We start from the raw sequence: 72,089 nt of genomic DNA on the forward strand, positions 1-72,089 counted from the left end.
ATTATATCTCTCGGCTGGCCTGGGAACGCCTTGGTATTCCCCCGGATAACCTGGAGGAGGTGGCTGGGGAGAGTGAGGTCTGGGCCTCTTTGCTTAGGCTGCTGCCCCCGCGACCCGGCCCCGGACAAAGCGGATGAAGATGGATGGATGGATGGATGGTTAGCCTACTCAACGTAAATTACACACGAACAACATTAAGCTACTCACGCAGAGAAGAACGGCTGCTGCTGCCATCATCACCAGCATGTTATCGCGATAACAGCGTATGTCCCCCCCTCGGCCAACGCGGATGCAGCCTGTGACTCTCTCCACTCTGTGGTCAGCAGACTGCAAACACAATCACCGAGAGCCCTTCTCATAATATCAGGGGACTTCAATCATGCCTCACTGGACTCCACACTGCCCACCTTCACCCAGTATGTGACCTGCCCAACCAGAGTCAATAAAACACTGGACTTACTGTATGCCAATGCAGAAGAGGCATACAGTTCATCACCTCTCCCTCCCCTGGGCAGATCTGATCACAACCTGGTGCACCTTGTCCCTGTGTATGAGCCCTTAGTGCGCAGGGAGCCACCAGCCACCCGCACAGTACAGAGATGGTCAGAGGAGAGCGAGGAGGCTCTTAAGGATTGTTTTGAGTCGACTGTGTGGGAGGTGATTTGTGATGACCACGGTGAGGACATCGACAGCCTTACTACATGCATTACTGACTATATAAACTTCTGTGTGGATAACACTGTACCTACCAGGACTGTACGGTGTTTCTCCAACAACAAACCTTGGATTACCCCAGAAATTAAAACCGTCCTCAAGCAGAAGAGGAGGGCCTTCAAATCCAGAGACAAAGAGGAGTTGAAAAGGGTGCAGAGAGAGCTGAGGGGACTGATAAGGAATGGGAAGGAGAGCTACAGGCAGAAGATGGAGAACCAGCTTCAACAAAACAACGTTGGTGAAGTCTGGAGAGGCCTCAGAACCATCTCGGGCCACAAACAGCAGAACTCTCTGCCTGGGAGGGATGTGAGATGGGCAAATGAACTGAATCATTTCTTCAACAGATTTGACTCAGCCATGAGGCAGTCTGCAACATCGGCTGCAGACTCACCCACCCCCACTGCTGCTGTTCCACCTCAGACACTTCACACCTCCTCTATTCACCCTGCTCACTCCCCCCCACCCCCAACAACAGCATCCAATACACACTCAACACAAGGCTCCAGCCTGTCTCTCTCAACCACCCAGGTTAGGAGGGAACTGAGGAGGATTAATGGCAAGAAGGCAGCGGGTCCAGATGGCATCAGCTCGAGGGTCGTCAGGTCCTGCGCGGACCAACTGTGTGGGGTGATGGAGCACCTCTTCAACCTGAGCCTGAGGTTGGGAAGAGTTCCACAGCTCTGGAAAACCTCCTGTGTTGTACCAGTGCCAAAGACTTCACGCCCCAAGGACCTCAACAGCTACAGGCCGGTGGCTCTGACATCCCACCTGATGAAGACCCTGGAGCGGTTGGTCCTGGCTCAGCTTCGGCGCCTAATAAGCTCATCACTGGACCCACTTCAGTTTGCCTACCAGCCTGGCATTGGAGCGGATGATGCCGTCATTCACCTCCTACATCGTTCCCTCGCTCACCTGGAGACCGCTGGAAGCACTGTGAGAATCATGTTCTTTGATTTCTCCAGTGCCTTCAACACCATTCTTCCCTCGGTTCTAAAGGACAAGCTGGTGAACTCTGGAGTGGACCATCACCTCACTACCTGGATCCTGGACTACCTCACCGACCGACCACAGTATGTGAGGACTCAGGGCTGTGTGTCGGACAGGGTCGTCTGCAGTACGGGGGCCCCACAGGGAACGGTTCTGGCTCCGTTCCTCTTCACCATCTACACTGCAGACTTCTCCCACAATTCCACCCAGTGCTTCCTGCAGAAGTTCTCTGATGACTCTGCAATAGTCGGCCTCATCACTGATGGGGACGACAAGGAGTACAGAGGTCTGACCCAAGACTTTGTGGACTGGTGCCAGCTGAACTACCTCCAGATCAACGCCAGTAAAACCAAGGAACTGGTGGTAGACTTCCGCAGGCATAAGCATTCTCCACTGCAACCACTGAACATCCAAGGTATGGACATTGAGGCTGTGGACAGCTACAGGTACCTTGGTGTTCATCTGAACAATAGACTGGACTGGACTCATAACTCAGACGCCCTCTACAGGAAAGGGCAGAGCAGGCTGTACCTGCTGCGGAGACTCAGGTCGTTTGGAGTGGAGGGCCCACTCCTGAAGACCTTCTATGACTCTGTTGTGGCTTCTGCTATCTTTTATGGTGTGGTCTGCTGGGGCGGCAGCATCTCTGCTGGGGACAGGAAGAGACTGAACAGGGTGATCCGAAGGGCCAGCTCTGTTCTAGGATGCCCTCTGGACCCAGTGGAGGTGGTGAGTGACAGGAGAACGGCGGCTAAGCTGTCATCCCTGATGGACAACATCTCCCACCCCATGCAGCAGACTGTGACAGCACTGAGCAGCTCCTTCAGTGGGAGACTGCGGCACCCACGGTGTGGGACGGAGAGATTTCGCAGGTCTTTCCTCCCCACTGCTGTCAGACTCCATAATAAAGACTTTAACTGATCAAGCACACACATCCATACATATGCAATAATACTAAGTGCAATAATCCTTTCTGTCATCGTTGTATTTTTACTCAGTTGTATATAGTATTTGTATTTGTATTCTATTTTTATCTTATTGTATATTTATTTTATTTTATTCTACTGTATATAGTATTTTATTTTATTCTATTCTGTACAGTTGTGTACTGTATTTATTCTTATTGTATTCTAATTTTTGCCTCATAACTTTTGCACTGTCCACTTCCTGCTGTGACAAAACAAATTTCCCACGTGTGGGACTAATAAAGGTTATCTTATCTTATCTTATCTTATCTTATCATCCGTCATCATGTCTGCTACACTGGCAGGGCTAGGGGCCAGGACTCTACTCTTCAGGTTTTTGGGGGATGTTGCTAACTCCGGGTCCGATAACAGGCAGCACACCCGCAGTAGATGTGCACGGTGTGAGGTCTCGCAGCAAGCTATCACATACGGCTTTTAACAAAATGCTATACATTGCCAGGTTTTTCAGATTCGAGGTGTTACCTCCTTTTCACAGTATCACCTTAAAGCACTTGTTGCAGGCTGCTGAGTTTGCATCTTTTGCTGTGAAGTACAGCCAGAGTTTGACCACTTCGCCTTGGGCATTTTTAATCAGATTCTGTAGCTCTGCTCTAAAAGAACGTACGTACCTGGGCCCGCCTACTATCCTCAGAAAGGTAAAATGATTGGCTAGAATCCAAAGTGTATGACATCTCAGGAAAAAAAAGCACCGAAATAAAGCACTGAAATGTGCGCTGCTTTTCGTTCTTGTTACTACCGTTTATGTCAGAACCGGTGCCTTCATGGCACCGGATACCGGTACCCATCCCTATGCACTGTATGCTTTTAGTTCTTTTTTTCTTTCTCCTTTGTGGTGTTTCCTTGTTCATGTTTTGTTAGGAAAACAGAAAAAGGAAGAAGCTTGTCTTGCTCAGCCTCTGCTAAATATAACTGGAGAGCAACAAGAAGTATAGCCAAACTGTTTTAGTCAAAGACACTGGAAGTATTAAGGTAAAGCCTAACTGCACTTGATACACTTATGTATTACACTCCCCACAGTTACATATGCATTTTATTTATTGTATTTTTATTTTTAATGTGTATTCTGTCTCTCTGTTTTGTGTCTCTCTGTTCCCACGTAGATGGGAATATGTTTTGTGCGGCTTAACTGTCTAATGGTAAATTAAACAGTTACATTGTGTGGGAGTATATGCTTAAGTTTCCTTTCAGCATATTTTTGAGCACTGAGTACCTTTTTTACCTTTTTTCTGAAGAACATTTTGGACTTTTCATCGTTTTGAATTGTTGCAATAAAAATAAACATATTTGAATAAAGCAAGTATATTTGTTCACTCACATACTGTTAATGGTATTAAAAAATGAAGAGTGTCCTGTTAAAGTTCCATTAGAACAGATTTTTTTTAAAATCTGTGATTAATTTGCAATTAATCTTGAGTTAACTATTGATAAGTATGCGATTAATCGTGACTAAATATTTTAATTGACTGACAGCCCTAGTACATTTAGATGGTTAATGTAAGGGAAAGTGGACATGAATGGATCTTCGTAGAATGGCAGATTTTAGATGATGGAGGGAGATTAGAATGTAGTAGTAGTAGCTTATGTAGTATGAACATAGTAGTAGTATGGATGTGGATAGATAGACTTGCATTTAGAGGGCCAGTGATGTAGAAAAGCAAAAATATGCATGTACTTGCAGGGGTGAATGTCTTCTTAATGTGATATAGGTAGATGACCTTGCCTCATGCCCAAGATTCTAGTTTAATATGGAGGATTACAGAAATGTCATGTCCGCACACTTGCCTGTTGCCAAAAATCGTAGGGTAACGGAAAGCCTGTCCCTGGGGCTGATGGCCATCCTGAGGTGTGTGTCCCTCTTGATGATATCAGGAGTTACTCTCTCAAAGAAAAAGTTAAAGTTCTCCACAGACATTCGAAGAAGGTCCCGAAAACCCTTCATATCATCTGCCCTAGTTACACAGAACACAACAATAATACAGCAACATATTAGATGTTGGATGTTATTGGTAATTGAAGAGTCTAACTGATATTTAACCAATGTTGTATAAAGCAGAAAGATGTCCCCAAAATCACTTTGGTAGATGTTCAAGTCACTCACTAGCATGCTACTCAGGTAAAAGGGTAAAAGTAGGCAGGCTAGTATAGTTAATGGTCAGTAAGCCAATTACATAAAACACTGATAGGCTACAATTAAATGTTGCCTAATGAAAGTAGATGAGTCAGATGTCTTTAAAAGTTTACCCATTATTAGATAAAGCCTACATCAACACGGGTAATTCACATGCAGATAACGTACCTGTGTAGATAAGTGCAATTTAGCTGTTGCTGCTTACCTCCAGTTCTCGTTGTAGAATTGACAAACCATACTGCCCATGTCTGCCCAGCCATTTCCTTGTCCATACACGCTTGTCCTTTTAGATGTTTCTGCGTACAGAAATCTCTTAGGTGAGCATTTTCAAATTCTCAGATTGCTGTCTCCCCACTTCGGGGTTTTTGTTCTGCTACATCCGTTAACAAGAACACCACATGTTGTGTATGGACGCACAGTGTAAGCACTTAGGTTGCATCAGAGCATTGGGCCGTATAGTGTGAGAACATGCATCGTGAGCTATGAGCTTCTAACCCTTGCGATTCGGTCGTACACTTTGAGCAGGAGTTGAATAATGCGACTGAAAAAAAAATTGCAGTGTATGCCCAGCTTTAGCCAACAAGGCTCTATGGGGCAGAGCACGGGGCCCACTAGAGGACATTGGGCCCTCGGGCCACCCTTGAGAAGTTTGAGTAAAGAAATATTAATAAAGAAGCATATATTTAAAAGATAACTAGGTCGTGGGGTGACATACCAGGGAAATAGCTAAAAAATTACTGTAATGGTCAAACACTTAATTAATACACCATAAATAACCTGCATTATTTCTACTTCACAGAAAGAAAAAATAGTAATAGAACAAAAAGAACTTCTTGTAAGGTGTGTGTGACACATGATCATACTTGATGAACAGTGTGCTGTATGTTTAATTTGTGATGTCCTATCATTACGTTACAAAGAGAGGGTGGCAATGGCATCGGTTTAACAACAGCAGGTGTGGTAAATTCAGAGAGTAACGCAACATTGTGTGACCGTGTTTCAGTGTCAGTTGTGCTTGATGATCATTGTTAAAACACTTGAAATGGTAACTGATGAGGTTTAGATGATTTGTTGGCTGTTTGTGTGACAGGTTGAAGGACTACTGCATATAAAACTGTTCAGTTAATACTAATTCATATCTGTTGATATAAGGATGAAAATAATGTAAATATGGTAAGAAAACGGTTAAGAGTTTATTATTTTTCATGTTATATTAATGGCTTTCATGTTACTTAAGAGAACTGCAATCTATACATCAGTGATCGGCTAGTAAGCCTTTTCTGGGATCGATTAGTAGTGTCTCTATTCTCCACTAGGGGGCTTTCGCGCGTTCTCCTCACTGCAATAAACTACTGCATGAGAGACGCAAGTCATAATCACTCTCGTGATTCTTTTCCCCCTGTTTTCAGGTAAAAGTGTTTAAAAGTTGATATATTTCCAATGTGTACACTGTTAACTCATTCACTGCCAGCCATTTTCAAATCAGGTAACTCCCCAGTGCCAGGGTTTTTGAGCATTTTTACTCATTTTTGAAGAGCCACAGAAAACTGTGTGTTATGATCATATAAAGGCTGAACCTACCAAAATGAAGAACAGACTCTCTTCTTTCATCCAAAAAAAAAAGCTTGTTTCTACCATTTTCCATTCTTTAGTAATCAGCTGTAGAAGAGAGGTGGGTTCCACCAAAAATGCCCGTTTTGACCAAAAAAAGGGAGAAAACGAGCTTTTTGTGAAAAATACATTTCAAGCAGAAAAGTGCCTTTGACACTAATATTTCTTGCTTTGTGACACCTCTAACATATAAAATAGTTTTTCACTTCTATAAAACAGAAATAACACTGAGAAAGGTTATGTTTTATCAAAACAATTTATATGAAAAAATAAAATGTACATAGTGAAACATTTAATCACAATGAATAATTCACTTTTGTGTGGTAATCATTATAACACTTTCCGGGATGCAAGGGCACACAACAAGACTTGCACCACATTTTTGTCTCACTGCGCAATCCCTTACGTGCGCAAACCCTGCACCTCCTTGCAGGTCTACTTTTACTGCTGGTGGGCTTCAGTTTTTCAAGTTGGTGCCTGCCTAGGTCACCGTCTAGCCTGCTATCAGGGTCGGTGTTGTAAGGTGCCCTTGGGGTTCTTCTGCCTTTCCAGTCACCTTCCCCTTCAAATCCCACACCTGCCCCCTCCCATTGAAAAACGTAATTGACGTCTATAGATGTCAATGGCAGTCAACGTAAGTTTTTCAATTGACGTCTATAGATGTCAATGGCAGTCAACGTAAGTTTTTCAATTGACGTCTATAGACGTCAATGGCAGTCAACGTAAGTTTTTCAATTGACGTCTATAGACGTCAATGGCAGTGAATGAGTTAAGATATTTAAGAGGTAATCCTTCATTGTTTTGTAAGCGTTAGAAGCATTATATTACAGTTTTGTGCACATATACGTGGTGGTTTTGAGCTGTGTTTTGTACTGTGTAATGGCCATTAAGATAACTGCAGGAGCTAAAAATGCCGCGATTGTCAGCCATTTTGTCAGGAAACCTGCTCAAGTATATGTATAGTAAGCACTTTAGTATTTCGGTTTATTATTTAGTGTTTTTCTTCCACCATGTGACATTTAGCAGTACAGAATGTGAAACGTTCCTGCTCATTTTCACTGCAATAAACTACTGCATGAGAGACGCAAGTCATAATCACTCTCGTGATTCTTTTCCCCCTGTTTTCAGGGGTGTAACATTTGGAGGCACCGCTGGGATAGCTGCTTAGATGTCCGGTGTCCACAATCTGCACATCGTAGTCCAAGCCAGCTAAATCCCCCCACTACAACCCAGGCAGACTGCAGTGAGGAAAGTGTTGCTGTCGAGGTGAACTGGTAGCTGTGTTTTAGCGCATGTTTCCTGAGTCCAGCCAGAGATCATCAGGGGCTGCAAAAACGACTCAGCTCAGCGTCACCTGTACATGCAAAATTCTTCCTGCCTACTGCCACAATGTCTTCGGTGGAAGAGCTGCAAGAAGAGGTTGTGCGTGAAATGCACACTCTGTCCAAAGATCAACTAGTGTCAATCTGCGAGTTCCTTGGCATTGCAGAGAAAATACATGTTAGCAGAAAAACACGACTGTCACTGCTAACACACATCCAAATACACATTGAGAGAGAAGGTATAACAGTACTTGAGGATGAAGGAATGTCAGAACTGTTGTTGCTTAATGATAAGATTGCTGAAGTAATGAAAGAGACAATTGTTGAGACTGAACCAAATGCAAATGAAGAGGGTGATTCAGGACACAGAGAGCAACCAAACACTGCAACCTCACTGGTAACAGAGACAGCTAATGCAGTTAACACAGCGGTTGTTTCTCACCCCCAAGGTAATCACTTTGTCCCTAACTCATCTGTGTCAAGTACCCCCCAACGACCAAGCCCTTACTGGCAGAAAGATTTCAAAATATCAGGCCAGATTGGCGAACCAGGTCAAAAAGATAAACTGACATTTTCCAGTCTTGCTCACCAGATCGAAAATGGACTGAGCAGAGGCTACTCAGAGCTTGACATTGTAGATGCTGTCATCAGAGCTATCTTGCCAGGTCTACAACTACGCAGCTATTTGGAGGGAAAAGCTCAACTCACCCTTCCGACTCTACGCTGCATACTGCGCTCCCATTTCCAGGAGAAGAGCGCCACCGAACTGTATAAACAACTTGCCTCTGAGGTACAGACCCCAAAAGAGACTGCTCAAAGCTTCCTGATGAGAGTTTTAGATCTAAAGCAGAAAGTCTTATTTGCTTCCCAAGAATCTGAGTCAGGACTCAAATACGACCCAGCGTTAGTCCAGCGTATGTGTTTGCACACCATACTCACAGGCTTCCAGAGTGACAGTGTCAGGATAGATATGCAGCCACTCCTGTTAGACTCTAAGACACCTGATGAACTCCTGTTAGAGAGGTTAAATATGGCTTGTGCCAATGAGGCAGAAAGGAAAAACAAGAAGAGATGTTTAGCATCACAGACTGCTACAAGTGTGAGTGCAGTGCAGTCAGATGATGTGTCACCGGCTAAGAACCCTGTGAAAGAAGTTAAAGCTAAGATACTGTCGAGGAAAACCTGTTATTTTATTTCAGACTTGGTTGTTATTTACATGCACTGTTATTATTTCATCATGAATTCATTAGTCTGCATCAGTTTATTATCCATATTAGCATGTATCATTTATCATTTAGTAAATCTGCTATAACAGAAGTCTAGATACAATACTCTATTAGTTAGTAAAACCACCAGCTTAGCTGTGGATCCAGACGGCCCAAAACAGAGTCAGATAAGGACACTGACCGTTTGTTGGCCGGAAACTGACACTCACAAAATACACACTCATGAACACACTATTGGTTAAGTTCCCAGAAAGCATGAGTGGAAACATCTGGAACATGTTGTTGTTCTTAGCCATAGAAGGACATAGAAGGAGATAGGGGAATGTTTCTGAATTCTTCTGACGTCATAATGACTATAAAGCTTTCTGTCTTTGTGCAAACGAAGAAGAAGTCCGGCTCTTCCCACACTGTAATGTGTGTTTTAATAAAATGATCTGTGCTGACCCAAACTATATCCCAGTCGTAGTCTCTTCCTCAAAATCCGAACCATGACAATTCTGGTGCCGAAACCCGGTTTGAGGAGGGACAGATGGAGCTTGGCTGGGGTATAAGTGGTGTCAGACAGACAGCCAGGAGGCCGACTGAGTGATGGGCCCCGAAATATGAGAGGTAAGCACCGCCTGTTGACGTCCAAAGGTGCTGAATTGGAAATTAAACTAAATTAAATGTTCACTCAGTGGGGCTTCTGTTCTGTTCTGATCTTGAGTAATTAGTTTTAAAAAAGGGAATATTGGTCTGTCTAAATGTATTGCTGTTTATTTTGGGGGTGAATTTTGAGCTAAGAGGTTATATGTGTTTAAGACAATACGGTTTAAAGTGTTTAATGCCAGACAGTAAATCGGTAGTGTAGGGAATTTGGTTTTTATTGATCAGCAGAAACGCGGTTTCGGGCGTCAGGTAATTAAACTGGGGGGGGCAGAGTGCCCACAGTGAGGCTTTTAAAACAACTAAATGTTTTTAGGACGGGGGGCGGGATCCCCTAAGAGCGCAGTTGCTCAGCGCCGTGGCGGCGACTCCTGATCGTGGACGCATGGTTAGGTTATTGCCCGGTTGGTTGCCGGGGGAGGTCGAGCACCCCGAAGAACCAAAGTGGTAGACGGAGATCACTTTCCTTACTGCGCTAGATTGATCGACAGAGTCGGACTCGGCTGCCCCTGTTAACGTCGGGGACTTGTGAACTTTAAGTAAAGCCAAGAGCGTGATCTGGGATATTTCACGCTCCAGGTGGAGTTCCTGGTTTTTTGCCCGGCGGGGGAGTAGTTATAAATTAATTAGGGCTTAGGAATCTGAGCGCTTTTCGGGGGGGCGTCCTCGAAGCGTTTAATTGATCAGCAAGGCGCGGCCTGGGCTGAAAGAATGCTTTTAAATTAGTCGAAAACGTAGGGATACCGGTATAGAAATAAGAAGTTATAGGAATAAGGACAAGAAGAAGTGAAATAAAGAAGATAAGCTGTTCTGGCATACGGTGTTATCTTATGTCTATGCGGGCCCGGGTGTAAATAGAATATAAATTACCTGTGTGTGTAAATAAGTTCTATAAACTGTCATCCTGTTAAATCTGAAACTCCTGCTAAACTTCCTCTCTACAAACTCTTTTCTCTTCTCTCCCTCTTTCTCTCAGATGGGATTCTGTGTGTGTATGTGTGCTGGAGAAAAAAGGAAAAGGGTCTCTCTCTCTCTGTCTCTGTGAGAGAAAAAAAAGTGGGGGCCGAGTGAGTCCGCGGGGCCGAGCGGGTCCGCGGGGGCCGAGCGGGTCCGCGGGAGCGAGCGTGTATGCTGTATGGGGAAGAATGAGGAAGAAGGGAGTGAGAAGGAGCGAGTGAAAAGACTAACCGAGTGTTTGGTGATTTTTTATTATTTCAGAGGCTCTGGGTAAGAGTTTTGACTATATTGATTAAATTCTGTGGTTTTGGAGTTGGTGACTTTAGCTGTGAGAGTTGTGAAAAGAGCAGGTTTTTCTCTTGTTGTGATGTTAAGTATAAATTGAATAGACTGTGATTAATCGGTGATTTTCTGCCTATTGTGTTGCGTGGAAGACAGAAGTGTAGAAATGTTTGTGGTTTATCTTTGTTTGACGTTTTATATAGAAGGGAGTTGGTTGATTCAGGGTGATTTCTCCCGTTTGAGGGAGGAGTTGGATTATTGTTATGTTAAAGCTTTGCTGTAGGTGTACGAGTGTGAATTTTTGCTGGCTTCGCATGTTTAAATTGATGCATAGGAGTTTGTGAGTGGGAAATTGTCTCCAAGAGGGGGAGCAATGATAGGGGAGGTCACCTTCTTCCCTTGCTGGACACAAGAGAAAACATGATTTGGAGTGTTGTGGAGGAAAATGATTAGTAACAACATCAAGCAGTTTTTGTGTGTGCAGTCAAGAACATATGACATTTTTACTTGTGGGGTTTAAAGTTAGTAAAGAGTTAGATCAACCCTCCTCAAGAGTGGGAGTGAGTGATAAATACGGGAAATGAAGCAGGATTTATAAGGTCTTTAACTGACGCTTGGTTCAGTTTAATAATATAGGCAGTTATGTTTATACAAATACTAAATGTATGTTTAGTGTATTCATACAGGTGGTTTTTTCTTAACCTGGAAACCTGAGTACGGCAGCAGGAGACAAGCCAAGCTTTGGCTCAAAAATTCACGGCTGGACACCAGAGTTGTCCCCACCCCACCCGGGAAAAAGAGAGAATGAAGTTTTAGGCGGGTTTTTCTCGCTGAACTGTTCTTGGTGCTGTGTCCCTGAATCTCACCAGTGTTAACCTCTGGCGGAAGACATGGAATAAAAGGAAAAGATGTTCCTGGTAAATGATTGGAACAAATAAAACCACACACAACCAGAGAAAGGTATGAGAAGTGTGTGGAACAGACACATGTGCGTGTTAGAGAAATGCCTCGTTTGAGAAAAAGTTAAATTAACCCACATACAGACGCACCCACACAAGAAACAGCTTACATACATGTGCACGTACAAGCAAGGTTAAAGTAGCGACACTTAACATACACCTGTTTTTTGTTAGGGATATAGTTTATCCACCACTGACAAATAAACTCTCTGGGTTGCAGGACAAGAATTTAACTTCAAAAGAAAAGACACTGGTCTGACCATCCAGTGAGGACACGACAAATTTAGTGGTTAAAGGAGTTAAATTGTGACATGTTTTTGTTGATTGCTTAAGACAAAGGATTACTGAATGACAGAAAATTCCTTTTTAGGTTTTTAAACATGATTTTAAGAATTTTAACACGTACCTGTGTTGTCCTGCCAACTGGGGGGGGGGGGGGGGGGTTATGAGTTGATTATATGGTGAGAAAAAACAAAAAGGGGGGGAGAGGAGGCCCCGTTGTTTCTCCCCTCTCTGGATAACACAGCCAACACAACATCATTTTCCTGTTCGCCTGTGGTTGTTTTGTTTTTGTTTTTTCTGAAAGCCGAAGCTGACCTGGACTCCTACCCTCCCCTCTACCATCGTTGCCCTCTCCGCTACCATCTTTGACCCTTTGACCCCTGAAGGCCACAGCAGCTGGACTCACAACAACAACTTGAGGATGTCAACAGTGCTCCAGAAAGCAATCTCATGCAGCAGAGATGGAGAACGCTAAAGCTTCAGCTGACAGAGCTGTGACGAGACGCGCATTAAGCCCGGAGGAAAAGGGAGGGTGAGCAAAAGAATGCTGACCTCTGAGAAGAGCCGAACAGCAGAGCTGCAGAAGGCCGTGGAGCAAAGTAAGGACAACATAAATAGACTCCGATCTGACGTGGAAGGAAAAGACTCTGAGGTTTTTGCCCTCAGTAAGAGCTCAAGGCATGAGAACAGAAATTGAGCATGGCTCCGGAGGAGCTGGCTGGTAATCGAACTCATAAGTCAGACTTGTAGTTTGACGTAAAGGACTTGAAATCAGGCGGAAGCTTGCTGGAGCAGGAGGTCGTCAGACCTGAAACAAAGCTCCAGCAGCAGGAGCAAGCCCTGAAGGAGCTACAGAAGCAAAAGGGTCAAGTTACAAGGAGAAGATGCAGGCAGCTGCAACAACGGATGCAAACAGACCCAAAGAGGAGGGCAGGACCCCAGGGCATGCTTCAGGCTGCTGGTTTACCTAAACAACAGAACAGGAAGGTGATGAACACAAACATACACCAACACACAAACACACACTTCTGCATGCGCCGACTTAGAATGAAGAGAAACACACACATGAACACTTATGCACTCGTTGAGTGAGTGAAAACTGATACATACCCATGCACCAAAATCAAAATGTTGATTCAATTCACTAAGAAGTGACACACAATGCTCCAGCTGCTGCAATGAAGAATGCTTTACTGACAAAGGCTCAATGCTGCACACAACAAATTCAAATACAGAATCTGCTATAATAATAAGCCCAGAGGGCATTTGTGTGGTCTGGGGAGCAGACTCAGGAGCGGTTTGGTTATGAAAACGATGCCTGTGCGAGATATCTGGGGCTTAAGGCCTCGACTCAATTGTTTACTGTACACTAAAAAAGAAAAGAAAACAGAGGAGAAAGGGGGGGGCCAGCCCTTGACCACGATTGTCTGAGGTATTAAAGATCTGTACAAAATTCTGGTTTCCAGTGTGAGAAAAGTCACGCAGTGCCAGTAGTAGAGCTGGGTTGAGTGATGATTCTAAATTACTGTAAGTAAATCATCGTACACCCGTTCAAGTTTCAGGATAACTAGGATCTCGACTTTGTTGAACTCTAGGCAATTTGAACAGGTAAGATTTGAGTGACCAAGTTGCAGTTGAATAAAAGTCATTGAATAAGTGTTGAGACAAACTGGCAGAATTAAGAGAATTAAAACATTTCAAGAGCTCAAATTACTTAATATGGAAACGGTTCAATTTTGTTTCACGAACGCAAAATATATAGGTTTATGAATATGAAAAGGTTGAGGTGGTGTTGATTTGACTCTGTGTAGGTTTAGGTTTGGCATTTTTACTGATAGGAGGAATATTCAGTGACAAGTCCTAAGACCCGGGCGTTTGTATTTTGTTTTTGTTATCTTTCATTTTATTTTGTTTTATATTTTGAACAGTGCACTGATTTTTGTCTCTGAATCTTTTCTTTAAGCAGATCTGCACATCGGAAATTACAAGCATTACACGTCGGCGAGAAAATTGTTGTAAGTGAGTTTCTCCGCATTGAAATGGGCTCTGGAGGAAACACTTATGGGGACAATTAGAAATGAGAGTCCCTGCCTAAAAAAGGATTCAGCGAGGTAATCCGATCTCAAGTTCTTGTTTTTCTTTTTGAAATGACGACATTTTGCTGAGGGCGGAAATCTAAATGCGGCGATGGTTTCCACTATCAGCAAAGGAAAGAATGGATGGATGAATGAATGAATGAATGGATGAAAGACTGGAAATAAAAACAAACGGACTGACTGGTAAAGGATGACAAGACTTGACTACGACTCAAGGTTAACCTCCACCTAGATAGAACAAGAGGGTGGATGAATTTATGTGTGTTTCTTTTTACAGGAGTAGAAGGATGACAAAATATTCGAGGATGAGTGAACTTTTAAATGCCATTTTTGTGTCTTGTGTTGCTTACAGAGGTAACTGCGCAGCGTTAACATTTATATTTTCTTCTCTACAGCGTTACAGTTCTTAATGTTTTCTTGTGACAGGAAATCTTTTTATAGCACCTCTGGAATGTGGATGGCTGACTGCGGTCAGTGTGCTGCTAATGTTTGCTTTGCTTTGGTAAGAATGCGTGCAGTAGAAAACAGACAAGTGACATGAAAACAAAGAATAATAATAAAGCAAGTAATAATTACAAATAACCAATTTGGGGACAGTTTAACCTAGAGCTCACTAACTGGCCATTAGGGGGCTCTGAGTGATAAACAAGTGGAGTAACATTGCCCAAGTGTGAATAAAACAAATTGCGGCAATAATAGTGATTTATTGATCGGAGAAAACCTGAACATGATACTTGTCTGTTGTGCTGAATCTTTTATTACTCTATGATGTACAGGTGGTTGTAAATAAGCTGTTTGATTTAACAAATTTGCTTTTTAGGTGAATTGGGAGTTAAAGGAGGTTAACATGGAACTGCTGACTGATGTTTTTACACAGGGTTACAGGTTGGCGGGAGAGTGTTTTAGAGAGGAGGTGTAATGTTCTTGTGCAGTTTGCAGTGGGGAGATTGCAAATACAACTAGAACCATTAATTGAGACTAATTAAAACTAACATGAAACTGAGGAGGTTTTAGATAAGGAAGAATTAAAACGGATATAAAAGGCATCTGGTCTTTAATTGCAGGCGTAACCATGAAGATTTTTGGTACAGATTGCAGGTTGTTGCTCATTATAGAAGTGTACTCATAAAGGCAAAAAAAAAAAAAAAAAAAAAGCTATATAAGGGGTCTATGATTTCGTTTGTGTTTTAATAATTGAGGTATGGCAAAATTAAAGGTTTCTAGACAATTTAGAGAACCAGTGAGAAGCATAATTAGATGATCAGAAACTGAGTACTACATTTAAATGGAAGTTAGAATTAAGAATGTCCAATTTGGTTTGATGTCTGTTGTTCACTTTTATACACACACTGCAAATGTGCTTATAAGGAGCTGGCACTTAGTCTCTGAAGGTCAAAAGCTTCATCCGACAACGGATCGGATTGATATATTGGAGGTATTGACTTCGAGTGCAGAGGGTTAAATGCATGCACGCTTACACACATAGGCATAGCATAGGATTGGAATACATATAGTCAACAACATTAGGTTAGGAGAGCCAGCGAGGGAGATGGGTTGGCTTCTGTCTCTTGCAGAGAAAGGAGTAGACACCAGAACAATGAGGTCTCGAGGAGTGCGTGGATGAGACGTGAGCGGAAATGGCACTGAGAGCTGTGCTACTGAGCTTCCAGGGGATGGAGAGGAGTAACCTGCTCTGCCTCAAACCTTCAGCAGCATTGGAACATGAAAACCGGAAGGATGGAGGGAGCGTGCCAAGCTCCGGAAGTAATAGTTCTGCTTCCAGTGGTCTCAAGGTGAATGAGCAGAGGGGAGCTCAGGGAAAGGCGTATTCCAAGTCACAACACGGGTGGTAAAACAGAGGCAGAATAATCCTCTGCAACGTGGCTGACTCGCTCAGTAGTCTACCTGGCGAGTCGAAGAAAGAAGAATCCGAGGGCGTTTCTTCACTCCAAGAGGAGGTGGCAAAGAGGCCTGAAGCGTGACAGGCTGAAACTCGAGTCTGAAGCTAAAAGGACAGCTGGGTTGTGGGGAAAATTGGAAACTAACGAGGATGTTGGGGTTGATAAGTGTCATAACGTGTTTGTTTGTTTGGAGACAAATCCTGGTGTAAGTTGGGCTGGCAAGCCAGCCCAAAGAGGAGGAGATGTCGAGGAAAACCTGTTATTTTATTTCAGACTTGGTTGTTATTTACATGCACTGTTATTATTTCATCATGAATTCATTAGTCTGCATCAGTTTATTATCCATATTAGCATGTATCATTTATCATTTAGTAAATCTGCTATAACAGAAGTCTAGATACAATACTCTATTAGTTAGTAAAACCACCAGCTTAGCTGTGGATCCAGACGGCCCAAAACAGAGTCAGATAAGGACACTGACCGTTTGTTGGCCGGAAACTGACACTCACAAAATACACACTCATGAACACACTATTGGTTAAGTTCCCAGAAAGCATGAGTGGAAACATCTGGAACATGTTGTTGTTCTTAGCCATAGAAGGACATAGAAGGAGATAGGGGAATGTTTCTGAATTCTTCTGACGTCATAATGACTATAAAGCTTTCTGTCTTTGTGCAAACGAAGAAGAAGTCCGGCTCTTCCCACACTGTAATGTGTGTTTTAATAAAATGATCTGTGCTGACCCAAACTATATCCCAGTCGTAGTCTCTTCCTCAAAATCCGAACCATGACAATACCACCCGAGCTTTTAACTGAGTTAGCGGAGCTTAAGACAGGTGTAGCCTCCCTGAAAGGTCTCAGTGCAGAGATAGCTCAGATTAAAGAGACTCTACAGCAGCCGGTGCCTGGTCCTCAGTCATATGCCCCACCACCAGTTATGCAGTATGATAGGGACCAGCAGTATTATAGTTTCCAGGGCCCCCGTCAAAGACCACCACCCCCTCAGTATCCTGTACAGCACTACACAGGTAGTCCAGCCCGCCGTGAGAGGAGGTGCCACATCTGCCAGCAGAATGGAGTCAACGAGCGCTGCACCCACTGCTACCTCTGTGGGAGTAGAGAACACTTTCAGGCTGGATGTAGAAGCAGAGGTATGAGACCATATAAAGAGAAACATTTAAACCAGCAATGGTTACCACCGAGGGACGAGTGTTAACCATGCCCATCATCCACAAGTCCCAACATTGCTCCAACTGTAAACAAGAAAAGTCAGGCATGAGACAGTGTTCAGCATGTAAAAACGCACTTTATTGTTCAAGAACATGCCAGAAACAACACTGGAGACAACATAAGAGACAATGCACTGGCTTAAAGACTAAGAAAGAAAATGAGACTGTCCAGGTACCACTGTCGCCAGCTCATGTAAATTCCCCTCACAAAGTCACATCTCTGGTGGGCAGGCAATGTCTGGTTGAGTGTTTCCTGGACGGCCACAGGCTTCAAGCTCTATGGGACTCAGGCTCACAGGTATCAATCATCGATGAGAAGTGGAAAAAGGACTATCTGCCACACACAGAGCTGAGAGATGTAGCAGATATTATGGACACATCTGAACTCACCCTGACCGCGGCAAATGGGACCAACATGCCATATCTTGGGTGGGTTGAGACAACCTTCCAACTTGTTTCCGGAACTGAACAAACTGAGAAATTGACCATCCCCATGTTGGTAATGAAAGGTTTTCAGCTCACATGCCCTATTATAGGCTACAATGTAATTTAATACATTGTGAATAAGACTGACCAAGCTAAACTGTACAGCACAGTGAGAAAAGCATTTCCCAGCCTCAAAGGACACAAGGTGAAAGCTTGATGAGTACAAAGTGATGACAAAGAAAGACTGTATTACTGTACCTAAAAAAAGCCACATGCATGTTGAGGGTCGTATAGCAGCAGGGCCATTTAAACAAGACATGGTCATGATATTTGAGCCAGACTTAAACCCCCAGTGGCCAGACAATCTTGAGTTTTTTGACACTTTGGTTAAAGTTAAGAAGGGTACTTTACCCGTCATAACACTAAGTGTCTCTAACCCAACTGACCATGAAATTGTCATACCAGGCCGTACATTAGTTGGCACGGTCCAGACTATTACAGCTGTTTTACCTGCCCAGGTGTTTGAAAAAGCCACATCTGTAGCTACTGTTAACCAGACAAATACACAAGCCCAGTGTAGCGCTAGCGAAGAGTGGGACCCACCTGTAGATCTTAACCACCTGGGTGAAGAGCAGAGAGTATTAGCAAAACAGATGCTCAGAGAGGAATGCCAGTCTTTCTCTAAAACAGACAATGATAAAGGCTGTATTGAAAAACTGAAAATGACCATATCACTCAAAGACAACGAACCAGTCAAACGAACATACCTGTCTGTGCCACGGCCGCTCTACCAAGAGATGAAAAGTTACCTGCATGATTTAATAGCACAAGGCTGGGTCAGGAAGTCAGACTCGTCATACTCCTCACCAGTTGTTTGTGTTAGAAAAAAAGATGGTACTTTAAGACTGTGCATAGACTAAAGAGACCTGAATCGGAAAACCCATCCTGATCGCCAGCCCATCCCACGCGTCCAGGACATTATGGACAGTTTGGGTGGAAACTCCTGGTTTTCGCTTTTAGGTCAGGGGAAAGCGTACCACCAGGGGTTCATGTCAGAAGGAAGTCGTCCACTCACTGCTTTTGTGACCCCCTGGGGATTATATGAGTGGATTCGCATCCCCTTTGGACTTATGAATGCCCCTGCAGCATTTCAGCGCTGTATGGAAGAGTGCCTGGATGGGCTTCGCGACAACATCTGCATCCCCTATCTGGATGACACATTAGTTTACAGCAAAATGTTCAAAGATCACTTGGAGGACGTGAGAAAAGTGCTCCAGAGATTGAGAGGCTTTGGTATAAAGCTGAAGCCAAGTAAGTGTGACATGTTTAAGTCTGAGGTGTGCTATTTGGGCAGAATAGTGTCTGCAGAGGGCAGTAAAGTGGATCCTGCAGACTTTGAAGCAGTCAAAGCACTCAAAGGTATAAAACCACAAAATGTTGGTCAGCTCAGAAAAATGTTAGGCCTTCTCTCCTACTACAGACAATACATAAAAGACTTCTCCAGAAAAGCAGGTTGTTTGTATGAACTGTTAAAAGCTGACAAAACCACAGAGAACTCAGACACCACAAAAGGGACAAGGGCAAGACCAAAGAGAGCCAGTCAAGTTGTGCCCTCCTCAAAACAAATCGTGTGGACTGACCAGCATCAACGTGCGCTTGAGGAACTAATAGACTGTTTGCTCCACCCACCAGTGCTGGGGTTCCCAGATTTCACACAGCCGTTCATCGTACACACAGACGCCTCACACAAAGGGCTAGGCGCAGTGTTGTACCAGAGACAAGATGGTAAGCTGGGAGTTATTGCTTATGGCTCCCGTACTCTAACAGCGGCTGAAAAAAACTACCACTTCCATGCAGGAAAACTAGAATTTTTAGCATTGAAGTGGGCTATCACCGACAAATTCAGAGACTATTTGTACTATGCCCCAACATTTACTGTCTATAGCGATAACAACCCACTAACGTACATTCTGTCAACAGCCAAACTGAATGCCACCACATCAAGATGGGTTGCTGAGCTCGCTGATTTTCACTTCACCATTAAGTACAAACCAGGGAAGGAAAACAGTGATGCAGATGCTTTATCAAGAATGGCACTTGATGTCGAAACCTTGATGAGAGACTGCTCGGAGGAAGTGCCACCGGACACTATTGCAGCTGCTATCCAGGCCATTGAGGTACAGAAAGACACACCTGCCGCATGGACACTCTCAGCTGCAGCAATGTCAGTCACAGCAGAAGGTGAGCCAGCAGAAGCAACATTCACACCCATACCAAAAGAACAGCTTAATGAAGCGCAAAAGTCTGATCCTGTTATAAGCCCTGTATTACAGTGTAAACAGACAGATTCAAAACCACTGCCCAAAGAGCTAAGAACATTTGACCCTAAGACAAAATGTTTGTTCAGAGAGTGGGGCAAGTTAAGACTAGATAACAATGGCATCTTGTACAGACTCACTTCTGCCCGGAAACAGCTAGTCCTGCCAGATCAGTTCAAAAAGACTGTACTTGAAGAGCTGCACAATAATATGGGCCATCAAGGTGTTGATCGCACAGTGTCTTTGATACGTGAACGCTTCTTTTGGCCACACATGCAGGCAGATATCGAGCATTATGTGACCAACGTTTGTTCCTGTGTAAAGCAGAAAAAGCCCAGCCATGAAACAAGAGCTCCTTTAACAAACATTGTAACTACGCAGCCCTTTGAGCTGGTGTGTATAGACTTTCTCCATCTTGAAAAATGCAAAGGCGGTTATGAATATATTCTAGTGATAACTGACCACTTCACACGTTTTGCCCAAGCCTATGCCACCACCTCAAAGTCAGGCAAAACTGCTGCAAACCTGATATTCAATGACTATGCCCTAAAGTTTGGCTTCCCCTGTCGCATTCACCATGACCAAGGAGGTGAATTTGAAAATCAGCTATTCAGTCAGCTCAAGAAACTGTGTGGCATGGCCGGTTCTAGGACAACACCCTATCACCCAATGGGGAACGGTCAAGTTGAACGTATGAACAGGACATTGTTGCAAATGCTTAGAACGCTAACTGAAACACAAAAGTCAAACTGGAAGGAATCTATCAACAAACTAATGTATGCATATAATTGCACACGTTGCGAAGTCACTGGCTACTCCCCATTTTACCTACTGTTTGGACGGTCACCCAGGCTACCAGTAGATATGCTCTTTGGACTGTACTCAGAAACAGATTTTAGTGACCACAGAGACTATGTTGAAAAATGGAGAAAGGGCATGGAACAAGCATACTCTATAGCAAATGAGAATTCAAAGAAAGCTGCTGAAAAGGGCAAAAGACACTACGACACAAAAGTAAGGAGTTCTGTGTTACAACCTGGTGAGAGAGTTCTGGTCAAAAACCTGACACCTAGAGGAGGCCCAGGGAAACTGAGAGACTATTGGGAGGACACTGTTCACACAGTAGTCAGACAAATGGGGCCTGACCTCCCTATCTATGAGGTAAGACCGGAGAGAGGCAGAGGTCGCTCTAGAGTGCTTCACAGAAACTTGCTTATGTCATGTGACCACTTACCTTTTGAAAAAATGCCTGAAAAAGATAATCGTACAAGACATGAACAGAAAAAGACTGATAAACCTGTCGCTGTTGTGCCAGACTCTGATGATGAGGGCAGTGTTGATGAATACCGCTGTCATTACGCACCACCTCAACCTGTGTCCCAGCCATCAGAACAAGAACTTCTCACAGCAACGTCTCAGCCCGCAGCTTTAGTCCCTGCTCTTGCACCAACACCAGAGCCTCTTGCTGGAGACCATCTGGAGGCGCCTGACCCAGCTGTCATGGAGACAACTTGTGAGGAGGCAGAGCCCACTGCAGGTGACATACCTGCCCCTCCTCCACCTGTTGTACTCGAGAGACTTGAGGAGGAGACACCTCAGCGGCCACAGCGAGAGAGACACCCGCCAAGATGGATGACGTATGACCAACTGGGCACCCCATCTTGCTACAGTGTTCAGCCAGCACCGCAACTGCTTCCTGTGTACCCGGGCCTGGTTCCATGGATTCCAGCTGTGCAGTCATACTGCACCCAGCCCATTGGTTTGTATGGACTCCAGCAAATGTAAGTTGACACTTTTTCACTGATGACTTGAGAACTGTACTTAGAATAGAATAGAATAGAATAGAATTCAACTTTATTGTCATTGCACATGCACAGGTACAGGGCAACGAAATGCAGTTTGCATCCATCCAGAAGTGCTTTAATGATATAGATATATTACAATATATATTAGCAATAGTATAGATATGTAAGTATATTACAGAAATGGGTCTATTATGGTATGTTATAATGTACACGGTATGAAGTATGTTGTGAATATTCTATAACTAAGTATGTACAGGCTGTAGTGAGTACAAGCTATGTACAGGCTATGAACAGGATATAAATATGAAAAACTATACAGAATATGAAATAAATAACTTTACAGAAATCTGAGATATACAGCTATACAGAAATGGGAACTATGCAAGTTGTAAACAGTTGTAGGATTAAAGATTATTGAATGTACAGAATGATTATTTACACAGAGCTATACAGTAGTGCAGTTAAGATAAGTGAGATATAATTCCTACAGAGGCTATATAAAGTGCTAGTGGTTGTGAGTGGTGGTTCACTCCATGTTATTATTGTGTGTTTGAGGGTACAGTTGTCCATTGTGGGGGTGTGTATGTTCAGTCCATGAGTTTAACGTGGGTCAGATGTCAGGAGGCAGAGTTCAGGAGTCTGACAGCTGTGGGGAAGAAGCTGTTCCGGTACCTGGTGGTCTTAGTCCGGAGGCTCCTGTGGCGCCTCCCAGAGGGCAGGAGGGTGAAGAGTCCATGTGATGGGTGACTGGGGTCTTTGATGATTTTCCCAGCCCTTTTCAGACACCGCTTCCTGTAGATGTCTTTTATGGCAGGAAGTGGTGCTCCGGCGATGCGCTGGGCAGTTTTCACGACCCTCTGCAACACCTTCCGGTCCGAGGCAGAGCAGTTCCCGTACCAGACTGTTATACAGTTGGTCAGGATGCTCTCGATGGTGCAGCGATAGAAGTTCACCAGGATGTCTGAGGACAGGTGGTTCTTCCTCAGAGTCCTCAAGAAGAAGAGGCGCTGGTGAGCCTTCTTGACCAGCTTGGAGCAGTTGGTCGTCCAGGTGAGATCCTCGGAGATGTGGACTCCCAGGAACTTGAAGCTGCTCACACGCTCCACAGCCGTCCCCTTAATGTGGATGGGTGGATGTGGGTCAGCATTCCTCCTGTAGTCCACGATGAGCTCCTTGGTCTTCTCGGTGTTAAGCAGCAGGTTGTTTGTGTCGCACCACTCAGCCAGACGATCCACCTCCTCCCTGTAGGCAGCCTCATCGTTGTCACTGATGAGGCCAATCACCGTGGTGTCATCTGCAAACTTAATGATGGTGTTGGAACCATCAGCAGGTCTGCAGTCGTGGGTGAAGAGGGAGTAGAGGAAAGGGCTCATCACACAGCCTTGTGGTACACCGGTGTTCATTGTGATGGTAGATGAGCAGTGGTTATCCAGCCGGACATGTTGGGGGCGGCTGGTCAGGAAGTCCAGTAACCATTTGCAGATGAGGGAACTGATGCCCAGGTCTGTCAGTTTCCTGATGAGTTGTGAGGGGTGGATTGTATTGAACGCTGAACTGAAGTCTATAAACAGCATTCTGGCGTAGGTGTTGTTGTTGTCCAGGTGTGAGAGGACAGAGTGCAGTGCGATGGAGACTGCATCCTCTGTGCTCCTGTTCTGGTGGTATGCGAATTGGTGGGGGTCCAGGGTGGGGGGGAGACAGGATTTGAAGTGTGCTAGGACCAGCTGCTCTAAGCACTTAGTGATGATGGGGGTGAGTGCTACTGGGCGGTAGTCATTGAGGCAAGATGGGTTGGAGTTTTTGGGTATCGGGACGATGGAGGTGGATTTGAAGCAGGCCGGTACCACAGCGTGGGCCAAGGACAGATTGAATATGTCTGTGAGCACTCCTGCAAGCTCCCCAGAACACGCTCTGAGAACACGCCCAGGGATGCCATCAGGACCTGCAGCCTTGTGGACATTGATCCTGCTCAGCACCGCTCCTACATCGGTGGGGGAGAGAGTCAGAGGTTGGTGGTCTGGCGTCACGTCTGCTTCGGTTGTGGTTGTGGGGTTCCCTCGCTCAAAACGAGCATAAAAGTTGTTGAGCTCGTTGAGGAAGGAGACATCAGAGGATGCGGGGGAGGGTTTGGTGGTCCTGTAGTCTGTAATGGTCTGGAGTCCTTGCCACATGCGTCGGGGGTTGGAGTTGGAGAAGTGTCCTTCTACCTTCTTTTTGTAATGGTGTTTGGCTTTTTTGATGCCCTTCTTTAGATTAGCCCTGGCTGTGCTGTAGGCGTGTGCATCTCCTGACCTAAAGGCGGTGTTGCGGGCCTTCAGGAGGAGACGAACATCCCGGTTCATCCAAGGCTTCTGGTTGGGGTACATGGTGATCCGTTTCTGGGTGGTGACACTGTCTGTGGTTTCGGAGATGTAATCCAGTACAGATGAGGCGTACTGGTCCAGGTCTGTGTGGGTGAACATATTCCAGTCTGTGTTTTTAAATCTGTCCTGGAGCACTGCCTCTGTCCCCTCTGGCCACACTTTAATTGTCCTCACAGCAGGTTTCACACGTTGGATGAGTGGTGAATACCTAGGTGTGAGGAACAGGGAGAGATGGTCCGATTGTCCAATGTGGGGGAGGGGTGTGGCTTTGTAGGCTCCAGCCAGGTTGGAATACACATGGTCTAAAGTCTTGTCTCCTCTGGTGTGGCAGGAGACATGTTGGTGGAATCTGGGGAGGACTGTCTTTAAGTTGGTGTGGTTGAAGTCGCCAGCAACAATAAAAGCAGCCTCGGGGTGTTTATTCTGGTGTTTGTTAATGGCTGCAGAAAGTTCTTTCATGGCCAACCTAGCATTAGCGTCGGGGGGGATATACACGGCAGTGAGTATGATCGAAGTGAGTTCTCTGGGGAGATAATAAGGTCTGCATTTGACCATTAAAAACTCCGCATTAGGTGAGCAGTGACTCTCAGTAGTAGTGGAGTTCATGCACCAAGCATTGTTAATATAAATGCACAAACCTCCACCTCTGGTCTTGCCGGAGTCATCTGCTAGCCTGTCGGCTCGGTGTGTGTGGCGTCCTGCTAACTCGATAGCATTGTCCGGGCAGCTGTTGTTCAACCATGTTTCGGTGAAAAACATGACATTTGAGTCCATAATCCGTCTGTTGTTAGTGATGGAGAGCCGTATCTCATCCATTTTGTTTGCCAGAGAACGGACATTGGCGAGGAAAATACTGGGTAAAGGCAGCCGGTGTGGTGTTAGCTTTAGCTTAGCCCGTAGCCCTCCGCGCCTACCTCGCCTTTGTTTACGATCTCGGCGCCGTCTGCGTGCACTTCCGCCCGGCCGGGGAGAGTGGGCAGCCTCCGGTGTTCTGGAGATCTCTGGGATGAGTCGGAGATCGGCGATAAAACTGTTGGAGTTGTGAGTCCAGATGTCCAGAAGCTCTTGTCTGCTGTAGGTCAGCAACGCACAGCAATTCTGGACGAATAATCCGGTTAAAAGTAGATAAAAAACCGCTAAATAGCAGATTCTGGAGAGACACTGAGCCTCGCGTTGTTCACGCGCCGCCATCTTGAAGTAAGACTTACAGACTTACAGACTGTCATCAAGAAAAAGACATGAACTTTTCCCCATCTGTGCATTATAACCATAGACAATAGACTTTGTGAAGACTCACATATGGACTGGTTATAGACTTTGTCTTCAGTCACCAGTGATGGACTGTGGTGAAACAGGTGTTAAACCCACAGAATTGAGGACATTGGTTCACTCTACTGTTGATGTCCTGACTACAAGAGAATATAGACTGAAAAGCATCTTGTTGGTATAATGTCGGGACGACATTTTTTGAGTGGGGGAGAATGTGACAGGTTGAAGGACTACTGCATATAAAACTGTTCAGTTAATACTAATTCATATCTGTTGATATAAGGATGAAAATAATGTAAATATGGTAAGAAAACGGTTAAGAGTTTATTATTTTTCATGTTATATTAATGGCTTTCATGTTACTTAAGAGAACTGCAATCTATACATCAGTGATCGGCTAGTAAGCCTTTTCTGGGATCGATTAGTAGTGTCTCTATTCTCCACTAGGGGGCTTTCGCGCGTTCTCCTCACTGCAATAAACTACTGCATGAGAGACGCAAGTCATAATCACTCTCGTGATTCTTTTCCCCCCGTTTTCAGGTAAAAGTGTTTAAAAGTTGATATATTTCCAATGTGTACACTGTTAAGATATTTAAGAGGTAATCCTTCATTGTTTTGTAAGCGTTAGAAGCATTATATTACAGTTTTGTGCACATATACGTGGTGGTTTTGAGCTGTGTTTTGTACTGTGTAATGGCCATTAAGATAACTGCAGGAGCTAAAAATGCCGCGATTGTCAGCCATTTTGTCAGGAAACCTGCTCAAGTATATGTATAGTAAGCACTTTAGTATTTCGGTTTATTATTTAGTGTTTTTCTTCCACCATGTGACATTTAGCAGTACAGAATGTGAAACGTTCCTGCTCATTTTCACTGCAATAAACTACTGCATGAGAGATGCAAGACATAATCACTCTCGTGATTCTTTTCCCCCTGTTTTCAGGGGTGTAACATTTGCGACATGTAACAATCATAACAAGAGAAAACTGTACAAAGCATAGAACCGTAAAACTGAAAATCAATGTTTGACCTAAAAGACATTTCAGTAAAGTAGCTGAGTAAAAGTACAGTTACTTCACTGTTCAAGTATTGATCTGACGCGCAAGGTAAGGAGGCTGCCACACCTGCAGCAGGTTTTAGACCGTTTCTCACAAGCTGCCAGTTTCTCAACAAACCAATTCTATGGGAAAAAATGAAGCACATGCGGGGCAAGAAAATAAAGAGTGATTAACATTATTGTTTTATATTTTATTCAGACGGTTACCTCCCAGTTATGACTGTAAGTTCTTGCATCAAGGAACATCTGACATTTAATTATACACATAAAATCAAACAGACACTACACCACACTGTTTGCACTGTGTTAATGAGTAAAATCAAGGTTTTATATGAAAATGTTGAACATATGTCGTAAAGAAAACTTTCATATAATATAAGTTAATTAAATTTGCAATAACATTTACAATGATCACTCATTTTTTTGTCATAGCGTTATATTGATTTTGAGAATAAAAATACTAATTTTTATGGCAATTTAATAGTTGTGTTTTGGACTTCTCTCTTTTGTTTTAGTCTTAACTTTGTAGCATCTTTTGTCTCTCTCTCTTAGGTAACCAAGCCCTAAGCTACATTATGATAAATAACTATGATTTCCGTGTCTTCAGAGGAACCTGTTAGCCTATCTTTATCAACTACATTATGCTATAGCAACAGTGAAACTTTGTTTGCAAATGAGGCACCCAGGGACAGCATTTCTAAAAGTTTGCACTATGAATACATACGTATCAGTTAATTCTTCTTTAAAGCTCTGGTTTTCTGTATTAACTTTCTGCTTAAGCTGTTAACACTTCTGCACATTTCCATAGAAATGCCTGAGTCACAGCTAACGCAGCAAATAATTAAAGAGTTGGTAAACAGATTCTGTGAAAGGATGTAAATACAAATAGCTGATTCCCCCATTCGCCTGACAGCATTCTTGGACAAACAATTACTCTGAAAGCACAGATTCCAAAACTGCAAGTTTCATCAGGCTCTAACCAAAATATACCGAACAGCAGCAAACAGCAGAAGGAATTCAGGAGAAATCTCTTTAGCTTAAAAAGATTTAATTTACTTTAGCAGTTGAAATTACAAGTTTACAGTGCGGGGCCCCAGTGTGATACAACAGCCTGCCTCACACCAATTATAACCCTGAAATTGGCTGTACATGGGCTTATATACTGTGACAATAACTGAACATTATTATTTATTATGGCTCTCTTCTCCCAGCACCCCAATGTGATGCTCCATTCGAATCTTCTCAGTCCAGTCCACCCTCCTATCTGCTCACATTCCTGGAATCAAAAAGACAGATATAAAAACACGCTGTGTGGCCTTCTATTCTATTCTATTATCTAATGTTATCCTTCAGCTGTCCCAGTTCAGGACATCTTGTTCGGACTTCCTGACCCGGACACTTTTCTACCCATTTTCATGTGTATGTAAGCATGCTGCAAAACCGTCTGCACTCTACGTCATTAACAATTTTTCAAATCAGGAAAGCAGTGATAAATGAAACTCTTAACCATAGCTGGACTGGCCATCGGGCATACCGGGCATTTGCCCGGTGGGCCGATGGTAAATTTTTCTTTTAAATGGGCCGATGTTTTGTTGTTGTTGTTGTCTTTTTTTCGTAACTGTGTAAACAGTGAAAGGTGGCGGATTGGACAGATGCTGGCAGACGTGTAAAAATAACTCAATTGTTTGGTAGTGGCTATGGTGGAGCTTTCACAGATTCAGTAAAATTAGGAAGTGGTGGAGGCCAGCAGGTGGATGGGGGAAAGGGGAGGCAGAGGTGGAGAGACCCAAGGCGGCCGCAGGTCCGACTGTCAGGTGAAATGAGCTTCAGGTAAGAAGTTATGACCTGCAGTCTATATATAAACCAAGTTTAGTTGTAGTTTATTTTTGTTGTGCTAACTTTTTACAGTCAGTTACAATAACTCGTACTGTGTACTCTAGCATGATGGATTTTCTATACAGTTGGGTGGGTGTTATGATGTTACTGGTGAACTTTATTTTATTCATATGGTTAGTTAGTAGAGTTGACTACCGTCCAGTAAAAAACTGAATCCTCTGGTATTCAGAGTTAATATTATGCGTTTCGTATTGAGCTGAAAATAAACGGGATTTGTCCCGTACTTCAGCTACTTCAATCATGAAACTGATCAATGATCAGCTGATCGGCGTTTCGGCCACGAGTCCCGTCTCTCTTGCTTGTTTATCTCCCGCTTTGCGCCAGAAAGAGGAAACTAGCGGAGGTCGCGTTAAACAGCAGAAGCGCCTTTAAACTTGATAAGCTGTTGTTAGAATTTATTTAATATTACTTTCTAGTATCAGCTGATATTTGTTGGAGCCACGGTCGTAAAAGCTGCTGGTCATGATATCGGTTTGTATATCAGGTGAGAGGGAAACATGAAGATGAAAACAGGAGATGTCCTTACTGAATCATCAGCGCTGAACAGGTGATGGAGAAACAGGTTTACCTTTTAGGTGACATGAATGGGTTGAAGGAAAGCTATGAACTGTTTCTGAGAGACAACTTACACCAGGATCCTTTTCTGTGTAGCTGACAGCTGGTAACTGTGCAGGGGCGGGTCTAGCAAAGTTTTGCCATGGGGCCAGGTAGAGCATTAACAGGGAAAGGGGGGCACAAAGAAATACTTTTCTTTCTTATTCTCATTTAAAATTTCTAGCTTTTAACAAATAATTATCTGAATCTTACAACCAAAGTTTTCATCTGATGTCAAATTTATAGAAATCCATTATTGTACATAGTAAGTTTTTTTCAGGGTCCCAACATAATTTCTTCAGAAGAAAGTACTGTACATGATGCCAGTATTTTCCCACATTTTCTAGATACTGTATTAGTACTTTGTGTAAAATGCCATCAAAAAGTCAGTTAAGTTTTATTCTTTCTCACCTCTTTCTGTCTCCTTTCACTTTTAAAAGGTTGCCATGTTAGAAAAAATATTTTGCCCTGCCATGCTGTTTATTGATGTGATGTGGTAAATAAATAGTTTATGAAAATATCACTAAATCTGTCATTTATTATTTTTAATATTCAGTAATGGTCATGTCTTACCAATAGTCTTCTCTGTCTTAATTTCAGGTTTCCACCATATGTTGTAGATAGTTCAGGAAGTTAACTCAACCAAGCAGTGTTTGGGTTTTGGCTAAGTACTGTTTAGAATACCAGAATAGGGAGGATGGTGTAGGTTTAAGTTTATTAGATTGATACATATATACCAACAAGACAGTGTACATCACTGTCACAACAACGTTTGTTTTCATTTAAAGGCTTTATGGTTTTTCCTATAATACCTGGTGGGCCGGTCTCTAGTCAAAATGGCCGGGCTGATTTTTTGTCCCAGTCCAGCCCTGCTCTTAACCCTCAAAACACGGAGCGCCAACTCGTTTATGAGCACATTTATGGGCTCAAATTGTGGTCATAAATATTTTGTACTTGTAAATCAGTTTTGTACTTGTAAATAAGGAGTTGTATGTGTAAAAAGAATTTGTGTGTGCGTAAAAAACATTTGTATGTGTAAAAATAATTTGTGTGTGTGTAAAAAAGATTTGTGTGTGGACTTAGCCAAAAAATACGTGTGAAACTCTGCACTCAAGTTTCAAGTTACATGTACGAATTTGGACCCTATTTTTCTTCCTTTCATCTGATTGGCCAATGTCATGTCAATCACAAATTTAACTATCCAATCAGAGAATAGATGGGTTTGGTTGTTGGAGGGGGCGCTTTTTTGAACTGCAGGTCCTTAAAGGGTAATACAGTTTGAAGCTGGAGGATCTCTATATAAATATCCGATAGAAGCTAGGTCCCCTAATTTTCAGTAGCTGTTGAAAGGATAAGGTTGTGGTGTATCAGTGGTTAGAAATAACATTATTACTTTAGGATTAGTTTAACACAAAGTCAGGGCTGACCCGGGACCATGGCTGTGAGTCACAGTGCGCAGCATAAAGGTCGTTTCACATCGGATGCAGCATGTGCTGCTAATGCTAACTAAAAGCCAAGGATCCAGAATTTGTTGCGCTGGCTGCTGAGCTCTGTGGGTTTTTACAGCAGCTCTACCTGCACTAGATGCACCTGCAAAACTCGGACCACCACAGACTGTTTTCCTGTAGAGAAATAATCAGTTCATTTGTTTATGTCTTTTTCTAGCAGGAACCCCAGAAAGCACCAGAGGATTAACAAGTTAAGGCTCTTCAAGAGTGGTGTTTTTTATGGTGTAATATATGCGGGTCGTTCTGCTGCCAGTACTCCACAAACTAAAGCACTGCGTGCATCATTAGCCTCATTAATACGAAGCCTAAAATATTGCCTCTGGTGGCTTGCTGCAGTACAGGTAATGTGAGTCTGTTATTTTTATAAGAGCAACTGGCCCTCACAGTGTCTCCAGATAAAATTCTGGTCTTTGGACAAATGCAGTCGATTACCCCTGATCTATTTATTAGTAGTACAGGGAGTGCAGAATTATTAGGCAAGTTGTATTTTTGAGGAATAATTTCATTATTGAACAACAACCATGTTCTCAATGAACCCAAAAAACTCATTAATATCAAAGCTGAATGTTTTTGGAAGTAGTTGTTAGTTTGTTTTTAGTTTTAGCTATTTTAGGGGGATATCTGTGTGTGCAGGTGACTATTACTGTGCACAATTATTAGGCAACTTAACAAAAAACAAATATATACCCATTTCAATTATTTATTTTTACCAGTGAAACCAATATAACCTCTCCACATTCACAAATATACATTTCTGACATTCAAAAACAAAACAAAAACAAATCAGCGACCAATATAGCCACCTTTCTTTGCAAGGACACTCAAAAGCCTGCCATCCATGGATTCTGTCAGTGTTTTGATCTGTTCACCATCAACATTGGGTGCAGCATCAACCACAGCCTCCCAGACACTGTTCAGAGAGGTGTACTGTTTTCCCTCCTTGTAAATCTCACATTTGATGATGGACCACAGGTTCTCAATGGGGTTCAGATCAGGTGAACAAGGTGGCCATGTCATTAGTTTTTCTTCTTTTATACCCTTTCTTGCCAGGCACGCTGTGGAGTACTTGGACGCGTGTGATGGAGCATTGTCCTGCATGAAAATCATGTTTTTCTTGAAGGATGCAGACTTCTTCCTGTACCACTGCTTGAAGAAGGTGTCTTCCAGAAACTGGCAGTAGGACTGGGAGTTGAGCTTGACTCCATCCTCAACCCGAAAAGGCCCCACAAGCTCATCTTTGATGATATCAGCCCAAACCAGTACTCCACCTCCACCTTGCTGGCGTCTGAGTCGGACTGGAGCTCTCTGCCCTTTACCAATCCAGCCACGGGCCCATCCATCTGGCCCATCAAGACTCACTCTCATTTCATCAGTCCATAAACCTTAGAAAAATCAGTCTTGAGATATTTCTTGGCCCAGTCTTGACGTTTCAGCTTGTGCGTCTTGTTCAGTGGTGGTCATCTTTCAGCCTTTCTTACCTTGGGCCTGTCTCTGAGTATTGCACACCTTGTGCTTTTGGGCACTCCAGTGATGTTGCAGCTCTGAAATATGGCCAAACTGGTGGCAAGTGGCATCTTGGCAGCTGCACACTTGACTTTTCTCAGTTCATGGGCAGTTATTTTGCGCCTTGGTTTTTCCACACGCTTCTTGCGACCCTGTTGACTATTTTGAATGAAACGCTTGATTGTTCGATGATCACGCTTCAGAAGCTTTGCAATTTTGAGACTGCTGCATCCCTCTGCAAGATATCTCACTATTTTTGACTTTTCTGAGCCTGTCAAGTCCTTCTTTTGACCCATTTTGGCAAAGGAAAGGAAGTTGCCTAATAATTATGCACACCTGATATAGGGTGTTGATGTCAGTAGACCACACCCCTTCTCATTACAGAGATGCACATCACCTAATATGCTTAATTGGTAGTAGGCTTTCGAGCCTATACACCTTGGAGTAAGACAACATGCATGAAGAGGATGATGTGGTCAAAATACTCATTTGCCTAATAATTCTGCACTCCCTGTATATGTAGTGGACAATACCTAATGTTAAACATTTAGGTTCGGCCTTCATTCGTTGTAGAAAAGTCATTCCAGGTTTGGTTCGAAAAATTTGATCAGGGGCGTTTTATGCCCATTTTTGGGGGTGCTTCAACACCCCAAAAAATGAATCGGGGGTGAATCAAAGCACCCCTGAAGATTTCTTACTTTTTTGACAATATTTGCTGTTTGTGTGACACACTAATAAAAATACAAAAATCATACAGTACCTGGTTGAGACGTAATATTTTAACAACAAAAGGTTTGTTGTTACAATATATTAAAATGGTTTGTTCCAGCTCGCCTCTCCCCTGCTCTGACTCTAGCGCCCTTTCTTCCAGAGCGATAGTGGCTGAGACGCAGCGGAGCGGAGGTGTAAGTGCCTGGCTTAAAACAGGACATGTTAGCTGCATTTAACCTTCAGTTTCTCTTTATATAGTTAGGTAGGAGTCAGACCATGTTTCTTTTTAGCTGAAAAACATCACATCCAGGTAACCTGCAGTGTTGAAAACGTGTTTTCCGACGATATTTGCTACCCTACAATCCGTCTTACTCTGTAGTAAAATCAGCTACATTTGACCGTCCTGTTGCTTCCATTGAGATTTATACAGCCTATTTGAAATCTAAAACTTATTGTAGCGTAGTGTTGTTACCACTGTCCTGTTTGAAATGGAATGAGAGAAGCTGCTTATTTTGTCATATGTACAAGTGATTTGAAAATTTGCCTTTTAGTTGAAAGTACACTAAGAGAGAACTTTTTTATTAGTGATCTTAATAGTATTTTTTGCATATTAATGTAATTTTTTTCATCTAATTGAATACAATCTATTTGTGTATGATTGTCAGTCCAAAGAAGGAGAGAGGAAAGAGAGGAACGTGAGGAGAAAGTACAAGGTCAGGAAGAACCAGGTAAGAAAACAGACAGGGACTAGTGACAGGCAAAACAGAAACTGTTAAACTGCTTGAGAGATTTGACCACCAAAAGTGATTTGCCTCAAGGTGAGGCGACGGAGGTTAAACTAAAATAAAAAATCTGCCATAGAGCCATAGTAATAGCTGCAGTAGTAGTAGCTTTTTTACATAGTATACATTGTACCCTAGGCAAAGTTGCCTCAATTTTTTATAATTTTTTTAATTAATATTTTGTACATTTGTACATCATCAGGACTCTTCTATTTTTGGAGTGTATTTTTTATGTATCTGTATTATATTGTACATACACAATAAAAGTGAATCTCTGTTCAAAAAAATGCAGTCAGTTTTACTGTTTGCTCACTATGAGCACCATGCATTATTCTCCCCCAGTAATTAAGGTTAGGATATGTATTTTTTTATTCCAATCAATTCTTCTTTTGCAGTAGTAGCCTTTTGCAGCATTTAAATAACCTTTATCAGATTTGATGGTTTTGTTACAAACTTTTCAAAAAAAAAAGTGTTTTGCTTTTCTTTCACAAATGTGGGGATTAAATTGTGTTAAAATGTACAAAACAGTGATGTCGTGTTTTGTGACGAGGACCCAGGCACATAGAGACTTGATGAATTTAAGATTCTTATGATTTAATGAAGAAATTTGCAGACGAGCACAGAGATGGTAAAATTATGATGACTGATAACGGAGACGAAGACAACAGACGACGAGGACGGGAACAGGGGTTTAAATGCACCAAGGAGACAGTCAGAGAGAACTCGGGGCAACTGGAGACATTTAAGGATGCAGGGACTGACAGAGACAGGGAAGAAGTCTCATCGTGACAAGTAGTTTATCTTGCTTGGCTGGACAGCTCTCTGGGTGCTCAGCATCCCCAAAGCTCTGATCCTAGAATCGCCCTTGCATTTGATCCTGATTTTATTTGAAAGTGTCAACTGTTATAAACAAATTAAATTGTATCAACAAAAATTCAATCATGGTTTCACAATAAAAATGAAAGATGACAGTTTAATGATGCTAGGCACGAGGTCATTCTCATTTATTAAAAGGTTAAAAAATTAAAAAACAACTTACTTTGTTTGTTTTGATGCCTGGATACTTGTTGATTTGAAGAAAACAGGTGTGATAAGGTGCTCTGACATAGTGATTTGACGAAAGAAGAGTTGAATGTATGAATGATCATGCTGTAAAAATGTAAACACACCCAAACCTGATGTCACCTGTTCAGTATATAAAGTGCACACTGCAAAAATGGCTAGTCTATATTTAGGAAAAAAATACTACATTTGATACAAAAAGCACTGAAAACAAGTGAAATTATCTGTCCATGCAGCAAGTTTATTTTACTTAATAAGAAATCTTGAAATAAGATTTTTTAATCCAGAAATAAAAGAACACATTTGAGAATTGAAGAGGGTTAAAATAAGCTTTAAAGAGCTCAATTTAAGATAAAATTACTTGATATCAAGTCCCAAATATTAGTTAAATATGCTAAATTACAGTCTTTTTTTATGTTTTGAATTCTTACTTGCAGCAAATGAATGCACTGCAACGAGAAAAATAGTTCTAATACTATGAAAAACTACTCAATATTAGTGAAATATGATTAATTTGTTTCTTGATTCAGGTTGGCTTATCTTAAAATAGAGCCGAATCAATATTAAATCCAGGCAAAAAAAACTTAAAACAGACCTTTTTCCTACTCCTTGGCTTCTACTGAAATCACAACCAGGACAAGAGTGATATGCCAACATTTATTTCTCTCATGAGAACAAAATCCTTTTTTTTAAACAAAATAGGGCTGCTGCACAATCCCTAAAAGTCTAAATCAACCCTTTAAAAGGCCTAAACACAGAAAAAAAATTACAGTTTTGGCCTTAAACTTTTGTGACAGTCACATAGTCTCACAATGTTATAAATAATGGCATTACTGACTTAAAACGTTACATGCCTCAGGTAAAGTGTCACTAAGAAAAAAAAACAACAACTTTCATTTGTAAAGCATCTTAAGTAAAGCCGTTTCTCAGGACATTGCTAGGCAAATTAGGAACAAAGTTGTACAAACGTACTACAAAACTAAACAAACTGCAAATGACCTGATAAAATCCTGCTTGGTATTCACCTATTTTTCAAAGAATGACTTCCACTCAGCTATTGCTTTCTTATATGCACTAGTGGCATCTTGATCATGGATGGCATCAGTGATTACCTCAGTTTGTATGACAGAGAGGACCGTTGCAACACATTTTGGGTATGTTTAAGTGCAAGGTGTAGTAATATGCCATCAACACCAACATTCCTTCCCAGAAATCCTCCAAGGGGAGAGTGGTCACTGGTATGTTTCCTACAGCAACAATGCTGGTTGTTCCATCAAAAAGCAGCACTGGGGAGGAGAGAGGCCGCTTCTCCAGGTATAGCATTGCATCTTCACCTGGCTAGAAGAAGCACAAAAAAAGGACAAATTCTTCAAGATTTTAAATGAAAGGGTTGCTGTGCATCCAAACAGCTTAAGACACAAAAAGCAATATCAAGAGTTTAGAATGCTCCAACTGATTTACTGTTGGAATAGAAGAAATAAATATAAAATATCTGACTTACATAAATATGAAATTTTGGAAATGTATTAATTCTGAGCATGAATTTTCTCTAATTTGCAGCATTTTTATCATGTCTATTTGTGCTTTTTTTCCTCATTTGTTTTTTAAAACAATTTCTTTTAACTTTGTTACATATTCTAGTTTTTGAAGGCCTTTTTAAATATATCATTTTACTGCTTCTACTTGTATCCTAACTGCAATGTGCTTTTGCTCTGTGCTGCCTCTCTGGAGTAGGTTTTGAATAACAATTAAGAAATCCTGAATAAGGAGTAATTTAATCCCTGCTGAATTGAACTTCGACCTACTCTTATTAAGCAGGAAAAGCAAAATAATAATATTAATAATAACAATACAAGTAAATGGAGTACAAGTTACAGTGGCTGGTATTGCAGCTGTTCTCACCTTGAGGATATGAAGGAGAGCCTCACTGGCACTTCCCAGCCGCTTTGGTGGTGTAGTTTTTGAAGGAAAAAGAGATGGAAGTGCATTGAAGAGAGTGACAGTAAAATCCACTGTGAACAGAGAAAAGTATCTCAACAAAGCAATCCGAACATATCTGATGTGTGGATTTAATGTATGAAAAGGCCACTTACCTCCACGTACATCCAAGGGGAGAGGAGGTTTCAGGACCTTCTTCCAAATGCCATAGAACTGCACTTTCGAACAAAACTCTGCCCATCGACCCTTCATTTGATCTATGTATTTGCAGTTGGAGCCACCAATGATGCGACGCAGTTCATCCATCGCCTATGACAAAGTTGTGCTCAGTTAGTCAAGAACTAACTAAACCTATCCAGAGAAAGCAAGGAATTTAACTGAAGGTAGTTGAACTTACATTTTGTATGTCTTTGAAGCACGGGTATGCTTCAAATATTTTTCTGGGCCTGTCTTCTTCCCTTGTAATATCTGCGTCAATAAAAGTTCGTCTGGCCTCAAACTCCAGGTCCAAAATTTGAGCAACGTCACTTTGGTTGGGTTTTGCATTGGGTTTCCTGTACATGTTGCTCAAGGTTTTGTAATGTCTTGCCTGCATCTTCAGGCTGTCATGGTCTGCTAGGGAAAGCAAAGAGCAATTGTAAGACATGGTGTAACTAGACTTCACAAAATTCAGATTTTTCTAATCAGTCATTTCTAGTTGCATGGTTGTTTTTAAGTATAATATTTCTGAGAATTAATGTTTAGGTTAAATATGTTTGAGTAATGAACTGACCCTATATGTCCTGATCATTTCCCTTTGTGTCCTTTTCTTATAATGATCATGGATTTATGTTAATTGTTAGTTTGAACAGAATCAAATATTAAAACGAAAGTTTAAGATGCCCGTGAATAAAACTGTGGTGAAAATAAGGTAAAGGTTGTTTACTGTGTATATCGTTCACATCAGTGTGAACAGTGATTATGAGCTGATGGATAAAAATATTTTAGGTAATTTGATCTATGACAGAAACACTGTGATAAGGCATGATAGATGTGACCAGCATGAGGATTTACATGTGTAAATAATCAGCACTGAGTAACACCCATTACAACACAAAGTGTTAAAATACTTACTATGGCTAACTGGCAAACTGGAATGAGGGATCTATCATATGTTGATTTTACACACCAACTCGAGTTAATGCCAAACCACTATGATTTATGGAATAAACACTTAGAACGGGGTTCATTGCTGCAACCATATTTTGGAAAGAGCTGTAAGAGGAACCACAGTCAGACAGAGGTAGATAAGGGTGATGGTGGACTTACCAACAACATCATCTGGAGGTGCAGTTGAAGGACCTATATCAGCCCTGGGTGCAGAGCATGAGGCTGACTTGGATAATAGTGGTAAAGCCAGGGTAGTATTGTTTGACGTAGTTGGTACAGTGGAGGGTAGCGGCAATTGGGATTCTTTCTCTGAGGAAAAAACAGAAGATGAACAGAATGTAATAACAGGGAATAGCTAGAAAGTTAAGGAAAATACTCAACACTGTATAAATCTTGTGATGCACTCTGAACAGAAAACTGAGGGCAGGTGGTCTCTTTGAAGTTTTAGATGTCCAAAAGTCATTAGTACAGCAGACCAAAGTACACACCTGCATTTGAGTTATCCTCACTGAGGTCATCATTGCTCTCAAGAAGTATGGTATAGTCACTTGAACCACTTGCTTCACCACTTAGGTCACCTTCAGTCCCGTTGTCTGTGTCATCTGAGCTGAAAAGAGTCTTCCTGGGCCTGCCTCGTTGTGGCATGGAGCCCTGCCTCTTCCTTGGAGACTTCATATTTTGGAGTCGTTTGTACAGTTTGGTGTAGATGGTCAGCTGTGGTAAAATAATATATATTTGTACATTCTTTTTTTTATCTCGCTCAATTTTAGATATTGTAGTGAGTAAAGAATGACTTACGTATGGCATGTGTGTGTCAGCATCACGTAACATGGGGTAATAGTCGACAATCTTCTGCGACATTGCTCTCATTTCGAGTTTGGAGGGGTATGTTACTTCTTTCCCCATGGGACTAGCACGGAGGATTGCAACCATGCTGGTGACGGTGTTCCTTACAAGTCTGCAACATAGCTCCTTCAACATCCTACAGTCCTTTTCCTTTCCACTGTGGAGCAATGCAAAGTACTGACTGCGCACCATGTCCAACTCTGAATCTGTATACACCACATACTCTGGTGGGTTTGGCATTTTCATTTTTTTGTCAGCAGTGTAGGAAATGGGAGTGGAAGTTTGAGGCTGACATTGTGACACATCAAAGCCTAAGGGGTTACTCTCGCTTCGATGGAAAGTGTTGGCATCTTGGTCAGTACTCTTAAACTATAACAGTTGTGGGATATAAACAAAAATACACAATTAGGCAAATTAATGCTAGACAATATGGACAGTAATCATCTTCTTAGTGGTATAATGTGTATTTACCTTTTGGCTGATAAAATCCCAAATCTTCTTTCTACGGAAGAAATTTTCATGGCCCGGAAAAAGATCCTTTAGGTCATCCCGGGTAAAGCTTCTAAAAGTTTCCTCATCAATATTCGCAGCTGTAAAAGAGAAAAACAACTTCAAAAGTGATATTTATTTCTCTTTTCCTGGGCGTGGCTTATTACATATTGAGGTCATTTTTTTTGTCAATAAATGTATTTTAGCAATAAGTAATATTAACAGGATAAAATGTCAAACTTAAAACAGTTTATCAAATATTTGGGAATGCAATAAAACTATTTTTGGGTGTCTTCAAGAATGATGTTCCAAGTCTATTTTGGCAAAGACAGCTCAAGGCTATAATGTGGATAAAGTTCAGAGTAGAGTGCAATCCTAGCTCCAAGTTTCAGAAATGATGCTAACAGATGCTAAGGCTGCTTAGCTAACGTACCAAAATAACTGAAAAATAAGACTTACCCTGCAACACAGACAGTATGGCATCGTCAAAGTTGTCCATGCCGTGACAGCAGTTCTCTAGTTCGGTTCCAAAGCCTCCACTCACAGTACCTGGAAATATCCTACGGCTTAAATAAGAACATTTAGCTAAAGTTAACACATTAGCTAGATTGCTAACTAGCAGCCCTCACAAAACACGACTTTATCTTAATAACACCATTGTACCATAGTATTTTTCAAATCAACTTAATGTTACCAACCTTAAATTACTGTTCACTTTGTTTAGATAAATAATTTTGATCTTCCTAACGGTCCTGATGGTTAACAAAGCAGGGGAAAAGAGTTTGTCCCGCGTGAAAGTAACGTCACGACAGGAACTGAGAATGCGCATGCAGAAAATTATTTATATTTAATTTTTTTTAAGTAAAAAAAAAGAAAAGAAAAATATAAATTCAGTCTTAAACACTTATTGCCTAAAAATAAATATAACTGATGTAATTTAAACCTGAAAAATTGGATAATTAAGGATGCATATATTTTTAAAATTGCCTACCTTTCCCATGGTCCCACACTCTCATCTGTGGCCTTCAGCGGAGAGCGGTAAAGTAAAGCTGCATTGCTACTGCGCGAAAACAGTTCACCATGGCGCTCTGGAGATGTATGATCTGTTTTATCTTTGTTTCTTTAACTCTGAAGGTGCTCCTTAGCCACATAAATGCAGCTCATGGTCGAAGGCAGGATTTTTGGGTTTACTGTGGAATAGATGGCTGTGAACAAAATTTCAGAGTTTTTAACTCATTCTTTCGCCACATTAAACGGACGCACCCTCTGTATTTGACGAATGGAAGCCCACCAAGAGGATGGAGGATCCCCCCAACATCCCACTCTTTAGGATCGGAAAATTTTGGTGTTTCAGTCTTTGCCAACTGTAGTACTGCAACAACAACCAGCACCGTGGAAATATCAACTGGTGGATCTTTGGCTGAAGTGCAGGAGCCTCAGGTTGTTGACAGCCCGAGCGCGGTAAGTGTTAAACTAAATAAAATGTAGTGTGGCTTCTGATGACAAATTTAGCTATGTCTAACTCCTCGTATTTGGTCCTATATTACTTTTAATCATTTTCTCCATTTTTAATCAAGAGAAATTTAACGAGATCTCGCGATATTATACCGCTAGATATTGTTCTTCAAACTGTTACAAGCGATTTCCACCATGGTTGGATTTTAAATCACAATTTCATCCTGCAGGATGAAATGAAAAACAAATAAACAGAGAATAGCAGTTCAGTGTAGATAGTACAGGCTATGCTGCAGCCGGAGAAGGCACACACTCTGCGGCTGGCATGTCTCCTGGTGAAGTTTGCATCAAAGACACTCTCAGCGCGCTTAAATCGTTCAATGTGACAGCAATTTGGGTATCTCGTAGGAATTACAGTTTCAGGTAAGACACAGAGTATTTGGAAGCACTGTAAAAAAAATCTGTTGGCTAGAAATACTGCCAAAACATGGATAAGAATGATTTTTTTGAAAATTAAATAAATTAATAAATGCATACAATAAAATATATCCATATACTAATACTAACATAAATTCTAAGTGCAAATCTAAATTACGTGATTTAAAAATACATAAATAATTTAATAAATACAACAAACATGTAAAGAAACTAATATCTAAGTGCGAACAAAAATTCATTATTTAAAAAGATAAAATCTCATTCTCATGAATCCAATCCCTAGCCTCATCAAAACAATGGACAACCCCTTTTTTATTGTTTCTTTGTCTTTGATTTCTTTTCCATTTTTTTTCTTTATTCCAAAGAATGAATATTATATTATCTTATATTATATTGAATATTCACAACTGTAACACTAATCACTGTCATGCACTTTGTTTTTTAATGGACCAATCATTAGGTGTAACTGATTATACCTGTTATGTAAGAATTTCTATAATTGGCCAGGAGTTTGGACTAACTTTGTTTTTCTGCTCTAAAGGAAGAAGCTGTTGCTAAAACATCCTTTACCAGACACGATATTACCAGATCTGCTGCAGCTTTTGCTATCAGTGTTCAAGAACAGTGTCACTTATCACAGGTATGTTATAGTCTTAATGGATCAATACATTACATAAGGCAATCAATGTCTTACTTGTTCATAATGGAATTCAGAATTTTTTTTTTTAATATAAATGCAGAATAAGTTACTTTTGTTTCAAATGTTTTCACAGAGAACGGTCAAACATATCATCTCAGGAGTGCAACAGTATCAGGCTGTTCTTTTGGATACGCTCAAGGAAAGAATGAAGACAGTGTTTGAAGATAATGCCGAGGGAACCACTCAGCTTCAAGATGAGGCTTTGGCTACATTTGATAAATTCATGGATCCTTTCTCCACCATTGCATATGGACAGTGTAGAGCCATAGGGGAAATGTTCTGTCCAGTCAACGCCGAGGAAGTAGTAGTATCCCAGAAGATATGTTGGGTAAAGCAAGGTCTTTCAAGGGTCATGTCCTTAAGGAACAAAAGTTTTTACTATGTACCATTAATTGAAAGTCTAAAGCAGTTAATGACTAATGAGAGAATCTTTACCATGTTGAACACTGCACCACAAAGAAGCAGAGAGGGATTCTTCTATGATTTTAGAGACGGGTCCCTCTTTACATCTCACCCCTTGTTTTCTCAGAGGCCAAATGCATTGCAATTAATACTGTACACAGATGAAATTGAAATATGTAACCCCTTAGGGTCCCATGCTTCTGCAAACAAATTGGTCATGTTTTATTATACTTTAGGAAATATTGATCCAAAATTTAGGTCAAAGTTAGCTGCAATACGACTTCTTGCTATTGCTAAAGCAAGTGACATTTCTCAGTGGGGTATTGATGTTGTACTGAAAAGAATACTTCAAGATCTATCACTGCTTTACAATGGTGTAAGGATTGAAATGTCAAATGGTGAAATTGAATTGTTTGGTGCTGTTATAGCCATTTGCGGAGACACGCTAGCCCAGCATGAGATTGCTGGCTTTAAAGAAGGGATTGGTTTTGCTTATAGCAAATGTAGACACTGTGAATGCAACTTTGATGATATGCAAAGTGTTTTTGAGGAGAAGAAGTTTGTTCAAAGAACTCTGGAGAAACATATCAGGCAGTGTTTTGAAATAGATAAAGCAAGCACAGATTTATTGAAAGCGTCCCTCAAAACTACTTATGGAATTAATAGAAGAAGCAGACTAGTTGATGTTCCTGCATTTGACCTGATCAAACAAACTCCACAGGACATAATGCATGTTATTTTTGAAGGTGTTGCATCAATGGAAGTTAAATTTGTATTAAAACACCTAATTCTCTCAGGACAATTGGAATTAGACAAGTTTAATTCAGACACTCAAAATTTTCCTTACTCACCTCTTGAAATACGGGATAAACCATGTCCTATTAGCTTTGGCACTTTAGCAGCTAACGACAACAAATTGAAACAGTCTTGTGGACAGATGCTAATTCTTTTAAAAATATTACTTTTTCTTTTGTATGGTGTGGAGAGTGAGTATGTTGTATTTATTAGAAAGTTAATTATGATAGTTCAAATAGTTCTTGCTCCCATTATTTCTTTACAAACTGTATTGCAACTGAGAAGTATGATTGAAGAACACCTGTATCAGTTCAAGCAACTTTTTCCCGAAGCCAATATAATACCTAAGCAACATTATATGTTGCATCTTCCCAGTCAAATCTTATCCCTTGGACCTTTAATAAGGAGTATGTGCATGCGCTTTGAGGCAAAGCACTCCTATTTTAAACAGTGGGCTTCTAAGTTAAATTTTAAAAATGTTTGTAAATCCCTAGCAAACCACAATCAATTTCTTGAGTGTTGTCAAAATGAAATAGGCACTGAACATCCTATTTTTGCGAAAGAAAAGGAATCCGGGCCAGTATCAGCTGTTAAAAATAATGAATATGTTAGGAAAAAAAATTAAAGAATTTTTTGGAATAGATGTCATGCAGTCTGTTGTCTCAGTGAAATGGTATGTTCTAAATGGCAATAAATACATTGCTGGGAAGTCCATGATTATTGCAGATGTGGATGGCACTTTCCCTGTGTTTGGACTGATAAAGGATATCTTTTTGATTGACTCATCTTTTATTGCTTTTGAGTACCAATGCTATGAAACTTTGAATTTAAATGAAGACTTATTGGCATATGAAGTAACTGTGCCCATTGTTGCTCAAGCTACAGAATTAGCCCATGAGCTCATTGATTACACTTCATACTTTTCTATTAGTTTTAAGGACAGTGTGTTTGTTCCAATCAAATACAGTCTTTCTGATATTATTTCCCATAGAAATCACCCTTAAGATTAGGGTTGCACCAAGTATTGGCTTAGTGTAGTTTGTGATGATATAAGGTCACACTCATTTAACGTTCCCTAAACCAATGTCAATGTTGTACCACATAATGCTGGCATGCTGGGACAAACAGCTGTCTTTGAAATGTGATTTGTATCATAAATTGTGGTTAATTTTTTCCCCTTATATGTACAACTTTGAAGTCAGACATGATTTTGAATAAATAATATTTTCAACAGATGCCTTGTGTGAATTTCCTAAATCAAGCAAATTGAGTTTGTCACTCTATCTTGAAACAAGTGATATTTTGAGAGACATCTGGTGAGAGACCTAATGTAGGCTATTTTAAGAGTTATTCTTCCCATTTCTGGATTTCTGTACTAATATAGACACAATTATATGGTTATTCTCAATTTAAGTTTATTATCTAAAATCCAGACTTAGAAACAAGTAAATCTTTTTTAAAACAAGGCAAATAATCTGGCCTGTCTAAAAATAAGATTTAAAATCATGGCAAGCACCAGATAATTTGCAGTGCAGTGCTGCTCCTCAGCTTCAGTATCACAGCCCAGGCAAACTAATCTGCAGAACTGACCTGTTCATCACAATGAAGCTGCTGTTTTCTCTGTTTCATCTCTGGGCACTCTCCACCACAGGTAACTACACTCATTTCACCTGCAGGTAGAAGGGAGTCTAATTTAAAGCTGTAACCTCCTAGGACCTGGCGTCCACATATGTGGACATCACATTTTGGGTTATTTAGACTAAAATACTCAATTTTGCTCTACATGGGCCTGATATCCACTTACGAGGACATTATACTGCTACTGTTCTTTTAAAATTTTAAACGAATATCCTCATATGTGGCTCTTATTTTTCTTAAAAACAAAAATATGGTTAAAAAAAAAATCTGGTAATTCTTTGTTTTTACATTCACCGGGCCCCAATATGCCCAAATATCAAAGAGAAATTAAAAATGCATGTCTTAGGAGGTTAAATCTTTTTTTAAATCTAACATTGTATTTTTTTTCCAAAGTTAGTGAGTAGTATTGACTCGACTGTAACCTGCTGTAACCCAATATGAACTTTCAAAACATCTCATATTTGCTATATATTTAAATTGTGATCATCATTTCTGTATTTCTCTCCTGATTGCAGCTGGAGCCCTTCTGTGTCAAATCTGAACAGATTTGACGTGTTCAACCACAGTAGCAAATACATGTTCCTCATCGGAACCAATGTGTGTTACAGCTACCATTCAAGGTAATGTTTTCTTCATATCATATTTCATATTTTCACTAAATTACATCCAATGTGAAGCTATTTGTGTTCCATCAACATTAACCAGCTGCACTTTGTATGGGCAGAAATCTGTGCCATCAGAAACTGAATTTGAATAAGTTAAATTTGAATTTGAATTGCTCCGATTGAATCTGAATTGTAACTTGAATAAATGCTTTTGAAAACTGAATTTGAATTAGTCTAAATTGAAATTGAATTTTATATTTTGAAAATGAATTGATTTGCTTTGAAACTGCATTTTATCCTTTAAAAATTCAGCTCTCGAATAATTTCAGTTTCACTTCTCACCATTCAGTTTCAGTTCTACAATTCAATTTCAGTTCCAAAATTCAGTTTTTTGGAACTTACATCCGGTTCCGGTTCAAGCGCAGATTAATAGAACTACGTTTTACTAGCGGACCAAAAGTGTTACTGACGGGAATCTAAAGCGTCTTGAGCTGAATTAAGACTTCAGAAGTCATTCGTCATGTCGAATGACCAGCGGATAAACTCTCAGGTTGGTAATAAATGTATTACATGTATAAAAACAAGCGTCGTGTTAACAAATGATAGCCGTAAGGTAACTTTTATGCTTATTGTAGCTGTTAGCTAAAAACGCTAATTTAGCGTAGTTTGCCCTGAATTCAGCTTTGACAAACAAATATGATCGACTGTTTTTAGTAGAATTCCAAAGTTGTCATCTTGTACCCTCTCAGATTACCCCCTCTGTATGCTTGCAGAGACCCCTACAGTAGGGAAACATGCAAAACAGTGTCCAAACCTTTGTATTTTAGCTTTATTTATGTCTTTCACAGCATCCCAACTCTTTAGCTAACTTAATAACTTTAGCTAAAGTGAATAGTTAGTCTAATTCATTAGTGCAGCATTACTGGATCACCTCTGTTTGAAGTGATATAATATGATATACAACTATCACTGTGTTTAACTACCATAATAATTCTTAGGGTACTGAGTGCATGCTTAATTAGATTTTTTTTTTAAAAGCATACTGCTCCATTACTATGTTTGACAAGCTGAAGTTGTCGGGTCACCTCCTAAATCGACCATCTTTTACAGGTGTTTTGTGCCAGAAATGGAGTGTCCACTGAAGATACTGAATCTCTACGCCTTGCCATTGATCCCTCTTGTGCCTTCATCTAGACAAGAGACATTAACTTAACCACTCTCATATGCTCTGTACCTACATCACCTTCCCTGACAGTTGTAGCTTGGCTCATCTGAGGGTGAAATTATAAGAATGTGTTATTTTGCAAAGTGCTCTCTAGGGTTCCTAAATAAAATATGGCATTGAGGTCATTTCTTTTGAATTAATCCCTTCTTCTGAAATATAAGAACCTCTCCTGGTTTTAATGGCACTTTGGATTTCCTTACTTTCTGTTCCACTTCCAAACCCAAATAGATGCTGACAAGCTGACACAGTAACATGGAAGAGGGAAAGAAGTTGGAAAGGACTACTACAAATAAACCTAATGCCTAACAATGAAAAATGTAAAATAAGAACAATGATAATAATAAAGATAAAAGATGAAGTAACAAGTTTTTAGTTTTTAGTTTATTCCAAATGATCATCCAGATGTCTGTGACATGTGATGACAAACACCATAATGGAAGGCCTTAGTCATCACATGCTTAAAGTCATCATATATTTTTGCATATGCTGAACAGGCAGTCAGACATGCTGTAACTGTGGGGTAGAAAACTGCATGAACACTATACGGCAGGGGTCTCAAACTCCAGTCCTCGAGGGCATGGAAAAGTTGCATGACACTTTGACCCTTGAGAACTGGAGTTTGAGACCCCTGTCATATGGAATATGACAGGTGTGGTTGAACTGCATGAAGACTCTGAAGTTTCTCTTCTCTTCTGGCAGGACAGGAATGTGGCCTTGTCCTGTGAGCCACTGTAAGGCTGTACTTAGAGTAGAACTGGACTGTCACCGGCCTCAGGCTCTTCACCCTTTTCAAAGACAAAGCAGTCATTTAGATAAAATATTAGATATTGTTTACCTGTAAATGCACAAAGTAAATTTTGAAATGTAATTATTGTCAAGAGTGAACAAGCACTGATAGTGTAATCTACAGCTGTGGCCAAACGTTTAGAGAATGAGAAGTGTTGTTTGCTTATTTACAAAGTTTGCTGTTTCAGTGATAGTTGTATATCATATTATATCACTTCAAACAGAGGTGATCCAGTAATGCTGCACTAATGAATTAGACTAACTATTCGCTTTAGCTAAAGTTATTAAGTTAGCTAAAGAGTTGGGATGCTGTGTAAGACATAAATAAAGCTAAAATACAAAGGTTTGGACACTGTTTTGCATGTTTCCCTACTGTAGGGGTCTCTGCAAGCATACAGAGGGGGTACTCTGAGAGGGTACAAGATGACAACTTTGGAATTCTACTAAAAACAGTCGATCATATTTGTTTGTCAAAGCTGAATTCAGGGCAAACTACGCTAAATTAGCGTTTTTAGCTAACATGTCACGACCTGCGGGATCGGCAAGGCGCTGATCAGCGTCTCTCCACTCCTAGCCCCCCTTCTCTTCTCTTTTTCCTCTCTCTCTCTCTCTCCCTCTCCCCTGTTTTGCCGGGGCGGAACTCATGGCGGGTTCACGCCCTCGGTCCACGCCTTCCTGGATCATGCACACCTGGGCCTCATCAGACCAGCTGGTATATTAGAAGGAGGAGATCAGCTGTTCAACGCTGGATTGTTGTGAAGACTCTAGTCAGTACACGTCGAGCCCTAGTTTCCCACACTTCCGTCTCAGAAAGTTAACGTGTGTCTCTCTGTTCTAGATTCCCCGGACCCGTCCCCGTGTTTCCCCGTGTGGAGTGTGTAAGGGGTGACTGGTCACTAGCGGAGAGAGGTTGGCGTGAGCGCGTGTGTGATTCCCTTGTTTTCCCTGGAGCCCTGGAACCCTGCCTCTCACATCTTGTATATAGCACTGTCCTCGCACTGTCTGTAAATACACTTGGTGAAGATCTTGTAAATAAACCGTCTCTGTTAAAACACAACTCCGGAGTCCTGCGAGTGGATCCTCAGAGCAACTCGTGACATAACAGCTACAATAAGCATAAAAGTTACCTTACGGCTATCATTTGTTAACACGACGCTTGTTTTTATACATGTAATACATTTATTACCAACCTGAGAGTTTATCCGCTGGTCATTCGACATGACAAATGACTTCTGAAGTCTTAATTCAGCTCAAGACGCTGTAGATTCCCGTCAGTAACACTTTCGGTCCGCTAGTAAAACGTAGTTCTATTAATCTGCGCTTGAACCGGAACCGGATGTAAGTTCCAAAAAACTGAATTTTGGAACTGAAATTGAATTGTAGAACTGAAACTGAATGGTGAGAAGTGAAACTGAAATTATTCGAGAGCTGAATTTTTAAAGGATAAAATGCAGTTTCAAAGCAAATCAATTCATTTTCAAAATATAAAATTCAATTTCAATTTAGTGATGATCATTTTCAAACCATAAATTCAATTTCAAATTAGACTAATTCAAATTCAGTTTTCAAAAGCATTTATTCAAGTTACAATTCAGATTCAATTGGAGCAATTCAAATTCAAATTTAACTTATTCAAATTCAGTTTCTGATGGCACAGATTTCTGCCCATAACTTTGCCTTTGTAGCTACTTTATCTGGAACTACGACAACACAAATCTACAAGGCATGTGCATCTTCCTCCGTATGTCCAGCCGTAACTTCTCAGACATTTTCAGTCGACCTGGGTTTTCAAAGTGCTCTTGCTTCTGCTCAATGCTGCAACACAGATAACTGCAACTCAGCAACTCTGCCAAGTAAGTTAAATACTATGTTGCTCATTGAAGACAAAAGAATAATATAAAGAGATAAAGACAATAATCTGATGTTCTAAGGGTCTCTGTTCTGAAATGAAATCATCTTCTTTTCTGTTTCAGATCCTGCTTCTCAGTCAAATAATGGTGGGGTATGCAACTTTTGTGACCCTTCCACTGGTCAGTGCTCCTCCACATTACAGTGTCAGGGAGTGGAGAACCAATGCTTCCAATCAATCAGTGAGTCTTTATGTTGTATCAGTTGTGTCATCGGTTTTCTATCAAAGATGATTTCAAATTCTTTTGTAATACATCTGACATATAAAAAGAGCAGAAACTTTTACCCTAATTTATACTAAATGTTATCCTTGGGTGTGAAAGTTACTGTAATAAGATTTTAAATTTCAAGCCTGGAAGTCAGACAAACACATAAATGTTTTAAAAAGCTGTTAAGTTGTTTTTTGCATGAAATATATTAAGCTTCCTGGAAAGTAGCCAATTTAAAACATTTCCTGAAATTCTTCTTTTTCATCTGCAGTCAAAAGCAGCACCAGCACGTATCCAGGTTACGGCTGCGCATCTGCAAACCTGTGTGCAGCTGCTTCAAGCCTGGGTTCTCTACCTTTCATGCAGAGCATTGGTACAGTATCAGGTGTTGCCTGTTCTGCAGCACCAACTACAACCATCCCCCCAACTACAACTACAACCACCACCCCAACTACAACCACCATCACAACTACAACTACAACCACTGCCACAACTACAACCACCACCCCAACTACAACTACAACCACCGCCACAACTACAACTACAACCACTGCCACAACTACAACCACCGCAGCAACTACAACCACAACCACCGCCGGAACTGCAACCACCACCCCAACAACATCTACAACCACTGCCAAAACTACAACCACCACTACAACAATCCCCCCAAATACAACCAGTAAAACTACACCCACAACCACCACCCCAACTACAACCACCGCCGCCATTACAGCTACAAATGCTACAACTGCTACATCAACCACAACCATGCCCACAACTACAACCACCGCTGCAACTACAACCACAACCACCGCTGCATCTACAACCACCACCCCAACAACAACCACAACCACTGTCCCAGCTACAACCACCGCCACAACTACAACCACTGCCGCGACCACAACAACCACCAATGCCCCAACAACAACCACCGCCGCAACTACAACCACCATCCCAACTACAACCACAACCACCGCCGCAACTTCAACCACCACCCTAACAACAACTACAACCACCCCCGCAACTACTACCACCCCCGCAACTACAACCACCACCACAACTACAACCACCGCCACAACTACAACCACCGTCCCAACTACAACTACAACCACTACCCCAACTACGATTACAACCACTACCCCAACTACAACCTCCGCCGCCATTACAGCTATAACTGCTACATCAACTGCAACCACTGCCTCTACCACCAAAAGTGATGCTTGTTCTATCAGACTGGGAATGATCCATCTGCTGCTTGGACTCCTTCTCTTTACTTTTCATCAAAGTCCCAAATAAAACAAAAATAAACAAAAGAACATATGATGCTTCAACAAGACTCAATAGCTTTTTGGAGATTTACATTGTGTTAACAAATCACTGTTAAACGGAAGTCCATAAAAAAAAGGCAATAGAGTCTTGTTGAAGCTGACTTGGGACAAGTATGTAAGACTTCTTTGTTTGTTGACATGATGGACAATTATGTCAATTTTGTCCAGAACATTGAACATTATTTTTTTTATAGATATAATATATACATTTACATGTATCCAAATGCATGGGATTTATTTAATACTGAGTAGGTGATAAAAATGAATCCTTGTAATAATAACAAAGCATGCTTTGGAAATAAAATAAAGAAGCACAATTTCTTTTAGTTATATGTTCATTTATTTCCGTTTGTGCTTTTCTTTCTGCATTTCTCTCTCTCTAATTTTTTTAAGACCAACTGAGGTTAATTTCAAGATGGCGCCTGTGTGTTCGGCACGCCGTCTATCGCTCTCCTTTATTTGTTTTGTTTTATTGTTTTTAGTTAACTTTGTGTTACATGTGTGTTGTACTTTTTCCTATGATCGCCAGACATTATTGGAAATAGGTTTATCCATCCGGATGTCTGACCGGCCTGAATATGACAGCCAAGGATTTTTTCCTCCCTAACTGGAACCAATACCACCGTACTGGCGTTCCCTACCACCGTCACCGGATCTGCGGAAGCGACGCAGGAGACGGGGTAACCGTGGAGGTCGTCTTGTGAAGCTGAAAACCTGGATTTCTCATTTTCCCCATGAGCTCCGCTGCATCCGCCGCTGTTGTTGGGTCTTTCGAAAATGGTCCAGCAAAACTCTCTCCTCTACGGCATATGCGCTGGCGCGGAGTTGACAAGAAAAATCTTCGACCGGTGGATCTGGTTGCTAATACCTCGGAAGTTTTGGACCCAGTCCCTCTCAGGCTGGGTCTAATAAATACCAGGTCGGTGGCCAACAAGACCTTCATATTGAAGGATTTTTTTCCATCTCGTGTTCTGGATTTACTCTTCCTGACTGAAACCTGGATTTCTCCCAGTGAGTTAAGCGCTTTCATTGAACTAGTACCCGCTGACTGTACCTTTTTTAATGTTCCGAGAGCTTCTGGTCGCGGAGGAGGGCTTGCTGTTGTTTTTAAGGCTCACTTGGACTTGAAGCAGCTTTTCCCTTCGTCTCGCTACACCAGTTTTGAACTCTGTTTATGTAAACTGGGCCACTTGCCTTCGTTGTTATGTGCGATTGTTTATCGCCCGCTGAAATATAACAAGGTGTTCTTATCAGAAGGGGGGAAGCCCCTGGCCAAGGACTTTCTGGACTTAGTGAACTCTTTTAATTTTGTCCAATTTGTTAGTGGTGCCACTCAAGAACGTGGTCACACACTGGACTTAGTTTTATCTCATGGTTTATCTGTTTGCAATGTACGGGTTGAAGATGAAGTATTTTCTGATCATATGCCTATCTTATTTGATATTGCTCTTTCTAACGCTTTTGCAAATCAGGCTGCACCTGCTCGATGTTATCGTGCCTTTGGCTCGGATTCTGATGAACGGTTTTCTATACTGTTTGACAAATTTATGTCTTATGCCCCTGAGTTGCCCACTGCAGATGACCTACTTTTGTATTTTGACTTTGCTTGTAAATCTGTGCTTGATGTTGTTGCCCCTTTGAGACTAAGAAAATGTAAATCTAAGACTAGTCCTTGGTTAACAGAGCGTACCCGAGCTATTAGAAGACAATGTAGGAAATGTGAAAGACAGTGGAAAAAAGACAGATTGCATGTCTCCCTGTGTTACGTCCCCTGGCTAGTCTAGGGGGTTGAAGGGACGAACATAAATGTGGATAGAGAAGGAGGAGCCAAGATGGTAATTTTAAAAGGTTTGTTTAACACTGGTGATGGGGTTCAGACCGAGGTGTAACGTCAGGGAGAGCCAAGGCCAACATAACAAACAAAACATCCCTGACGTAGAAATAAAAGAAACTTACCTAACTCCAAAGAAACAAAATATACAACCTATAACCATAACCTACCTAACAACACATAAACAGGAGAAAACAGGGTGTCAAAACAAAAGGCAGCTCTCCCCTACAAGCAGTCTGAACATGAAACAACAATGCTCACACAAAATACAAAGGCATGCAAGCCTGCACAAGTATGGCAACCAAAATAGCCAGAGGGCACAGAAGCACAGCTCCACAGGCCTTAAGTAGTGCTCTGCTGATTACCAATTAGCCGGACTCTGCGCAACATCCAATCAGGACAGAGGAGGTGGAGCCTGGACAAAACAAAGGGTTAATAGGGAGAAGAGACATCCTCCTGGGGGATGTAACACCCTGGAAGCCCTAAAGATTAGTTGGAAAACTTATCAGAGGGCAGTTAAGGCCGATAAACACTCCTACTTTTCCCAACTTATTTCGGCCAACTCTCACAACCCTTGTGTTTTATACAATACGATTAATTCTGTACTTAACTTGGAGGGTTACAACCTTTTGCCGTCCTCTGAGGCTAGCCTGAGGCCTCTGATTCCACCTATTGTCGATCCGGCCATGCATGCTCCTTGCTCAAGCCTATTCCCTGCTTTTGCACTGATTTCTCTGCGTGACTTAGAGGAGTTGGTGCTACATGCTAAGCCCTGTGGCTCCCCGAATGATGTTGTTACTCCCCGTTTTCTCCAAAAAGTATTTCCCATCATTGGACCTTATATCCTGAAAATTATCAATACTAGTCTGTTAACCGGTCAAGTTCCTAGTGCGTTTAAACATGCAGTCATACACCCCTTACTTAAGAAACCTGGCCTTGATAGTTCTACTATGTCAAATTTTAGACCTATCTCCAAACTTCCCTTTTTAAGCAAGATCTTGGAGAGGATTGTACATACCCAACTGTTGGATTATTTGAGCGACTCGCAATTGTCTGAAATCTGGTTTTAAGCCCTTTCACAGTACGGAGACAGCTCTTGTTAAAGTTATGAATGACAACCTTGTTGCTACTGATCGTGGTAAATATGCTGTGCTTGTGTTATTGAATATGACAGCTGCACAGTGGACCACGACCTGCTGATCTCCCGCTTACATCACTGTGTGGGAATTTCTGATCTGGCATTGTCATGGATAAAATCATATCTTTCCAAAAGGAGTTTTTGTGTCAAGCTGGAGCTGGCCGCTTCCTCTGTGGCCCCTCTGCTTTGGGGTGTGCCCCAGGGATCTAGCCTTGGGCCATTATTTTTCTCGCTGTATTTACTCCCCCTTGGTGCGATTTTTCGTAAACACGGAGTGTCATTTCATTTGTATGCCGATGACTGTCAGCTTTACTTACCTTTTAGTCATTTGGATACCTCCCCAGGTCAATCACTGCTTGACTGTCTTAGCGATATTAAATTATGGATGGCAAATCATTTTTTGAATTTTAATGGTCGCAAAACTGAAGCAAATTTTATATGGCCCGCATCGTTCTACTGATTCTCCAGATGTTGATTTTGGTGATTTGACCTCTCATCTGAAAAGTTCAATCACTAATCTTGGTGTTAAACTTGATTCTGCGCTTACTTTTGAAGGTCATGTAAATGGGGTGGTGAAATCAGCTTTTTATCACCTCAGACGCCTGTCGAAGGTTAAGCTTTTCCTTTCCAAACCCAATTTGGAAACTCTTATTCATGCTTTTATCACCTCACGTCTGGACTATTGTAATTCCCTTTTAATAGGGGTCGGGTCGGGCACCTTGTCACGCCTGCAGTTAGTGCAAAATGCGGCGGCGCGATTTTTAACTGGTAGTAGGAAATTCGATCACATCACTCCGGTTCTGGCTTCCTTGCATTGGCTTCCCATTGAATTTAGGATTCGTTTTAGAATAGAATAGAATAGAATAGAATAGCCTTTATTGTCATTGTACAGAGTACAACGAAATTGGAGTGCCACTCCCTTGGTGCAAGTTTCAATAATAAATATAAATGTAAAATATAAAAAGTACAAAAAAAAAAAAACAATCGTAAGTACTCAAACAATAGTATGTACAATATATACAGGATAGCAGCATTAATATGATGACAGTATGAATAGCAGCATAATATAATGACAGTGACGGTATGGAATAGGTTCAATTGTTTTTGTGCTTATTTACTACGGTGATAGCTCTGGGAAAGAAGCTATCCCTGAATCTGTTTGTCCTGGTTTTATGTGACCTGTACCGTCGGCCTGACGGTAATAGTTCAAACAGTTGGTTGCTGGGGTGAGAGTGGTCCTTGATGATATTGCCAGCTCTGCTGAGGTACCGAGAGTTTGCAGTGACCTCCAGGCTGGGCAGAGAGCAGCCAGTGATCTTCTGGGCTGTGTTGATGACCCTCTGCAGTACTTTCCTGTCTGCAGCTGAGCACCCTGCATACCATGTTGTTATGCCGTACGTTAGGATGCTCTCTATGGTGGCTCTGTAAAATGTCACCAGCAGCCTCTCCTCCAGGTTGTTCCTCCTGAGCACTCTCAGAAAGTGGAGACGCTGCTGGGCCTTTTTAACCACCGCTGTAGTATTTGCAGTCCAGGAGAGGTCATCAGATATCTGCACGCCCAGAAACCTCATGGAGTGTACCCTCTCCACACAGCTCCCGTGAATGTAAAGTAGGGCCGGGTCTGCTCTGCCCTTCCTGAAGTCCAAGATAAGTTCTTTAGTTTTCGTGGTGTTCAGTTGGAGGTTGTTAACTGAACACCACTCAGTCAGTCTGTTGACCTCATCTCTGTAGTCCGACTCATCCCCCCTTGAGATGAGTCCAACCACTGTGGTGTCATCTGCGAACTTTATGATGGTGTTTGAGAGATGGGTAGGGGAGCAGTCGGATGTGTAGAGCGTAAACAGGAGGGGACTCAAAACACATCCTTGTGGAGACCCGGTGCTGAGTGTGATGGTGCTGGACCGGTGGGGGCCGAGTCTGACAGACTGTGGTCTATTTGTCAGGAAGTCCTTGATCCAGAGGCAGATGGGGGTGGAGAGTCCCAGGTGAGACAGTTTCTGGACCAGGATCTCCGGGATGATATGATTGAATGCTGAGCTGAAGTCCAGAAAGAGCATTCTCACATAGCTTCCTCGGTGCTCCAGGTGACTCAGCGCAGTGTGGAGCGCTATGGTGATAGCGTCCTCGGTGGAACGATTTGTCCTGTAGGCAAATTGGTGGGGGTCCAGAGTGGGAGGCAGACCGGCCCTGATGTGCTGACAGACCAGTCTCTCAAAGCACTTCATCACTACAGGCGTAAGTGCAACAGGCCTGTAGTCATTTGGGCTGGCCACAGCTGTCTTCTTGGCGATGGGGATGATGGTGGAGGTTTTGAGGCAGGGCGGGACGGTGTTTGATGACAAGGAAAGGTTGAAGATTTTAGTGAAGTCCTTTTTAAAGTCCTTTTATTGGTTTTTAAATCTTTAAATGGTCTGGCTCCTGTCTATTTATCTGATTTGCTGAAGCCACATGTTCCTCCTCACTCGCTCCGTTCAGCTGAGCAGTTGCTGCTGTCGGTCCCTAAGTCGCGGCTGAAATGCAGAGGAGACCGTGCCTTTTCAATTGCGGCTCCGATGCTCTGGAATAACCTTCCCCTCCAAATTAGACAGTGCAGGTCTTTAAGTCCAGATTGAAAACCTATTTTTATTCCCTGGCTTTTAACTCTGTAGGAAACTGACACCTTCTTATTTATTTTATTGTATGTAATGATTTTATGGTATTTTTAATTTGGTTGTTGTTTTGATCTGTGTTGTTCAGCACTTTGGTCTGCCTGGTGTGTTCGTAAAGTGCTATACAAATAAACGATGATGATGATGATGATAATCTGATCTATGTTACCTAGTGATCAGGGGTGGCTCTTATTTCTTGTTTTCTTTAGCAACCAATGCATATGATTGTGCCAGAGCACACTCTGGAAATGGAATGAAGGTGACTGTTATTTACCCTCAGCTGCAGCTATGAGTCTCCATTTCAACTTGTGTTAAAAGTTTGGACTTAAAACTGTATGCCACTTTTTACATTTTAATGATGTCATGAGGCCATGGCACAGTCTGCTCTGGCAGATGGCGTGGAGAGTAGTATAACAAATGCAGACAAATGAAATGTGGACACAACAGAAATCTTAACGAGAAGAACTGTTTATTGTGGGTGAGGCAAAAGAATCTGACACTAAACTGAACCTAAACTGGGAAAACTAGATAATAAACGTGACAACTTTAAACATGAAAACCAGTGTGGAAACCTGGAGACATGGTGTGAAAATAACCAATGACCAGAAACACATGGGGAACACAGCTGATACAAATGAACTTGACGCCACAGGGGAAGCAAAACTAAAAACATTGAACATGGAACACAAGTCTGTCAAAATAAAAAAGGAAACATAAAGATGCCAACCTAAGACACGCAGAGGGGCGAGAGAGAAACGCATACACATGGGAAGGTGAACGTAAACACAGAAGACACTACAGCAGGGGTCAGCAACCCGTGCCAGCTGGGTTAACTGATGGCACAACCATAGCTGAACTGGCCATTGGGCATACCGGGCACTTGCCCGGTGGGCCGATGATAATTTTTCATGTTTATGGGCTGATGATTTTTTTTTTTCAGATATAAACCAAGTTTATGTGTAGTTTATTTTTGTTGTGCTGCCTTTTTATAGTCAGTTACTAACTCGTACTGGGTACTAGCTAGCATGACGGAGTTTCTATACAGCTGAGTGGGTGCTATGATGTTACTGATAGTGAACTTTATTTTATTCATAAGGTTAGTTATTAGAGTTGCCAACCGTCCCTTAAAAAATGGAATCGTCCCGTATTCAGCGAAAATATTACATATTGAGCTGAAAAGGAATAGTTTGTCCCGTGCTCGAGCTAGAATCGAAAAAGACACAAGCTGGAGTTATTCAGCTTGATGAGCTGTTGTTAGAATTTATTTAATATTAATTTCTAGTATCAGCGGATGTTTGCTGGAGCCACAGCCATAAAAGCTGCTGGTCATGATATTGGTTTCGTTATCTGGTGAGAGGGAAACATGAAGATGAAACCAGATGTCCTCACTGAATCATCAGAGATGAACAGGTGATGGAGAAACAGGTTTAGCTTTTAGGTGACATGAATGAGTTGAAGGGAAGTTATGAACTGTTTCTGAGAAATAACACCAGGATCCTTTTGTAAGTAGCTGACAGCTGGTAACAGAAAACAGAACAGGAAACAGAAACTGTTTTTCACATTTCTTGAATGTAAATGCCTTGAACCACTGTTTGTTATGTTAGAGCATGTCTTGAAATGTGGATGGGGTTGGTCTCCATTGGCATTTCTGTTTGGTGCTGGCTATACAAAAAAAGGAGGCTTCAAAGTGGAATCTGCTAAATTTTGTGGTGGGTCAAGCAAAATTTTCTATATATAAAAGCAGAGTTTCGGTTTTACTCATTGATGAATAATTTAACAGATATATCTTCTCAGTAATGTTTTAAGAATGTGGTATGTTCTGTTATAGATGGCCATTTGTACTTCAGCCCTATATTCATGTGACAGTTTTGTTTTCTTCCCTTTGTGACAAAACTTGTGATCTTTCTTTCTTCCTTCCCTTTGTGACAAAACTTGTGATCTTTCTTTCTTTCTTCCTTCCCTTTGTGACAAAACATGTGATCTTTCTTTCTTTCTTCCCTTTGTGACAAAGCTTGTGATCTTTCTTTCTTCCTTTCTTCCCTTTGTGACAAAACTTGTGATCTTTCTAACCCTAACCCAACACCGAACAAAACAAGATCCAGCGAGCCGAGGGAATTGTCCAAAACAAAAACACACATGCTGGAGTACAAGAACAAAACACAGTTCAGGAGGCCGGCCCGGAGGCTGACAACTCAGAAGACCAGGACAATTCATCTTCTGAGGCCGGCCACGTTGGCGACACAGATCCAAAAGCCGACTGCGCGGAAGGCAGTGGTGGCGAAGTGGAAACAGTTCAGGGGGCTGACCGTGCACACGGCAGCGGCGGCGACGGGGAAACCGTTCAGGCGACCGACCGTGCGGACGGCAACGGCGGCGTCTGGGAGGTCGTCCATGTCGACGATGACGCCCAACTAGCGGCCCGGCAGACGACCGCTGATGTCGAGGCGGCACTCCGGGACGCGATGGTGGTGTGGCCCCCGCAGTACCAGACGAGGCAGAAGCAGAGGCTGGACCAGGCGAGGCAGAAGCAGAGCCGGACCAGGTGAGGCTGATGATGCTGGAGCCGGGCTAGGCGAAGCTGATGATGCTGGAGCCGGGCCAGGCGAAGATGATGAAGCTGCAGCAGGCGGCTGGACGGGCTCCTCGGGCCCTCCAGCTGACGAAGCAGGAAGCTGGCTAGGTTCCCCTGAACCTCCAGCTGACGAGGCAGGAAGCTGGACGGGCTCCTCGGGCCCTCCAGCTGGCGAGGCAGGAAGCTGGCTAGGTTCCCCTGAACCTCCAGCTGACGAGGCAGGAAGCTGGACTGGCTCCTCGGGCCCTCCAGCTGACGAGGCAGGAAGCTGGCTAGGTTCCCCTGAACCTCCAGCTGACGAGGCAGGAAGCTGGACAGGCTCCTCGGGCCCTCCAGCTGACGAGGCAGGAAGCTGGCTAGGTTCCCCTGAACCTCCAGCTGACGTGGCAGGAAGCTGGACTGGCTCCTCGGGCCCTCCAGCTGACGAGGCAGGAAGCTGGCTAGGTTCCCCTGAACCAGCTGACGAGGCAGGAAGCTGGACGGGCTCCTCGGGCCCTCCAGCTGACGAGGCAGGAAGCTGGCTAGGTTCCCCTGAACCTCCAGCTGACGAGGCAGGAAGCTGGACGGGCTCCTCGGGCCCTCCAGCTGACGAGGCAGGAAGCTGGCCGGGCTCCTCGGGCCCTCCAGCTGGCGAAGCAGGAGGCTGGACGGGCTCCTCGAGTCCTCCAGCGAAAACAGTCTCTGGACCAGTGGGCACCGGGGCCCCTGGAACACACAGGACAAAACCAGCAAGCGCACGGGCCTCTGGCAGGAACAGGTCAGAACCAGCAGGCGCACGGGCCTCTGGCAGGAACAGGTCAGAACCAGCAGGCACACGGGCCTCTGGCAGGAACAGGTCAGAACCAGCAGGCGCACGGGCCTCTGGCAAACACAAAGCAGACTGCAGCTGCACAGAGCATTGACTCAGCTCAGGCAGCGATAGCCGGGTGCAGTCCTCAGCTGGCTTCTTAACCTCCAGGGGTCCAGAGTGGGCTGGGGGCTGAAACCCAGCCTCTGGGGAGGCCCTGGAGTGTGTCTCAGTCTCAGAACTGGCCAGCTCTTGAGGAATGTTTTCAATATTGTGTGGTTTGTCTCTCTGCTTGAAATAAACAGATGAAAAATAGTTCTTTTCTGGTTGGATGGACTTAACTTGTTGTACAGGAGGAGTTGGTGAAGATGATGGCTGAATAGGTGGCTGAGCTGATAATAAGGCTGATGAGTCTTCTAACAACTGAGCTATTGACTGGGCTATGGACTGTAACATAGTGTCTAATAAGTCTGGCTGTGACTGTAACTGGGCTATGGGTAGTGAGGCTGAATGTGATGGAGGTGAAGGCTGGGCAGCTAACTGAGCTTCTGGCTGGGAAGCTAACTCAACAAACACTGCCCCGGTATAAACAGTAACAAGATCTGGCGAAACAGACAGAGTGTCTTTTGCACTCACCACAGCCGGCAACTCAGAAGTCCTAATCTCCGGCTGTGGGGTGACGCGCCGACGGCGCGATCCTCTAATCGCCTGAGCCAAGGTGTGGCGATTAGAGGATCATCAGGGGGTCCTTTTGTCCCTCATTGGGGGGTTACTCCCACTAGGTTTATATCTGGGACTCTCCACCATTTGACCTTAGAACTGAAGAAGCTTCTCGGATGAGAGGTGAAACGTCTTCAAACAACTTAAAGAAGTCCTGACGCTTTTCTTTGCAAGCTCCTTTGACTACGATGACCTGGATGACTGAGAACGTTCACAGACACACAGGAGGGAAGAACAGCTGAACCTAATACACACGAGGACCGGAGGAGACAAGCTGAACACAATGACAACAGACACAGACTTTCAGAACAAAACAGGAAATCTAGGACCCGAACCGGACACAAGGGGGGAGGACACAGAATAACTAGAACAGAGGAAAATAATCACAAAACGCTGGGTCAACGACCCAGGACCATGACACTTTGTGACAAAACTTGTAATCTTTCTTTCTTTCTTCCCTTTGTGACAAAGCTTGTGATCTTTCTTTCTTTCTTTCTTCCCTTTGTGACAAAACTTGTGATCTTTCCTTCCATCCTTCTTTCCTTTGTGACAAAGCTTGTGATCTTTCCTTCCATCCTTCTTTCCTTTGTGACAAAGCTTGTGATCTTTCCTCCCATGCATCTTTCCTTTGTGACAAAGCTTGTGATCTTTCCTTCCATCCTTCTTTCCTTTGTTAAAAAGCTTGTGATCTTTCCTTCCTTCCATCCTCTTTCCTTTGTGACAAAGCTTGTGATCTTTCCATCCATCCTTCTTTCCTTTGTGACAAAGCTTGTTATCTTTCCTTCCATCCTTCTTTCCTTTGTGACAAAGCTTGTGATCTTTCCTTCCTTCCATCCTCCTTTCCTTTTTGACAACGCTTATGATCTTTCATTCCTTCCATCCTTCTTTCGTTTTTGACAAAGCTTGTGATCTTTCCTTCCGTCCTTCTTTCCTTTGTGACAAAGCTTGTGATCTTTCCTTCCATCCTTCTTTCCTTTGTGACAAAGCTTGTGATCTTTCCTTCCATCCTTCTTTCCTTTGTGACAAAGCTTGTGATATTTCCTTCCTTCCTTCCATCCTCTTTCCTTTGTGACAAAGCTTGTGATCTTTCCTTCCATCCTTCTTTCCTTTGTGACAAAATAGGAAAGATCACAAGCTTTGTCAGAAAGGAAAGAAGGATGGAAGGAAAGATCACAAGCTTTGTCACAAAGGAAAGAAGGATGGAAGGAAGGAAAGATCACAAACTTTGTCACAAACCAAAGAATGATGGAAGGAAAGATCCCAAATTCTCACAAACCACAGCTTCTGTATTAAATCTTTTTCACAGCACACGCAGTTATAATCAACCTAAGCAATTTACACAGCCGATTTACACTTTATTTATATACTCAGGCCTCTATCAACATGACAAAAAAGACACCAGATGCCAGACACAAGATCACAAGCTTTGTGTGACAAAGTTTGTGATCTTTCCTTCCTTCCATCCTTCTTTCCTTTGTGACAAAGCTTGTGATCTTTCCTTCCATCGTTCTTTCCTTTGTGACAAAGCTTGTGATCCGTCCTTCCATCGTTCTTTCCTTTGTGACAAAGCTTGTGATCTTTCCTTCCTACCATCCTTCTTTCCTTTGTGACAAAGCTTGCGATCTTTCCTTCCATCCTTCTTTCCTTCGTGACAAAATTTGCGATCTTTCCTTCCATACATACATATACTATATATATATATATAAAAATAAAAAAAAACACCCAGCACGCCCCTGCGGGCGGTTTATCCTTCAAGCTCGGGTCCTCTACCAGAGGCCTGGGAGCTTGAGGGTCCTGCGCAGTATCTTAGCTGTTCCCAGGACTGCGCTCTTCTGGACAGAGATCTCCGATGTTTTTCCCGGGATCTGCTGGAGCCACTCGCCTAGCTTGGGAGTCACCACACCTAGTGCTCCGATTACCACGGGGACCACCGTTACCTTCACCCTCCACATCCTCTCGAGCTCTTCTCTGAGCCCTTGGTATTTCTCCAGCTTCTCGTGTTCCTTCTTCCTGATATTGCTGTCATTCGGAACCGCTACATCGATCACTACGGCCGTCTTCTTCTGTTTGTCTACCACCACTATGTCCGGTTGGTTAGCCACCACCATTTTGTCCGTCTGTATCTGGAAGTCCCACAGGATCTTAGCTCGGTCATTCTCCACCACCCTTGGGGGCGTCTCCCATTTTGACCTCGGGACTTCTAGGTTATACTCGGCACAGATATTCCTGTACACTATGCCGGCCACTTGGTTATGGCGTTCCATGTATGCCTTGCCTGCTAGCATCTTGCACCCTGCTGTTATGTGCTGGATTGTCTCTGGGGCATCTTTACACAGCCTGCACCTGGGGTCTTGCCTGGTATGATAGACCCCAGCCTCTATGGATCTTGTACTCAGAGCTTGTTCTTGTGCTGCCATGATTAGTGCCTCTGTGCTGTCTTTCAGTCCAGCTTTGTCCAGCCACTGGTAGGATTTCTGGATATCAGCCACCTCCTCTATCTGCCGGTGGTACATACCGTGCAGGGGCCTGTCCTTCCATGATGGTTCCTCGTCTCCCTCCTCTTTCTTGGGTTTCTGCTGCCTGAGGTATTCACTGAGCACTCGGTCAGTTGGGGCCATCTTCCCAATGTATTCTTGGATGTTCCTTGTCTCATCCTGGACTGTGGTGCTGACACTCACCAGTCCCCGGCCCCCTTCCTTCCGCTTAGCGTACAGCCTCAGGGTGCTGGACTTGGGGTGAAACCCTCCATGCATGGTCAGGAGCTTTCTTGTCTTTATGTCAGTGGCTTCTATCTCCTCCTTTGGCCAGCCTATTACCCCAGCAGGGTACCTGATCACGGGCAGGGCGTATGTGTTGATGGCCCGGATCTTGTTCTTACCATTCAGCTGACTCCTCAGGACTTGCCTGACCCTCTGCAGGTACTTGGTGGTTGCAGCCTTTCTAGCGGCCTCTTCATGGTTCCCATTTGCCTGCGGGATCCCCAGGTACTTGTAACTGTCCTCTATGTCTGCAATGTTGCCTTCTGGTAGTTCAATCCCCTCAGTTCTGACTACCTTCCCTCTCTTTGTTACCATCCGACTACACTTCTCCAGTCCGAACGACATTCCAATGTCATTGCTGTATAGCCTGGTAGTGTGGATCAGTGAATCGATGTCTCGTTCACTCTTGGCATACAGCTTGATGTCATCCATGTACAGGAGGTGGCTGACAACTGCTCCGTTCCGTAGTCGGTATCCGTAGCCAGTCTTGTTAATGATCTCACTGAGGGGGTTCAGGCCTATGCAGAACAGCAGTGGGGACAGAGCATCTCCTTGGTAGATCCCGCACTTGATGGTAACTTGTGCTATGGGCTTGGAGTTGGCCTCTAGTGTTGTACGCCACATCCCCATTGAGTTCCTGATGAAGGCTCTTAGGGTCCCATTGATCTTGTACAATTCTAGGCATTCCAGTATCCAGCTGTGGGGCATTGAGTCATAGGCCTTCTTGTAATCAATCCAGGCAGTGCACAGGTTGGTCAGTCTGGTCTTGCAGTCTCGGCTGATTGTTCTGTCTACCAGTAGCTGGTGTTTTGCACCTCTGGTATTCTTGCCAATTCCTTTCTGTGTCCCGCTCATGTATTGACCCATGTGCCTGTTCATCTTAGCCGATATGATGCCTGACAGGAGCTTCCATGTAGTACTGAGGCAGGTTATTGGTCGGTAGTTGGAGGGGACCGGTCCCTTCTTGGGGTCCTTGGGGATCAGGACCGTCCGGCCTTCAGTTAGCCATTCCGGGTGTCTCTCGTTAACTAGCAGTTGGTTCATTTGTGCTGCCAGACGCTCGTGGAGTGCAGTCAGCTTCTTCAGCCAGTAGGCGTGAACCATGTCGGGCCCTGGTGCTGTCCAACTCTTCATACTGGAGACCTTTTCTTGGATATCTGCCACTGTGATGGTTACTGGACCCTGTTCAGGGAGGTCGCTGTGGTCTGCCCTCAGATCCTCTAGCCACTGAGCATTGCCGTTATGGGTTGCATCCTTCTCCCATATGCTCTTCCAGTATTGCTCCGTCTCCAGCCTTGGTGGTGCTGTTCTCTTATTGTTCCCTTGCCACTGAGAGTACACCTTTGCTGGTTCTGTGGAGAACAGCTGGTTTATTCTCCTGCCTTCTATCTCTCTGGTGTACCTCCTCAAGCGGCTGGCCAAGGCTGTGAGTCTTTGCTTGGCAGTTTCCAAGGCCTCAGGTATGGACAGCTTGCTGTATTTCTTAGGCACCTTATTTGTCGCACCTTTCTGCAACTCCGTTAGTTGGCTAACCTCCCTCCGTGCTACTTTGATCTTGCCCTCTAGCCTCCTTCTCCATGGAGGGTACTGCCCCTTGTGGCTGTTCAACTTGTAGCCAAGCATCTCACTGATCACTGCTGCCGTATTGTAGATCAGCTTGTTAGTGTCGGTAATCGTGGTTGTAGGTATTGCCCGTAGTGCTGCATTAACATCATCTAGCAGACCTTCTGAGGGTACTTCACGTAATCTTGGTAACCGGCTACGGGGGATCCAGGTTTCAAGCTTGGCCATGATCCTATTTTTCAGGTCAGTTCCTCTCGCATATATATATATATATATATATATATATATATATATATATACACATTTGTGTGTATGTGTGTGCAGCAGCAACAGTTGCAGTACGCACACTGTCACCTTCATTAATATCACACTCAACGACTGTGTTTTATCTTCCCATTGCACTGATGGGTGGACAGTTCTCAGGTGAGGTTTTGCTTCTTTTCTTGGTGTCACTCATTTTCTTTACTATACCTTTCTGATGTGGCAATGTTGTCTCTTGTTGTTGCCCCTGGATTTCTTTCTCTCTCTCTCTCCCTCCTGCTCTGTTTGTGTGCTACTGCTGCTGCGAGTGGAACTACCGCCCCTCCCCAAACACAAGGCTAACGTGTGGCGTGACGGAAAAAACTGAGAGAGAGAGAAAAAAAAGGAAAAAGTGAGAGAGAGGGGGTAAGCAAAAGAAAAAAAAATGTCTCCCATCGTCGTTCACTTCAAAGCGAGAATGGGAATCCATCCTACCTGACAAACCATCCTACCCGTTGTTTCTGCGCATGCGCACAACACGAAATTAAGTGGCAAACCGTATTGCCTTTGTGAATATTAGCCAGAAGAATACTCTGATGGGTAAACTTAAGTGCCAAACCATCCTACCTTTGTGAATGTGACCTACAAGCATACTAACAGCTAAAATTTAGTGGCAAATCGTCCTACCTTTGTTAATCTGAGCTAGAAGCATATTTTCATAGCTAAAATTCAATGGCGAACCATCCTGCCTTTCTGAATATGAGTTAGAAGCATACTTTAACGGCTAAAATTAAGTGCCAAATCAGCCTACCTCTGTTAATAAGAACTAGAAACATACTATGACGGGTAAAATGAAGTGCCAAACCATGCTACCTTTGTGAATGTTACCTACAAACATACTTAATGAAGATAAAACAGGGGTGGGCATTTCAGGGAGTAAATGATCGCAATCACACAGCCAAGGAAAGTGATTTAAGAGAAAGTGCATTTAAGTACATAATATGCAGTGCATTTATTTTTATTATCACACAAAATTAATCACATCTGTTAACCATACCACATTAGTAATAGTAATATTACTTTCTCACTTAGTAGTCTGCATGAATGTTATCACAAGTGCGCCCCATGTTTATTGCACTTTTCACAGAGGGCCTGTTGTTTAGTTGAAGATATCCAGACATTCTGCTCAAGGGAGGTGACGGGTGGTTGTAACTTTTCTTAGAGTGGTAAAGGGGTGAAGGATGAGCTGGACTGAAGGTATAGGGATATATGATCTGCTGTGGCATGTTCTTTGTTTGAGAGTGTTTGGGAAGCTATAAAAGAGTCCAGGTCGTTGTCCTTCCTCAGAAAACCATTTTGGTGTTTGGCCTGAATGTTTTCTCCACTGCAGTGTTTCTCTCTTTTTTAATAAACCTCACTTTAAAAGACACACTCACCTGGTGGTTGCAGTTTTATTTAAGATTTTCCACAACACCCCCTAGCTGTGAATGAGTGTGAATATCAAGGTATTCTTTGTAAGTGTCCATTTCAAATTGGAGATAAAAACAGTTCAGGTTATTTCCCCTTGCAGTTTCATCCTCAGCAGCCAAATGGTTCCTTTTATAGTTCATATTTGTCATACAGTAGTGTTTCAGATGTTTCATCCAAAACATGGAAACAGAACAGAGTAAAGCAGTCCTGCTTTACTCTGTTTGGAATAGTAATAAAGAAGAATATATTTGAAAGATAACTAGGTCGTGGGGTGTAGGTGACATAGCTGAAGAATTACTGTAATGGCCAAACCCTTAATTAAGTACATCATAAACAACCTGCATTATTTCTACTTCACAGAAAGGCCATAATAGAACAAAAACTTCTTGTACGTAAGTCAGGTGTGTGTGTGACACATGATCAAACTTGATAAACAACATGCGGTATATTTTTAATTAGTAGCACCCCATCATTAAGTTATAAATAGAGGGTGGCAATGGCATCAATTGAACAACAGCAGGTGTGGTGAATTCAGAGAGTGACAACATTGTGTGACAGATTTTCAGCATCAGTTGTATGGTAATGGCTTAGATGATTTGTTGTCTGTTTGAGCTGTGTAACAATCATATTAAGAGCAAAATGTATAGAACTGTAATACAGAAAATCAATGTTTGAGCTTAAAGACACTTGGGTACAGTAGCTGAGTAAAAGCACAGTTATTTCACTGTTCACGTATTGCTGACCTGCAAGGTAAGGCAGCTGGCACACCTGCAGCAGGTTTTTCACCATTGATCACAAGCTGCCAGTTTCTCAACAAACCAGCTCTACAGGAAAACTGAAGCAGGTGCGGCGCAAGAAAATAATGAGTGATTAGCATCATTATTTTATATTCCATTCAGACAGTTACTGCCAAGTCATAATTGCTAGTTCTTGCATCAAGGTTTTTTTTTTTATCTTACACATAAAATCAAACCGATAACCCCCCCACACACACACACAAACACACACACACACACACACACACACACACACACACACGCACACACACACTCATGAAACATATTAAGGATTGTACATTAGCATAAAACATAAAACTGTTCTCGGAACCATACTGAATTTCACCAGAGAAACATGAACGGACACACACACACACACACACACACACACACACACACACACACACACACACACACACACACACACACATACACACACAGTGGCGTGTCTAGAAAATTGTTGTTGGGGGGGCCAGGTAGGGGCACAGATTTGGAGATGGGTGGCAGATGTAATTGGCAGATAATGTTTAAAAAAAAAATTCTACCAACCGTTAACCATAATTCAATAATCCTATAAGCCTAATAACCAAATGCACTTTTAACTCTTATTAGAATGAGATTTTAACCACTACGGTGCAAAGTTTTTAGATACTGTGTTGATAAAGTACAAGAGATACAATCAGTGCTTTGTCAGTGTTTACTCAGCATTCAAGGACATCAATATTTGCATAGTATTTTTACTGACATGTAGTGCACATACGTATGTTTTGGGCAAAAACATTTTTGAATATTAAAATACGAACATTTGTAATAAACAATTGACAAATTAGCCAGTTCCAATGTAAAACTTTATCTGCCTGTTAAAAAAAGAAGATAATCTTCTCACAAACTGGTGTTTGATTTTGAAACAGGAAAAAAGTGGGGAAACAACTGAAAAGACTAACATTTGAATGAAACCTGAAAGCAAGTAGTAAACTTTGGTAATATTGATAAAGAACAACACTGGCTGATGATGAAATACAGTCAGCAGGCATGGTGACACTGCCAGTATTAACCTGCAGGGCTGGACTGGGACAAAAAAATCGGGCATTTTGACTACAGACCGGCCCACCAGGTATTAAAGCCGTAAAGACTTTGAATGAAAACAAATGCTGTTGTGACCCATATGGAAAAGAAATAGTAAAAACTTATATGACTTAACTCATGAAAGTGGCCACTTTCATGAGTAAATCATATAAGGCTTACATGATTTACTCATGAAAGTGGCCACTTTCTCATTACTTTCATATATTGTTTTAGTAAGTATCCAAAACATACAAGATTCATTATATAATCTTTCAAGGGATCTTATATCTGTTTTTACTCTTGTATGCTTTTCATACAAGTTTCACACAAGACAGATACAAACTGTATAAGATTTATATATATCTTTTCCATATGTACACTGTCTTGTTGGTATATGTATGATTTCTATACATTTTACATCAGATAAAAACTTTGGTTGTAAGATTTAGATAATTATTTAATAAAAGCGAGATATTTTAAATGAGAATAAGAAAGAAAAGTATTTCTTTGTTCCCCACCTTTCCCTGTTAATGCCCTACCTGGCCCCCTGGCATAACTTTGCTAGACCCGCCCCTGCACAGTTACCAGCTGTCAGCTGCTTAGAAAAGGATCCTGGTGTTATTTGTCTCTCAGAAACAGTTCATAACTTCCCTTCAACTCATTCATGTGACCTAAAAGGTAAACCTGTTTCTCCATCAACTGTTCAGCTCTGATGATTCAGTAAGGACATCTCCTGGTTTCATCTTCATGTTTCCCTCTCACCACATAACCAAACCGATATCATGACCAGCAGGTTTACAGCTGTGGCTCCAGCAAACATCAGCTGATACTAGAAATTAATAATAAATAAATTCTAACAACAGCTGATCGTGCTTAAACGTGCTGCTGTTGTTTACCGCGACATCCGCTGGTTTCCTCTTTCTGGCGCAAAGTGGGAGATAAATAAACAAGAGAGAAAAGCCGATCAGCTGATCATTGATCAGTTTCATGATTGAAGTAGCAACAGCAGAGGGAGGGGGAGAGAATGAGAGAAGAGGCAGCTGTGCAGCGTAACGACAGAATAACTCCTTTGTGTCTTTTTCCATTGTAGCTGAAGTCCGGGACAAACTGAGTCTCTTCTCAGGCTCAATACGAAACGTGTAATATTTTCTCTGAATGAGGGACCATTCCATTTTTTTAAGGAGCCGTTGGAAACTCTACTAACTAACCTTATGAATAAAATAAAGTTCACTATCAGTAACATCATAGCACCCACCCAGCTGTATAAAAACTCTGTCAAGCTGGCTAGAACGCAGTAGGAGTTATTGCAACTGAGGGTAAAAAGTCAGCACAACGAAAATAAACTCCACCTAAACTTGGTTTATATCTGACCCAGATAGACTGCAAGTCATAACTTCTTACCTGAAGTTCAGTTCACCTGACACTCGGACTGGTGGCCGCCTCGGGGCTCTCCTCCTGACTCCCCTTCCCTCATCCACCTGCTGGTCTCTGTGGAAGCCCCGCCATAGCCACCACCAAACAACTGAGTTATTTTTACACATCGACCTGCATCTGGCCAATCCACCACCTCTCATTGTTCATGCCATTACAAAAAAAAATAAAAAATAAGTCACCGGGCATATGCCCGGTATGCCCGATGGCCAGTCCAGCTATGCCTGCAACCAAGTCTGCAGCTCCATACAGCAATGTTACGACTTAGATTATATCTTATAACTCATAACTCTTATGTTAGCTGCCCTCAGTAGCCTACTGTCTGAAATATTCCACGGCTGCAATAATTCTTTAAGGGTTATTTTTTCCTTGGTATTCTAATTTCACCGAAGTTTACTAAACTCAACAAACTTAATATTACTTACCGGGACATTTATTCTGTCCTCATTTTATTTCACCGAAAAATTGTTTCCTGCTTGGCTCTCCTACCTTTGCTAACGTGATGCACGTAGCGCAGAAGCCGATGCTGCATTCACTTACACTCTGATGTCTGAGCTTCACCGTGAAAACATAATCGTACATTTGATATTTGATTGAATTTTATTGTTTTGCCTTTGGGGTGGCACCTGGGGTGGCCAGTCTGGTTGGGGGGGTGGCCTGTGCCCCCCCAGGCCACCCCGCTGGACACGCCATTGCACACACACACACACACACATATGAAGAGAGAGAGTAAGCATTGTATGCAAACGACTACCAAACTGCCATCATAATTTGTCATATGAGAACAGGACAAATCAACAATTGACAATGACTAATTAATATTAAAATCTGTAACATAATGTATTGTTTGGAGTTTAGTCTGTTACTGTTACTATTTTTACCATTTCTTCTTGGACCAACCCACATAACCCAAATAATTTCATTAGGGATTAATAAAGTATTCTGATTCTGATTGTTTCAGGATGGCCTGCCATTATCCAATGACACATCTGCTTACCTGTATCTTTTACTCGTTTCTCCTCCTCTTCTTTTCTCATTTTTCTAAACTGAGCATCTGATGGCTTTGAACTTTTCTTGTCGATCTTCCATTGGTTTTAATTTTGCACTCCAGTATGAACACAAATCCCCCAACACTTGGATCACCACAACATAACCTAATAAACCTACACCTTAGTTCACAGATTCACTTTGTGTAGGGTTTATTTCTGGGATTTCGCACAACCCAGGATTCAAATCATGAATACATAATGGGCTTGGATTTACATCATTATGAATGAAATGTGCTCTATTTGGAAGCAGCATGTCTCCCTCCCCTTTCGACGGGTTGTGTGTGAGACTTTGAATCATCAAACTGTAAATTATAAATTGTTATTGAGCCCTTTACCCCGAGTCCTAAAGTGTATATATATTTTCTTACTCTTCTTATATATATTGTTTGTTTACTTGCACTGCTGTAACTGAGAAGGGTCTGGCTGCAGCCACTGGGGAGCGCCATATTGGGACCTCCACACTAACCAGAAACACGTGATCTCCACAGTAGGCAGAAATACGTTCTGCATGGATTTATTTATTTTTTGTCTCGTTCCTGCATGGATCATTAACCTTGCAAATCGATCGTAAAGGTTGGTACAGAGTCTTCCATGTATAAACTTGCCGTTAGGAATCATCTACTTTGCTTACACTGATTACGTTGGCACTTTGTTAGCGTTACAACAACTGTCATACCCCCGAGGTATCTAAACTTAAGTAAGGAATGTGTGTACTTTTGACACCTCTGGTTAGCATTTAGTGGTCAGTTTCGGACGTATTTGATTTTTGCTTGTTATGAACAAATTCACTTCACTGCTTTTCACTATCTGACATCAATGCACATTGTTCCATTTACTGCATATTGCGCTTTATTCATGTCTCTCATTCCACCTGCATCAACATTGTAAAGTTTGTCACAAAGAGATTTATACATTTATAAATACTAATATTCTTTATTTCATTCTGTTCTGCTTTTTTATTCCGCAGATTTTAGTTAGCCTTTGTTAAATTGTCTTTTATATGTCAATAGATACGTATGTCACAAATAAAGGTGTCTTGAAAATGATGTTTTTGTAAAGAATTTTCTCCCCAAATCGCTTACATGCTAACTGCAACGTGTTATTTCTGCGAAAACCTGAACTTAAATGTGTATATGATCTTTATCTGTTTTTCTCTCTGTTTTAGATGCACATATCAATTTGGAATTCTGCCTCCAAGCCAGAATTGCAGGAATGCACCACATGTTAGCTGTTTCACTGCCCTCTGTCCCCCACTTTCAGCTCTACTGTCAGGGCACAGATTGAGGAGCATATAAATGGACACATTAAAAATGCTTTGCTTTTCAAAGGTATGTTGGTATTAAATATACCTCATTGTTAAAGTTATAAATATGCACTTCTTTTCAGCACTTCTGCAGTCTCTCTGTTGACTTAAAAGTTGCTTTTTACATTGTGCAGTTCAGTGCATTCATCAGCAAGAGAAAAAAGCGTGTTTTCATTAAATATTTTTTCCTGTTCACCACATTTT

The 72,089-nt window shown here is 42.2% G+C and overlaps 1 protein-coding gene and 2 pseudogenes across 2 annotated transcripts; 2 read left to right on the forward strand and 1 right to left on the reverse strand.

The window, feature by feature from the left end:
• Positions 1-35,234: 35,234 nt before the first annotated feature.
• Positions 35,235-39,878, reverse strand: LOC146555202 (uncharacterized; annotated as a pseudogene). The gene is made up of 10 exons (XR_014889279.1): positions 39,740-39,878; positions 39,501-39,607; positions 39,024-39,142; positions 38,505-38,921; positions 38,195-38,420; positions 37,866-38,015; positions 36,955-37,169; positions 36,713-36,866; positions 36,522-36,631; positions 35,235-35,957 (listed from the first exon to the last, which is right to left on the reverse strand). The product of XR_014889279.1 is annotated as an uncharacterized LOC146555202 (transcript).
• Positions 39,879-40,084: 206 nt separating this feature from the next.
• LOC146555203 (uncharacterized) lies at positions 40,085-43,456 on the forward strand. The gene is made up of 3 exons (XM_085252832.1): positions 40,085-40,502; positions 41,476-41,574; positions 41,708-43,456. Exons 1-3 carry the CDS (start codon positions 40,122-40,124, stop codon positions 43,454-43,456), a joined length of 2,229 nt encoding a protein of 742 aa, XP_085108958.1. The 5' UTR covers positions 40,085-40,121.
• Positions 43,457-49,158: 5,702 nt separating this feature from the next.
• LOC146555204 (uncharacterized) lies at positions 49,159-50,422 on the forward strand (annotated as a pseudogene).
• The last annotated feature ends 21,667 nt before the right edge of the window (positions 50,423-72,089 follow it).

Source organism: Mchenga conophoros, linkage group LG17 (assembly GCF_057382185.1).
Source record: "Mchenga conophoros isolate Kocher_MC1m ecotype Shallow Benthic linkage group LG17, M_conophoros_male_GT1.1, whole genome shotgun sequence".
Lineage (NCBI taxonomy): Eukaryota > Metazoa > Chordata > Actinopteri > Cichliformes > Cichlidae > Mchenga > Mchenga conophoros.

Excerpts from the sequence above, each read along its gene's own strand:
- LOC146555203 (XM_085252832.1), top strand. The coding sequence starts at position 40,122 with ATGGCGCTCTGGAGATGTATGATCTGTTTTATCTTTGTTTCTTTAACT. Across the intron at positions 40,503-41,475 it reads TTGTTGACAGCCCGAGCGCG|GAAGAAGCTGTTGCTAAAAC; the intron begins GTAAGTGTTAAA and ends TCTGCTCTAAAG. Across the intron at positions 41,575-41,707 it reads AACAGTGTCACTTATCACAG|AGAACGGTCAAACATATCAT; the intron begins GTATGTTATAGT and ends ATGTTTTCACAG.